The sequence below is a fragment of the Lynx rufus genome, unplaced genomic scaffold (assembly GCF_022079265.1).
Source record: "Lynx rufus isolate CCGP_SWC_20201006 ecotype Redwood Valley unplaced genomic scaffold, mLynRuf1.p SCAF_3, whole genome shotgun sequence".
NCBI lineage: Eukaryota > Metazoa > Chordata > Mammalia > Carnivora > Felidae > Lynx > Lynx rufus.
The window spans coordinates 100,619,398-100,691,486 of NW_025814845.1; the positions used below are offsets into that span (position 1 = coordinate 100,619,398).

Below are 72,089 nucleotides of genomic sequence, written 5' to 3' on the forward strand. Positions count from 1 at the left end.
ACACCCACAATGGGTTTATCACTCAGATATTACAGCCATTAGCTTTCAATGTCCCCACCTGTTTTCATGATTGTTCATTGTTTGGTACCAGCAGTGAAACTAATGCAAAGTCCAAAGTTTTGTTTTGTTTTTTTTTTCCTGTAAACAGTAAAGGCACTGTTGAGGCCAATCCTTGTCCACAGGGGCCTTCTCAGCATAACCAGAGATAAAACGAAAAGTTTCTTTGAAACCATCCACACATTGGTACCCCAGGGACACCCCCAAGCACCCCGGCTCTAACACAGTGCTTCATGAAAATGGTAGCGCCAGGTGTGTGGAGGGCATTGGGTACGACAGTAGAAAGGCCTGGCTGCGCAGCTTTACCTGACTTCCGTGGCAGTGAGGGCCCCTTAGGGGGGTCTGGGTACCCACGCTCAGAGAGAACAAAGTCGGCATCACAGGACGTCGAACGTGTGACGCCCTACGTCTCTCCGTTTGTTGACGCAGGCCGCACAGCCCAGAGGGCACTGCCATGGCGCTGGCGCTGGCGCAGGCGCGAGCGCGGGGGCGGGAGCACAGCCCCGCAGACGGTTGGTGATTGGATGAAGAGGGTTGTGGGGTGTTAGTCCACGTACTGCTGGGACGCCACCAGGCAGCTTTTGAAAGATGCAATTCTGGCCTCGTGAGCCTTGAAGCCCGAGGTCAAACCGGGAGGAGGAAGCAACGGCGGTGGCAGCTGCGGCTGGCGAGCCCCCGGCCTGTCGCTAAGTCTCCGACCTGCAGGGCAGGAAGGACAATTTTGGTGGGTGTGAGTTGGGCTGGAATCGGCCTTTGAGAGTCTTATGTTTTTCTGTTTTCTTTTCTGTTTTTCTCTGACCCCTGGGTAGATGTAAGGGCTTTTCTGGCCAACTGTTTTGACTCTTCGTTACCCTTTTGTAGCAGCACTTAGGGAAGGGCTGTAGGGGGGACGAATCCCGTGCCTGTTAAAACTCTAGTTACAAAGCAGTCATGACATAAGTTAACGAGATTTAGTTCTATGTCGTGTGTGTTCAAAACATTTATGGGAATATAATTTTTAATTTCAGATTATTTTTATCTAGTACTTTTTTTGTTTTCTGCCAATTTTCGTATGATTTATAGGCGAGAAAATGTCTGGCAACAATGCCTGGTTTCAGAGTTCCAGGGTCCCTAGCTTTGCTCAGATGCTGAAAAAGAACTTGCCAGTTCAGCCATCAGCCCAGACGGTAGCTACACCCACAGGATATTCTTCAGAAAGTTACAGCCTGTCGAATATGGCATCCAAGGTTACGCAAGTGACGGGTATGACTTCTTTTTCATTTGCAATAATGTCTGAGTTAAGAATCTGGGATGGCCAGTAAGTATTGTTGAGCCTGCAGTTTAAATGTTCCCTGACTGTGCTCGCTTCGGCAGCACATATACTAAATGTTCCCTGACTATATATCCATTTACCAGCGGCTGTGTCCCATCTGGAACTCAGATTTGACTCTGAACACTGAAGGAGGCCTGTAGAAATCTTTCCCCTTGCTATGCAATTAATTATTTTACTATTTAACCACTTAAAGGGTGTCTTGCTTTTTTGAGGTGCAGTTGTGTTAGCCCCCTCAGGGAAGAGACTGAACTTACACTGGTTTCTATTCCATATATCACTGAGATTAAGTATAAAGCAGGGACAAACACCTAAAGTCAATTGAATTCGAAGTGAAAAGTAATATAAAACAGTGAATGGGAAACAAACTTGTCTTAGTCCCAGGACTATGTCCTCAGTCTAGGTCTTAGTGACATCATGTGTAAAAAAATGACTTTTGAGAGCCTCTGAAAACCTTGACCTCACTTAATGTTATGATAATGATAGTACTTCTTTGCGAATAGTTTGAGTACTCCAAAAGGTATTTGCTTCAACAGGTTGCACTTGTCATGTGTGCCAAAATTTTTTAGTAGAAACTTACCTGTAATGAAAAACAATTAGATATATCAGGGACAATCTTCCATTTTAGGGGAGGATTTAGTGCTTTTACTTTTTTTATTATTTTACAGAACTGACCACTGTAAACATTTATTTTTAGGTAATTTTCCAGAACCATTGCTTTCCAAAGGTCTTTCATCTACTTCAAATCCTGTCCTTCCTCCAAAAAAAATACCCAAGGAATTTATAATGAAATACAAACGTGGAGAGATAAATCCTGTGTCAGCTTTGCACCAATTTGCACAAATGCAACGAGTTCACCTTGACCTTAAGGAAACAGTAACAACAGGCAAGTGGAAAGTTGTATCTGGTTATTGCAGTACTGGAAAATACTTTCCTATGAAAAGCATAGCAAATGGGTGCCTAGATGGCTCAGTGGATTAAGTGTCCAACTTCAGCTCAGGTCATGATCTCATAGTTCATGGGTTTGAGCCCCATGTTGGGCTCTGTGCTGACAGCTCAGAGCCTAGAGCCTGCTTCAGATTCTATATCTCCCTCTTTCTCCACACCTCCCCTGTTCGTGCTCTGTCTCTCAAAAATGTTGTTAAAACATTTTTTTTTAAAGCAGAGAGTACAAGTGGTACTAAATTTGGTTATTTTCTATATTCATGTAATGTTGGGGTTAGGTAACTAGTATGTTTTGACAGATATACTTCAGAAATTTTTATATTCATACTTTTCTGCAAATAACATACATGTACAAAATTTTTCTAATCACTGAATTTTAATTTTTTGTGTGTGGCTAGTTGAACTGAAATCCCGTTAGTGAAATTCAAGTGAAATGAACTGAAATTCAAATGAAATTCTGAATTTCACTTCTAAAAGTGAAACTAGGACTTGGATAGTATATCAAAAATAGTATATGATGGATACCCTTTCTGCAGATGTGTGTGACTATTTTCTCCGTTCTCGCTTAAACCACCTCCCAACCAGAAGGGTCTTTTACCACATTGTGCCTGTGGAAGGCTGCAGGAGTAAAGATCAAATAAAATGCAAACAGCAGCCTCTGATCTCTTTACCTTATGACCAATGATTAGATAGAACTTTCGGAAAGCAGAGGGATAAGAAAATAAATGCTCTTGGGGTGCCTGGGTGGCTCAGTTGGTTGAGTGTCTGACTTCGGCTCAGGTCATGGTCTCGCAGTTCATGAGTTCAAGCCCCATGTCCGGCTCTGTGCTGGCAGGTCAGAGCCTGGAGCCTGCTTCAGATTCTGTGTCTCCCTCTCTCTCTGCCCCTTCCCCACTCATGCTCTGTCTCTCTCTGTCTCTCAAAAATGAATAAATGTAAAAAAAATTTTTTTAAGAAAATAAATGCTCTTAACAGGTATTGACAGGCTAAAAGTATGAGTCAAAGAAACACAATCCTTAAAAATATATATATATGTGTACACATATGTGTGGGTATTTGTATATAAAAACACATTATTAAGTAGCTTTGTTTTTAAATTTTCTCTTACTGATACTAACTTTTGCCAACATGGGTCTCAAGGTATCTTTGCAAAAGGATTTAAAGTTTTTGAGATTTTAGCAAAGATTGTCATAGTGAAGTCAAGTTTCCAGTCTGTTGTTTTGAATGAAATAACTGGTAAACATGTGACAAAAATAGAGTCTTAATATCGTGGGTGGGAGTTTTCCAAGGTCTAGTCACTGTAGGTGGGATTACTTCATGATTGGTACTGTGGACTTTATTTTTGTGTCACTAGTTGTATTTCCCTCCATTCTTCTCAGAATGCTCTTGGTAAATGTAAGCTGTTGGTCATAGTAAGAAAAAAAAATGTGAGGGCAAATCTTCATTGAACTTAGTAAAAGCTGCTCACAACTACAACCCATTGATAAGTAATGATATTTACTTTATGTGTATACTACTAGTTGAATAATCTGAATGAGTAGGTTTAGTAATGACACCAGAGTATATTTTAACAACTCTACAGGTGATTTAGATACATACTAAAGTTTGAGAACCTGAAGCATGATGGGATGAAGCTTAAAGGCTCAGTACTCTGACACAGAGGTCTTATTCACAAATTTGATGGGTCATATCTCACACATAATAATCTTACCCTTGTTAAATAAATATACAAAATATTACAAGGTTTAGTAAGTTGGGACGGGAACCTAGGTGATCATAATGAAGGAATTTGGGAAACTGAAGTCATAGATGGTGGGAGGAAAGCAATTTACTCAAATGTAGTCAGGAGTTACTTGTAAAACTTTGATATATATGGAAACCCAGAAGTTAGTGTAATATGTAAGGAAGTAATAATAACAGCGATGATGAGGCTTATGTGGAGTGACGCTGTACCTAGCCATCCATAACGAGTAGAGACTTGCATTAACTAGAGAACTTCTAAAGTCTGAATACCAACAAGTAAAACTTGAACTGGAAAAATCTTTGGCCTATAAATTTAGATGATTCCACTTCAGTTTTCATTAGGCAAATATGAAAACTAGGTAAAAGTAATTGTGTAAAACTAATCCTTCTAGGAATTTTGGATGACTGGACATTCAGTATAAAACTGTTGTTTGTTTTGGTTTTCCTCGTGAATTCTCTCCCCTCCACTTGCCTTTAAAGTTATGGTGGTTTGAATTGCTTACCATGACACCCTGATTGGTTCACAGGATTTCTTCAAAGGGATATTTTTGTTCTGGGGCTTACAAGAGTATCAGAGTACTCAGAAGGTGGGAGAAGAGAGATGTTGCCAGAGGCTCCACATTTTACCTCTTGTTGGTCATTCAGTAGATATTTGGGTGCTTGCTATTGCCAGGTATTTCTTTATACAAGACCCTGTCCCTCCATGTATGATCTATACTCTAAAGCTGGCCCTACTGTTCATGCTGAATTTGGAGCTAACCTGGCTGCCTGATGAATTCCTCAGAACTGGTTCAGGGGTTCATCCAGCTTTGCTTTTAACCTGCATTGGCTGTGGGGCACCTGGGCATCTCAGTCGGTTAAGCGTCCGACTTCAGCTCGGGCCACAATCTCACTGTCCATGGGTTTGAGCCCCACATCAGGCTCTGTGCTGACAGCTCAGAGCCTGGAGCCTGCTTCGGATTCTGTGTCTCCCTCTCTCTCTGCCTGTCCCTCTGCTTTGCATGCTCTCTTCTTTGCACTCTCTCTCTCTCTATCTCTCAAAAATAAAGAACATAAAAAAAATATTTAACCTGCATTGGCTGTAATAAATAAAATAAAATAAAACACAAAACTAATAGGCCAAGATAGTTTTCCACAGTGTTCGTACTAGGATATTTTTCTTTATAAAATGTCATTTGCAAGAACATATTATGAATTGTTGCAGCATTCATTCTGACTTCTTTTTCAAGGTAACATTATGGGACCATATTTTGCTTTTTGTGCTGTGGTGGATGGTATTCAATATAAGACTGGACTGGGACAAAATAAAAAGGAGGCTAGATCCAATGCAGCAAAATTAGCTCTTGATGAGCTTCTACAATTGGATGAACCTGAGCCAAGAATTTTAGAAACATCAGGTAAATACTCTTGATTATAAATGTTTGTAAAATTAATCTTTTTCCAGAAGGAATCACCGAAGGATTTGTTAATGAAGAATTATTTGGCAACTACAGGAGAGAAATGGCAGAATTTATTTTCTTCCATTGCTGATTGCTGACATATTTAATATTAGTTAAAATGCTCCTGTATAGGGGATTGAGTACACCCACTGTGATGAGTACTGCGTAACAAACGTATAGAATTGTTGAATCACTATATCATACACCTGAAATTAATGTAATGCTGTATATTAATTATACTTGAATGAAAAACAAAATAAAAATAATAGCAAAGGAAAGAATACAAAGATTTTATATAAAAGAAAAAAATACTCTTGTATATTTCAGCACCAAATTATATGAACATGTTGGCTGAATTATCTGATAATTTGTCAGATTCTCAAGAGCTTCATATCCAGAAACTTGATTTTCTCTGTAGTTCATTGGATTCTTATTATGCGCTTATTATGCTTTTTAAATGCAATTTTTGTGAAGTTGGCTTATATTAAATTCAGTGATGGTAGAGTTATTGGAGAAAATAATGGCCTAAAGTAACACAGCAAATAGGTTAAGTGTAAATTCCAGAATTAATTGCTGAAGTTGGAATATTGACTCTGAACAGACAAGTTATTTGCCCTCTAAATGCTAGCTTCATCATTTAAAAAGGGAGGACATTAAAAAAATAAATAAATAAAAAATTAAAAAAACATAAAAAGTGGGGACACCAATAGTAACTACCTCCTATGCTGTTATTAGAATTAACTAAGTAATGTATGCAAAGCCCCTACCTAGTGTTTAGTGAATAATTTGTAATAAAATGATGGTAGCTTTTATTACTAATAATCAATTTGAGGAATATGTTACCATGTTATATATGCTAGCATAGTAAGCAAATTTTGTCATAGTGAGCAATTTTTGCTCATTTAACGGTAGATTACATTTTGGTTCATCTGTAAATGATAACTTTAAAAAAAGAAAAATCTGATTTAAACAGTGATCATAAACTCATTCTTTTTAAATACAAATCATCACTTTATTTTACTACTGGGCTTTTTTTTTGGTTTGTTTTTAGTCTATTCATTTTGTCTTTCTTAATACTTAAACTTTTTGTTCTATGTTCAACTCTTCTTTCATGTATCTTTATTTTTGTTGTTTAAAACTAATAATTAAAAATGATTTATTTTGCCACATCTTGTGAGTTTTGATGTGTGGTTTTTTCATTGTTTTCAAATAGTTTGTAATACTTTGGATTTATTAAGTACTTAAGAATGTACTTTGTTAATTTTCACATTATTTTCTCTTCACTATTTTTCAGGTTTATTAATTAAAGGGCTAGTTATGATGATTCTGGTATATGTCTTATACATGCTGGCACTATAAATGTCATTATCCTGATTTTATTGAAATGCTTTCATTTTTACATGTTATTTGACCTATAGAGCAGTGATGCAGTGATTTCATGTTGTTACAGTGTATATTTTTTTAATTCAATATAAAATAACTTTTTTATCTTGTATATTTTATGTTATATATGTTTGGTCTTGAATTTTTTGAAATTCTCAGATTGATACTTTGTTAAATTTTGTATTGGTCCAGTGTCTTTATCCTGTTGTTTTGTTTTTAATGATTTTCTTTTGTGCATAAAATTAGATTTTTTGACCTAGTCAATAAATATTTCAATAAAAAGCTTTAACATTTGCACTTATTATGAATGTCTGATGCCATGTTATGCATTTTTTTTCCTTTTGTCCTGTGGATAATGTTTTGACTTTTTTTCTTTTAAATATTTAGAAGGTACTGATTTTAACCTAGAAATTCCTTCCTAATATGAAATCACTTTTGATAATTTTGGGTTCTGATTTTATCATTTGATAATTTTGTCATCTTTACTAGTATTCGTTTTTGTCCATCATTCATTTATCCATTCTCACACTGCTTTATGCCCTGAGTGAACAAATTTTACTCACCTAGAGCTTAGTGTGACAAGTGATTTATTTAGATTTATTTTTTTATAGATATGCCTTTGCCTTTCCAGAGTCTTTAACAAATTAATGTAAAATGTAGAACCTGTGACAAATAATATTCTTAAGACATTCTTTCAGTTTATTTATTGAAATCCTTTATATGTGATTATTTTATCAGCTATCAGCCCATCTAGGTACGTCCCCAGCAATATTTTCCCAGTTTCCTTCCAATAGGAGCATGCAGCAGAATGAATAAATCAATAAATGTTTTCAGGATGTACTATGTTCCAGGGCCTGTGGTAGGTGCTGAGGATCTAGAATTACATAAGACCTGTCCTCTACTCTCAGGGAGCTAAGATGTAAAATGCTTTGTTGAAATTAAGTTAAAATCTATCTACACAATTTCCCAAGCGTCTAACTTAATCATCAGAAAATGTTTATGGTTGGCTTCTAATGATAAATACTTCAAAATGCTTATTTAGGGCTAGCAAATGTTTTGCCTGGTGGGATATGATTTTTAGTTTTTAAATATCTTTTCCCTTTTTTGTGAAAATTAAAACATTTTCCCATCTCCACTGGTACCACTTTTATTTTCAATACCATTGTTTTCTCAAGAAGTGCCAATAGTGCCTTAATTATGACTAAAAGTTTTTAATAATGTATTTTCTGTGGTCACAGAGCCTGGTAAAAATTTAATTAAGTCACCTTTTTCTTTACAATGAGTTACATTTTCTTTAAAATGTCCTAAACACTTAAAAACCATATTTTTAATTTTTTCAAAATTCTGAGCTCAAAAAAATTATTTTCCACATATTACTTCTTTCATATTTTGTACATGGTGTTTTTTAAGTATAATCATAATTGTTAATTAACTGTATAATGTTGCTCTAAGTTTTTTCAAGGACAGTGTTATTAATAATACTCTGTTAGGTTTTGAAAATCTTAATACTTTTTATACAATGATTTAAGAATGTGGTTCTAAGTTTAGCTTATTTCAATACTGCTTTTTTAAATTTTTTTTTTTCAACACTTTTTATTTATTTTTGGGACAGAGAGAGACAGAGCATGAACGGGGGAGGGGCAGAGAGAGAGGGAGACACAGAATCGGAAACAGGCTCCAGGCTCTGAGCCATCAGCCCAGAGCCTGACGCGGGGCTCGAACTCACGGACCGCGAGATCGTGACCTGGCTGAAGTCGGACGCTTAACCGACTGCGCCACCCAGGCGCCCCTCAATACTGCTTTTTTAAAAAATTGAGGTTTTTAGTGTGGTAAAATAAAATTTTGTACTGCATATATATAAAATATAAATTTTAGTATTGTAATTGTTTTAAGTGTACACTTTTGTGTTAAATATATTCACTTTGTTGTGTATTCAATATCCAGAGCTCTTTTCATCTTGAAAAACTGAAATTCTATACCCATTAAAAAATTACTCATTCCTTCCCCACCCCCACTCCACACCAAGCTCATGGCAATTACCATTCTATTTTCTATGTGAATTTTTCTGGGTACCTCAAATGGAATCATACAGTATTTGTCTTTCATTGCTGGCTTCTTTCACTTATCATTATGTCCTCAAAGTTTTTATTGTAGCATGTATCAAAATTTCCTTCCTTTTTAAGGCTGAATAATATTCTCTTGTATGTATATACCACATTTTGTTTATCCATTCATCAGTTGATACATACTTGGGTTGCCTCAAATTTGGCTATTGTGACTAATGCTGCTATGAACATAGGTGTACGAATATCTCTTTGACATTCTGGTTCCAATTCTTTGGGATTTATACCCAGAAGTGGAACTGCTAGGTCATATGATAATTTTATATTTAAATTTTTAGGAGCTGCTGTACTGTTCTTTATAATGGCTGCACTATTTGACATTCCTGCCTACAGTGTGGAAAGGTTCCAGTTTTTCCACATCCTCACCAATGCTTGTTATGTTCTGGGTTTTTTAAATAGTAGCCATCCTTTTGGGTGTGATGTGGCATCTCATTGTGACTTTGATTTGCATTTTCTTACTGACTAGTGATGGTGAGCATTTTTCATGTGCCACTTGTACATCTTCTTCAGAGATATGTCATACTCCATTCTTTTGCCCATTTTTGAATTGGGTCATTGGTCTTTTTGTTGAGTTTTAGGAGTCCTCTATCCAGTAGTTCCCTTCTTATTCACAGTTTCACTTTCTGTGGCTTCACTTACCTGTGGTCAACTGTGGTCTGGAAGCAGATGATTCTTCTTCTGACATGTTATCAGAAGGTCAATAGTAGCCTAACACTACATCACAATGCCTGTGTCATTCACTTTACTTCATCTCATCACATTTTATCATCTCCCATTGCAAGAAAGGTGAGTACAGTACAATAAGATATTTTGAGAGAGAGGACTATATTCACATAATTCTTATTACAGTATGTATATTCTATTAATTTCTTACTATTATTTTTTCTAGTTTATAAATTAAACTTTATCACAAGGATGTGCGTATTACATACATATTAAAAACATAGTGTGTGTGTGTGTGTGTATATATATATATAGGGTTCAGTATTATTTGCAGTGGAACTAATCACCTCAGATAAGGGGAGGACTGCTGTATATTCTGGATGTCAATGCCTTATCAGATATGTGAGGTACCTATGTTTTCTCCCTTTTTGTGATTTACATTTTACTCTGTTATTAGTGGTTTTTGATTCACAAAAGTATTTAATTTTGATAAAATCCCAGGTTTTTATTGCCTGTACTTTTAGGGTCATATTCAGGGAATTATTGCCAAATCCAGTGTCATCATCAAGCTTTTCTCTTTGTTTTCTTCTAAGAGCTTCATGGCTTTTGCCCTTATGTTTGGGTCTTTGATCCATACTGACTTAATTTCTGTATGTAGTGTTAGGTAGGTATCCATCTTTAATCTTTTGCATGTGAATATCCAGTTTTTCTAGCATCATTGAAAAGATTGCCTTTTCTGTTTTTGAATGATACTGGCACCCTTGTCAAGAATCATTTGACAAAATAAGTGAGAATTTATTTCTGCATTCCCTGTTCCTTTGGTCTGTATGTCTTTATACCATTACCATACTGCTTTTATTTACTGTCACTTTGTATTAAGTTTTGATATAGGGAAGTGTGAGTCTTCCACCTTTGTTCTTTTTCAAGACTATTTTGCTTATTTATACAGTGCCTCTTAAGATCCAGTGCAACTGGTACAGTCACATTTTCTTTATTGAAATTATTTGTGCTTGATAAATAGGATTTAATATCTGTGTTTTTCACTCCACTTGTGCCTAGTGCACTAATGAATGGAAAAAATCATCTTTCTTTGAGTTTTTAAGGTTCTGCTTTTCTAAAGTCCAGAGTATATATACCTATAGTTAGCCTTTGCTTAACTAACAAGATGACATTGCCAATCTTTCCTTGCTAACTTGTATGTATTTGGCCAGTATTTCATCTTAGTCAAAATTAAGTCCAGAGGAGCAGCTTTTTTGCTTCCTTTGTCTTTATGAATGATTCTTGAGAGATCTAATATCTTGAACCTTTGCTCCTGGAGCCTCTTCATTTAAACTTCTATGATCTTTTTTTGTTTCTTTGGTTTAGTGTTCTTTTTTGCTTTGTTTTTCCTAGATTCCCTAACTTGGGAAACAAATTGGAAAGCCGTTGCAAAGAATGAGACTAACAGCTTTGAAAACTTTGAATGAAGTATCCCCCTAGGAAAAATGATAATTCTCACATATTAAATTTTTGATAGGATAATAATTTTAAGTATTTTGCATAGTATTACTGTAAATAGAGAATTGTTAATGGGCATCTAAAACAAGGTTTAATTTTAAATGTTTTTCAGAACGTTGCATCTATTACAACACCAACTATATAGTAGCAATTATGCTTGTGCTGATAAATTAGGAAATCCAGAAATGTGTTTGTATAATTTCAGTAAGGCAGGACATTTACTAAGGCTGAGCTAATAGAGATTTGATGGCCTAGAGTTGGCAGAACTATACAGAAAAAATAATCATTTTTAGATAATAATCTAATATGTGTGTTACATAATAGTAAGGTACCTGCTTTTTGGAACATGGAAGCTTCACGTTTCTTTACATTTTTATTTTATTTACAGGTCCTCCTCCTATCCCTGCAGAACCTGTTGTTTCACCTGAACCAGTCTATGTCTCAAAAATACATTATGGTAAGAAAGTCCTTCATAATGATAATTTTTTAGAAGGGAGCCCAATAAAAAGTTATAACAACATATAATTAAAATATGCTCAGGTGGGGTGCCTGGGTGGCTCAGTCAGTTAAGTGTCTGACTCTTGATTTCAGCTCAGGTCATGATCTGACGGTTCATGAGTTCAAGCCTGACATTGGGCTCCACGCTGACAGCACGTAACCTGCTTGGGATTCTCTCTCCCTTCTCTCTCTGCCTCTCCCACACATGAGCTCTATCTCAAAATAAACTTTAAGATAGTTTAGGTATGAAAATACATTAGTATTTTATCATTCAAACCTATCAGACTTCTACAAGGAGAAGAATTTCCTTCTATATTGTGCTAAAAATGAGAAATGAGGAATGGAGAGGAAAAATTGAAGAAATGGCTTTTTTCATATGAGGAGATGGTTCATCAATTTCATATATCTTCTCTTTTGAGAATGCTTTTCTTTTGTAGGCTTGTCATTAATGAAAACCAACAGCTTTCTGGTAGTGCTTTATGGTTGGGCATTCATTTTAAATAATCAGTTTCTTAATCGCAGTTATTTGTCACACAAGCTCAGGAAAACTATGACTGCAATTGCAGTTACTAATTACATGACCAAAGATCAACTACTTCTCCATGCACCTTAATTTTTCCATTTGTAAAATGTCCATAATAATAATTACCTTATAGGGTAATTGCGAGGATTCCGTGTAATCATATATGTAAAATACTTAAAGCAGTGCCAGTAGATGCTTCCTAAATAGTAACGTTTTATTATAATACTTTGTCATATTCAATACTGTATGGTAGTTATTGTATACTTTTCCCATTCATTGGTTTATGAATCCTCTGAAAGTCAGGAAATTACTCTTTACTTCTTCATTGCCTACATAGTGGTAACATTTCAGACTTCAAAGTTTAGAGTATTTATAGAATTAAAATGAGAAAGAGCCTACGTTTCTCTTTTCTATGTCTGCAGATTAGGATTTGAAAAATGGGTTTTATGCTTAGTCAAACTTGTTTTCTGTTGTCTTTTTTTTTCTCATTGTTATTGTTATATCTCTTTCTCTAAAACAGAGAAAGACCCTGCACATTTATGAGTTTGTTTGCAGTAAAAGGACCAGACCAGAGAAAGTAGGCACATTCAAATGGCAAAGTCTACCAACAGCTTAATATAGTCACTTGATCTAACAGTCATAAGAATTGATGAAGAGAAGGGAAGTGAGGGATCAATCCAAAATAGTCATCTCTTAATATGGGAAAGGGCTCTGGTCTGTCTTTTCAGCCTCTGTGGGCAATTTTAATGAATAGTGGGGTAGAATCTCCGGTCAATGATTGACAAATAACACAGATTATGATTACCCTGAGAAAACAGATCAGTCTGTGGGGAAGAAAGAACATATGTTAACAGTATGTTTAAAGAAATACAAGATTAGGGTCAGCTTTGGTAAGCTCAGACAGGAGTCAAGTGTCAGAAAAAAGGAGAGCAAACATCATCCTTCAAACACAGGAGTTGGATGTTATTGCCTTTGAAGAAAAAAGATTTGAGACTCACAATAATTTCCGAAACAGATTCTGCTATGCCAGTTATAGAAGATACCACTATTTCACAGCCTGTTTGCTCTGCCATATCTCTGACTGGACCATATCTTCATTAAAAACAGTGATATTTTGGGAGACACCTGGGTGGCTCAGTCTGTTGAGCATCCGACTTCAGCTTAGGTCATGATCTCACGGTTTGTGAGTTCAAGCCCTACATCAAACTCTGCTGACAGCTCAGAGCCTGGAGCCTGCTTCAGATTTTGTGTCTCCCTCCCTCTCTGCTCCTCCCCTGCTCACTCTCTGTCTCTGTCTCTCAAAAATGAACAAATGTTGAAAAAATGATATTTTGGCTTTGAAGATAAGTTCAGGTTACACATGATACTAAAAACACATGACACTTGAAATTGGCAACTTGAAATCAAAGAAATGGTGTTACTTGGCATTATGTGTGTCATGTTCTTATCTCATTCTTCATTTGCAGTAATTTGTGAAATCATTTTATTTCCTCAATAGCTGGAACACATGTATAAGGAAAATGATACTACTTATTTTTTTACATGCATGGTACTAAGAGATACAATTTAGTACCTAAGATTTGATTATATTCACAATATTATTTCCTTCAACACTGAATTAAGATCAAGAGGATTACTGATACATTGTTAAGACTCAAGTGTTCTTTATGATATTTAGGTGCAATCTTTTAATGGGTAGCAAAACATTCTCTTGCCCCATACACGATTCTTACTCTAGCAGTACTAATTGCAGTGTGGTTTTCTACTCCATATGGTAATACAAAATAATTGCTAACTACATGTGGTATAATTAAACAAATTATAGTACATTTATTCTATAGATCCATTAGGAAGGATGTGGTAGTTACTATGTCTATCCTTGAGTGATGGCCAAGACCAAGTAAATGCAAAGGGTGCATTTCAGCATATCCCAGTTTTTATATTTTGAAGTGATATATGTTTATAGATTCTAAAAATGTCTGTTAAGAACTAAAATAGTGCCCACATTTGGTGAGGGAACCTCTGAATGTATATCTTTATATTGCTGTTTCAGTTAAAAAAAAAAGTAAAATTTTAAAATATCCTTAAATGAATACTGCTTCTGTATGATGAGTTTTTGGTGATAAGCAGAGCCAAGATGCTGAGAATTTCTCATTTATATTTTTACTGCATAAAGACCAAAAACTAATTTACACACCACACATTGATGGTTTTGACCAATTTTAGGTAAATGTATGCTAGCATGCAATTATAATAATTTTTATCTCCACATTGTATGCTTTGCGATGAGATAAAAGAATATAGCCATTACTTTATTCTTTTTTCTCTCAGAGCTTCATTTTGTGATTAATTTTATGATTGTTCTCATTCTTCTTGATAATGTGAATTTGGAGTTTATTTTGGCCAATAAAATAGCATTAACAGTATTAACAGAAAAATTAAATATTAACAAATATAAACAAAAGCATGCAAATGACCTAACTACAATGTGTTGTATCCAGTTAGCAGAATGTTAGCTGAGACCAACATCAAATTTTTATTACTTGTGTGCTTTTAATGTAATTTATTATTGAGCAGGTCAAAAGAATTTCTATGAAAATTATAATCAATTATTCATTTCATATATACATAATGCATGATAGAAAAGTTCTTTCATTGCTTTTTTTCCTCTGAAAATATGAAATGGGCTACAGACTACTTGGTAGACTGCTTAGCAGCCATCATGAAACATGAGGAACTGTCAGTGTCTTACAACTAAACTTTGAGAAACACTGTATGGTATCAGGTGATTCTGCAACCTCTCATTCTCTAAAACAAGGGTCCTTCAGTAGGGATACACAAAGCAACAAATGGCCAGGGCCCTACCCCAGAATCTTACATTCTGTCATGTTTTTAAAAATTTTTTTAAATATTTTTATTTGAGAGAGAGAGAGCAGGGGAGAGGCAGAGAGAGAATATGAAGTGGTCTCCACACTAAGAGTAGAGAACCATATTGTGGGGCTCGAGCTTATGAACCATGAGATCATGGCCTGAACTAAAGTTGGACGCTTAAGCAGTTGAGCCACCCAGGTATCCCTCTGTCATGTTTAAAAAAAAAATCCATGGGTAACTTCTGATGTATATTCTTGATGATAAACTGTTCTGTGGTAATCCTGGTTACTTAACACTGTCTTTATCCCCTTTCAAAGTTTAGGACTTTTTAGTAGGAACATGGAACTATATCAAGGGTCTAAGTCCTCCGTGTTTTTCAGTGGTTCTCAGTGGGGCAAATACTAAGGAATGTATTTCAATTATCACGATGATGAGGGAAGACTACTGGCTTTCAGTGAGATGTTGGTTGTCTGGCAATGTAGAATAATCCTATACAACAAAGAAGTGTGTCTTATAGGACTTTTGAATATTTCAACAAATATAGATCAGTAACTCTCTAGTGTGTAATATGAAGACATTAAGAGAAATTTTCTATAAAGCTCAATAACGTGTTTTATTTGGAATGGAATGCTTTAAAATATCAGTCATGATGTAAGTTATAATTTGCTTACACGTCTATAAGTTACAAACTCAATTGTTAAGGTTGTAATTGGAATAATAGAGGCCTCTGCAAGAAAGCATGGTGTTCTTCAAATTCATACTCCATTTGATTTTTTTTTTCCAGAAGAGAGACATATTCAGCGTGGAAAGATATCACAAATTGTTAAAGAAACATTTAATCAACTAATATCTAATCATTCAGAATATCTGAAATGTAGCAATTCATTGGCTGCTTTTATAATTGAAAGAGGTAAGTCCAAATACATGGGATGTGTTGGTTTCTAGAAAAGCTATTAAATATCCTAATTTTAAGATGTATATAGTAGTATTTTAATTAAATAACTTTGACCCTTTTTACAGTGGTATTGCATTGATTTGAAGTGGCCTTTTCTAGTGGGTGTGTATCATTTTTTTAAATATAATTTATTCCCAAATTGGCTAACATATAGGGTGTAAAGTGTGCTCTTGAGTTTTGGGGTAGCTTCCCATGGTTCATCGCTTACATACATAGTGGGTGTATATCATTAAACACAAAGGCTCTCAAAGTTAGAATATACTGACCAGAAACTAATAGAGAACTGCAGAATGGTAAACTGCCTAACATTTTAAACAATAACTCTATTAGAACCACTACCAGACTGAATTCTAATTTCCATTATGACAAAGAGAAAGACTCTATATAATAAATGACCAAATTTTCATTTTAAAGTAAGAAAAGATTACTATGGAAAATCATGAACTTCTGGTTTTTCTTGTGGATATTATGATGATTCCAACTACATTTTATCTTTTATTTACCCTTTAATGTTCTATGTTGATCATTAAAAGTATTTAAATTCTATATTTATTTCAGTTAAGAGATTATAGATGATATAAAACAAATTTGAGGTTTGGTTCCTGGTCTTAAGGAGTTTTTATAATTTAAATGGGGAGAGAAGATATATATACTGTTGTGAAAGTCTAAGATGATAAAAGTTAATTATTTTCTATGATCAAAAGATGTATGAAAAATTCATAGACAATAGAAACCTGATAGAGTTAAAATCTTTGGGAACAAGTGGGACTTAAGCTGAAACTTTAAGGATTAATAAGGCTTATTTAAATAGAGGAAAAGAAGACACTTTTGGAGAAAGATATGAGGGAAGAAAGCAGCAGTGAGAAAACTTTTTATGGAACAATGAAAGAAATTTATTACTAGTGTGGAAGAGATATACATATATACATATACATAACGTATATGCACACATGTGCATGCGCGCACACACACAGGAGTAATACAAAATGTTGTTAGGTTGATAAGATGTTACCAGATTATGGAGTCATTTATTTATTTATTTAAAAAAATTTTTTTGATATTTATTTTGAAGGAGAAAGAGAGACAGAGTATGAGTGGGGAAGGGGCAGAGAGAGAGGGAGACAGAATCTGAAGCAGGCTCCAGGCTTCAAGCTGTCAGCACAGAGCCCCATGTGGGGCTCGAACCCATGAACTGTGAGATCATGACCTGAGCCAAACTTAGACACTTAACCGACTGAGCCACACAGGTGCCTCTGGAGTCATTTAAAATCCAATCAGGAAACAAACGAAAATGAAAATACAACAATCCAAACGCTTTGGGATGCAGCGAAGGCAGTCCTGAGAGGAAAATACATCGCAATCCAGGCCTATCTCAAGAAACAAGAAAAAGCCCAAATACAAAACCTAACAGCACACCTAAAGGAAATAGAAGCAGAACAGCAAAGACAGCCTAAACCCAGCAGAAGAAGAGAAATAATAAAGATCAGAGCAGAAATAAACAATATAGAATCTAAAAAAACTGTAGAGCAGATCAACGAAACCAAGAGTTGTTTTTTTGAAAAAATAAACAAAATTGACAAACCTCTAGCCAGGCTTCTCAAAAAGAAAAGGGAGATGACCCAAATAGATAAAATCATGAATGAAAATGGAATTATGACAACCAATCCCTCAGAGATACAAACAAATATCAGGGAATACTATGAAAAATTATATGCCAACAAATTGGACAACCTGGAAGAAATGGACAAATTCCTAAACACCCACACGCTTCCAAAACTCAATCAGGAGGAAATAGAAAGCTTGAACAGACCCATAACCAGCAAAGAAATTGAATCGGTTATCAAAAATCTCCCAACAAATAAGAGTCCAGGACCAGATGGCTTCCCAGGGGAGTTCTACCAGACGTTTAAAGCAGAAATAATACCTATCCTTCTCAAGCTATTCCAAGAAATAGAAAGGGAAGGAAAACTTCCAGACTCATTCTATGAAGCCAGTATTACTTTGATTCCTAAACCAGACAGAGACGCAGTAAAAAAAGAGAACTACAGGCCAATATCCCTGATGAATATGGATGTAAAAATTCTCAATAAGATACTAGCAAATCGAATTCAACAACATATAAAAAGAATTACCATGATCAAGTGGGATTCATTCCTGGGATGCAGGGCTGGTTCAACATTCGCAAATCAATCAATGTGATACATCACATTAATAAAAGAAAAGATAAGAACCATATGATCCTGTCAATCGATGCAGAAAAGGCCTTTGACAAAATTCAGCACCCTTTCTTTATAAAAACCCTTGAGAAAGTCGGGATAGAAGGAACATACTTAAATATCATAAAAGCCATTTATGAAAAGCCCACAGCTAACATCATCCTCAATGGGGAAAAACTGAGAGCTTTTTCCCTGAGATCAGGAACACGACAAGGATGCCCACTCTCACCGCTGTTGTTTAACATAGTGTTGGAAGTTCTAGCATCAGCAATCCGACAACAAAAGGAAATCAAAGGCATCCAAATTGGCAAAGATGAAGTCAAGCTTTCGCTTTTTGCAGATGACATGATATTATACATGGAAAATCCGATAGACTCCACCAAAAGTCTGCTAGAACTGATACATGAATTCAGCAAAGTTGCAGGATACAAAATCAATGTACAGAAATCAGTTGCATTCTTATACACTAACAATGAAGCAACAGAAAGACAAATAAAGAAACTGATCCCATTCACAATTGCACCAAGAAGCATAAAATACCTAGGAATAAATCTAACCAAAGATGTAAAGGATCTGTATGCTGAAAACTATAGAAAGCTTATGAAGGTAATTGAAGAAGATATAAAGAAATGGAAAGACATTCCCTGCTCATGGATTGGAAGAATAAATATTGTCAAAATGTCAATACTACCCAAGCTATCTACATATTCAATGCAATCCCAATCAAAATTGCACCAGCATTCTTCTCAAAACTAGAACAAGCAATCCTAAAATTCATATGGAACCACAAAAGGCCCCGAATAGCCAACGTAATTTTGAAAAAGAAGACCAAAGCAGGAGGCATCACAATCCCAGACTTTAGCCTCTACTCCAAAGCTGTAATCATCAAGACAACATGGTATTGGCACAAAAACAGACACATAGACCAATGGAATAGAATAGAAACCCCAGAACTAGACCCACAAACGTATGGCCAACTCATCTTTGACAAAGCAGGAAAGAACATCCAATGGAAAAAAGACATCTCTTTAACAAATGGTGCTGGGAGAACTGGACAGCAACATGCAGAAGGTTGAAACTAGATCACTTTCTCACACCATTCACAAAAATAAACTCAAAATGGATAAAGGACCTGAATGTGAGACAGGAAACCATCAAAACCCTAGAGGAGAAAGCAGGAAAAGACCTCTCTGGCCTCAGCCGTAGCAATCTCTTACTCGACACATCCCCAAAGGCAAGGGAATTAAAAGCAAAAATGAATTACTGGGACCTTATGAAGATAAAAAGCTTCTGCATGGCAAAGGAAACAACCAACAAAACTAAAAGGCAACCAACGGAATGGGAAAAGATATTTGCAAATGACATATCAGACAAAGGGCTAGTATGCAAAATCTATAAAGAGCTCACCAAACTCCACACTCGAAAAACCAATAACCCAGTGAAGAAATGGGCAGAAAACATGAATAGACACTTCTCTAAAGAAGACATCCGGATGGCCAACAGGCACATGAAAAGATGCTCAACGTCGCTCCTCATCAGGGAAATACAAATCAAAACCACACTCAGGTATCACCTCATGCCAGTCAGAGTGGCCAAAATGAACAAATCAGGAGACTATAGATGCTGGCGAGGATTTGGAGAAACGGGAACCCTCTTGCACTGTTGGTGGGAATGCAAATTGGTGCAGCCACTCTGGAAAGCAGTGTGGAGGTTCCTCAGAAAATTAAAAATAGACCTACCCTATGACCCAGCAATAGCGCTGCTAGGAATTTACCCAAGGGATACTGGAGTACTGATGCATAGGGGCACTTGTACCCCAAGTTTATAGCAGCACTCTCAACAGTAGCCAAATTATGGAAAGAGCTTAAATGTCCATCAACTGATGAATGGGTAAAGAAATTGTGGTTTATATACACAATGGAGTACTACAGGGCAATGAGAAAGAATGAAATATGGCCCTTTGTAGCAACGTGGATGGAACTGGAGAGTGTGATGCTAAGTGAAATAAGCCATACAGAGAAAGACAGACACCATATGTTTTCACTCTTATGTGGATCCTGAGAAACTTAACAGAAACCCATGGGGGAGGGGAAGGAAAAAAAACAAGAGGTTAGAGTGGGAGATAGTCAAAGCATAAGAGACTCTTAAAAACAGAACAAACTGAGGGTTGATGGGTGGTGGGAGCGAGGGGAGGGTGGGTGGTGGGTATTGAGGAGGCATCTTTTGGGATGAGCACTGGGTGTTGTATGGAAACCAATTGGACAATAAATTTCATATATTGAAAAAAAATCCAATCAGAAGTTGGATTTAATGAGATATGGATAGTAAGTGGTGAAAGATTTTTGGTCAGGGATTGATACTGTACTATAATTGTTGGAAACAGCATCAGACTTAGCTCTGAGACTTAAATGACTTTGGGCACATTTTGTACTTAACATCTCTCTGCTTCAGTTTTCTTTTAATTAAAAGTAGAAGTTATAACAATCTCTACTTCATAGAGTTATTAGGATTAGGTATAATACTGTAAGTAAACTATTTGGCAAAGTACTTGGTATTTAAGAAAACATTGATTTATATTTGTGATAATTAAAATAAGTTGATGTCTAAGCAATAATTGCCAACAACTTTTTAAAAATACTACACAGGTTGTACCTGAATTAGGGAATCATAAATTAGATGGTTATGATGGAGGTGCTTAGAATTGAGATAAGTATGAACAGGGAGAGAAAATAATATTTTTTTAGAAATTGATGCGATAAGATGGAGTGACAAATGATAAATGAAGTGAGATGAGTAAAATAACATTTCAAGTTTACATAGGGGAATGGTGTTTCCACATACACGGGAATCTGGAAGCTGATGTGAAGTTGAGTGAATAGCATGAATGAGAATAATAAGTCTGGTTTTAGAAATATGATTGCAAATATGGGGTGGGGAAAGCCTAAGTAAAATTAAGTACCTGTTGCTGGAGTAACTCGTACAGTCAATACCTACTTAAAATGTATTAGAAAATCAAATTGGTGTTCCTCACTGCCCAGCCAGCCTGTGTCTCCAGTAGGGTGTGTCACACACTCCCTGGAATGGCTGTTTCATACTTTTCTTTGTCCTCAAGTCCCCTACATCCTCTTTTCCATCCTTGCTTTCAGCTTTTGGCCTTGCCTCATAATTTTTAATTTTGTTTGTAAGAAGCTTTCAAATCCAAACTTCCTTCCATCCTCTTCCACCAACTCTGTGTACTTCCTTGCAATTGTGCTCATATTCTCTACTGTGAGAGTGGAGGCAGGCTCTCTCATAAAGCCAATTCCTTCACTTAAATTTTGGTTTCATTCCCTCGCACATTTTAGTGAATACCTTCTTTGGGTTATTCCCTTCTTTTTCCTGCATTATCAAACTAGCATCTCCCTGAAATATGGCAGGTCAAGTTAGAGTTGCAATAGAAACTGACTTCTTGGCTACCCTATTGCCCTTTATAACTCAAAACTTTACATCACCATCCCAGAACTTACACTGACTCTATATAATTCACTTTTCCCACCACCATCCACTCCTTCCTGGAGAAGCTACGTTTATGATAATGGAACTTTTTATTTTTCTTGTCTTATTTTTTTTTCCAATTTTCTCCATCTCAGTAAATGACATAAGACAGACTGAAAATCTAAGTGCTTTCCCTAAGACCCAAAATTTTTCTTTAAGTTCTATTGTATCCCCAAACTTTATCTCAGATCTGATTATTCTTTTTCCAACTACCCTTCATTATTTGAGTCTTAAGTCATGATCTCTAGTTTCTTGGACCCTACATACAGCATTTTCCACATAAAGGAGTGATCTTAAAATGTAACCCAATACGGTTTTCACTCCCTTACCTCAGTAGCTTCACCACAGCTCCTGAGTAAAATCCACAAATCCTTAGCATGTTTTATGATGCCTCTTTCTCTAACCTCATCTTATGCCATTCCCTTCACTCTTTACTGGAGCAGCTGTACTGGTCTGTCTTTTAACTCCAGTACCTTTTACCTCCTCATGTTGTTCACTCCTCATACTGAAACTTAAATTTCAGTTTCATAGGGAGGGATTCTGCAACTAGTTTGCATAGGGTAACCTCTCCCCCCTCCTCCCGAAACACACTTTTTCTTACAATAAGAATGTAATCATTCTTTACATTTGCCCCATATTTTTTCTCCTCAAAACACATATCACAGTTTGTGGTTGGTCTTTTTTCTGTCTCTCCTATTAGAAGCTTCATGAGGGCATATCTTGCTCAATATTTTATTCTTACCATCAACCTCAGCACCTGGAACTTGGTAGGATCTCAGCTGCTTTTGTTGAATTAATGAAAGTCCTTTAGGTATTTGCAAATATGAAATTGAACTTTGTCTGAAAGACTAAGAGTAGAGGTTTTTTGAAGTCATCAACAGAGGTAAAAGATTTAAAAAGCACAATGTTCAGAAGAGAGTATCGAGAGAAAAGAGAGCAGTGAGCTTTGTGACTAGGCTATAGAAAGGCCTCATAGGATGTGAAAGGAAAAAAGAATTGTGTAATTTAAGCATAGAGTTTCAAGGAAACCTCAAATGAGGTACAGCAAAAAGTAAATGGAGAAAAACTGTTAGAAAAAGCATAAGGTGCTTGTTTCTCTAAAAAAGCAGTTTTAGTAGAGAGTTTGAGTATATTTTTATTTTGTAGAGAGTTTGAGTATATTAAGAAAAAAGGAGCCACTATGTGTAGATAACTTGTTTAAGGCAGAAATAGAATGGCCAGTGAAATCTCTAGTAAGCCAAACAAATCTAGATGTAGAAGAAATAGATGGAAGTTTTCAAACTAAGGGTATCTAATGATTCTGTTGATTGTAGTAAAAGTTTAGATGAACTATCATAAAATATCTGAATTTTTAATTGAAATTATTGAACTATTAAAAAATTAGTTCTTAGAAGACTCTCAAACTCTTACTTGAAATTGAAATTGTGTAATTTTTACATCTCTTTGGTCAATATATTTTAGTAAGTTTAAAATGGTAAGGTAGGGGTTGAACATAGGTAAGATGGAGGTGAAAATAACCTACTATTCTTAACCTTTTCCTTTCAGCTGGACAGCATGAAGTTGTAGCTATAGGCACAGGTGAATACAATTATAGCCAGTGCATTAAGCCAAATGGAAGAGTGTTGCACGATACTCACGCTGTTGTTACAGCAAGAAGGTCTCTCCTTAGGTAAGGTGACAAATATATTTAATGCTATCAAACATTAATGCTTTCAGCCCAAAGTAACCACATATCAGTGTCTTTATTTACAAATCACTGAGCCATGGATATGACATTCTTTTCCTTATGCAGGTCATCTGATTATTTCCATGTCATTTTTGAAAACCTTACTGTAACTGCAGTGTCTATAATCTGTGGATTTTAGTGGCTTCTATTATCAAGACCTTATGAGTCCATTTTAAGAGTCCTGCAACTTTTTTAATATGACATGTTTATCACTGATCAAAGTAATTAAGAGTATATAGCTTTAGATCTGGACCAAGTTGGCTTGGTAATATTTCACCCCTAAATTAGCCATATTTACCCAAAGTATTGCCAGAAAACAATAAGTTTCCATTCATGAAGTCTATGCAAAGTTTACTATATAGCAGAATATAGATAAGGTATTCTTTTTTTAAGTTGTAATATAGTTGACATGTACAGTATTACACTATTTGCATGTTAGTTTGCAACACTCACTGCACCCACCACCACCATAGCAAATATGGTTACCATCTGTCACCATACAAAATTATTACAATATTATTGACTCTGTTCCCTATGCTATATTTTCATCCCCTGACCTATTTATTTTATAACTATAAGTTTGTATAGGCTGGCAGATCTTAAAGAGAAATAAGGGGAACTTGGATGGCTCAGTCAGTTTATCGTCCAACTCTTGATTTTGGCTCAGGTCATGATCTCAAGGTTCGTGAGATTGAACCCCACATCAAGCTTTGTGCTAACAGCACAGAGCCTGCTTGCGATTCTCTCTCCCTGCCCCTCCCCAACTCACGCTGTCTCTCTGTGTCTCAAAATAAATAAATAAACATTTTTTTAAAAGAGAGAAGGAAAAAGGGCTGAGGTGAGGAGGCCTACTTTCTTCTTCCAAACTCATCAGTCACTCTGCTCCTTGTGAAAGGAGTTAATAGCAGGTAGGAGGGAGAAGTCAGGAAAGTTACTCGTTGGAAGTCCCTTCATATGAAAACATGAAAAGTAAGAAATGTGTTACTTTCTCCAGTGTCTGCCAGATTTTGGTTCCATTAAGACATTAAGCTTACTTTTTATAAAACTTTTTTGTGGAAATATTCAAACACTAGGGAGAATAGGATAATGAGTTCCATCATTCAGTTATCAGCATTCTCATACCAATATCCAATGATCAGCATATCCAGTTATAAGCTTCCTTTTTGTTAATTAAAAAGAAAACTTTTTAAAATGTTTATTTATTTTTGGGAGAGAGAGAGAAACAGAACATGGGTGGGAGAAGGGCAGAGAGAGGGAGACACAGGATCTGAAGCGGGCTCCGGGCTCTGAGCTGTCAGCACAGAGCCCCACAGGGCTCAAACCCACAAGCCATGAGGTCGTGACCTAAGCTGAAGGACGCTTAACCAACTGAGCCACCCAGGGGCCCCCAGTTATCACCATTCTGCATTTAATCTCTGCATCCTCATTTTTTGTTGGTGGTATTTTCTCTGCTAGAGTATTTGAAAACATATTTAGACATTAGTTTGTCTAAAAACTTAAGCACGTATCTCTGATTATAAGGAAAGAATCCTATAATCTTAAAAGATAAGTTTTAGGGAAGTCCGTGAAGGTAATGTAACTCATTGTTCTCTAATCCCCATTGGTGCTTATTGAATTATTTGACCTCTTTAAAATTATCTGATATGTGTATTTCTTCCCATGCTTGGCCTTGTTATATACTGGTGCTTAATTTTTCATGATTTCTGAAGAAAGTACTAAAATCATGTTTTTTATTTAATAAGCAAAATAATATTTGTCTCCTGATTTGATTAGTATTAGTTTTTCAGGAGATCGTTTCACTTCTATAACTTACGGTTTTCATTGTACTGTTCTGTACTCTTGTGTTTTTGTCTTCACAACTGCTAAGAAACAGGAACCACAGTTGTTTGTCTGTTTTGGCAGGAAGAGGAAATAGAAATAAGACAGAATATTGACACCTCATGCAGGAGGCTGAGAACAGAACTTGTGAGAAAAGGAGGAATCAGTGGAGAAATGTGTATTTTGCAGGATATGACAGTTGCAGACTCAAATGTGAAATGAGTGGAGTGGTAGTCAAGGAATGGTGCTTTAAGGCAAATCACATGGCAGACTGGGCTCCAGCTGAGGAGTTCTCATACAGTTTAACTCTTCATTAAATAAGACTAAAGTTATTTTAGGAGCTCTTATCAGGTATCAAAACTTTCAACACATAGGGAGAGACATTGCTCACAACACATATGTAGATATGATACTTAAGATGTATAATTTAAAAATTCTATTACTTGATAAAGTTATAACCCCTTTATTTTAGGTACTTTTATAGACAACTTCTGCTCTTCTACAGCAAAAATCCTGCTATGATGGAAAAATCAGTATTTTGTACAGAGGCAGCTTCTAATCTGCTCACTCTCAAACAGAATGTCAACATTTATCTCTATATGAACCAGTTGCCTAAAGGGTCAGCCCAGATTAAGTCACAATTGTAAGTATTATGGAAGTTATTTTTCAAAGCAGTGAGGATGTCTATGTCATATATTCTGAATACATAACAGCAATAGAACAAGTAACTTCATATCTATCCTTGTTCTCCCTCTGCCTTGAGGTGTTATTTGTGGCTAGCTAGAGGCCACAGATTCTTTCTCCCTCCCCTCCACTTAATCTCCTCTACCTTACCACTTTCTTTCTATGCTGTTGAAAATTTCCTTTCAAGTTTGAAGACTTCATAAACGGTAGGGAAGCATGGATTTATGCACTCTTCACATGCTATTACAGAATCAAGAAATGCAGTTTGTTTTTCTGGTCGATATGTGGCCAAAACTTCATTATCTTGATGAATGGGTAGCATCAGAAATTTAAACAGTACAGACATGCACAAAGGAGAAAGCAAAATTCACTTCAAGTCTCACCATATAGAGATAATAATGGTTAATATTTTGTTAAAAATTCTTACAGTTATACCTTTGAAAACAAGGGCAAGGAGTATTCCTGGAGGGAAAATTCAAGAAAAACTATTTTACATTTTTTAACACATTTTATTGGAAAAGATCTTGAACACAAATTGTCAGGATTTTTTTTTTCATTCTCTTTGTAGTTTAAAAAAATATTCATACAGAGAAAGAAAATAACTTAGGAACTGTGGTAGGAACAAAAATTAGGTATTCATTTGATTTTAAGGGACACAAAGATAGTAAAAAGAATTTATCTTTGCCAGAAGCTCTAAATATGGTTAATTTATGTTTGGTATTAATCTTGTCGTACTATGTTACTCCATTCCTACCTTGCTTTGGTTTTGCATCTATTTCTGTTCATGAAATTAAATGAACCCTGGCAAGTTAAACATGTCTGAAAAAAATTCTATTATTTTAAATAATAAAATTTATTATTTTGAGAGAGAGCATGCATGTGCGAGCAGGGGAGGGACAGAGAGAGACAGACAGAATCCCAAGTAGGCTCCACGATGTCAGCACAGAGCCCGATGTGGGCTTGAACTCACAAACAGTGAGATCATGACCTGAGCCAAAATCAAGAGTCAGATGCTTAACTGACTGAGCCACCCAAATGCCCCCGTTCTTTTTTTATTTTTTTATTTTTTTAATGTTTATTTTTGAGAGAGAGAGAGAGAGAGAGAGACACATAGAGCACTAGTGGGGGAGGGGCAGAGAGAGGGAGACACAGAATCCGAAGCAGGCTCCAGGCTCTGAACTGTCAGCACAGAGCCCTATGTGGGGTTTGAACTCATGGACTACAAGATTATGACCCAAGCCAAAGTCAGATGCTCAACCAACTGAGCCACCCAGGCACCCCACCCCCAGTTCTTAAGTACATAAAGATTTTTACTTTGTCAACTTTTTAAAAACATTTTTTAAAGTTTTAATTTAAATTCCAGTGTAATATTAGTTTCTGGGGTGCAGTGTAGTGATTCACAATTTCCATTCAGCATGCAGTGTTCATCACAAGTGCACTTCTTAATTCCTATCACCTATTTATTCCATCCCCCCATCCACCTACACTCTGGTAACCATCATTCTCTACAGTTAACATTCTGTTTCTTTGTTTGCCCCCCCACCTTTTCTAGCCTTTGCTCATTTGTTTTGTTAAAACACTAATTGAGCTTAAATTCCACGTCTGAGTGAGATCACCTGGTATTTTTCTTTTTCTGACTGACTTTCACTTAGCATAATACTCTCTAGCTCCATCTGTGTTGCTGCAAATGGCAAGATTTTGTTCTTCTTTATGGCTGAGTAATATTCCACTGTTTTTTTTAAAGGGATAAAACTTTTCTTTTTCCAGGCGTCTTAATCCACATTCTATATCTGCATTTGAAGCCAATGAAGAGCTGAGTCTCCATGTGGCTGTTGAAGGAAAAATTTATCTGACTATCTACTGTCCTGCAGATGTTGTTAATAGAGTAAGCAGTATGTCTTCAAGTGACAAATTGACAAGATGGGAAGTGCTTGGTGTACAGGGAGCATTGCTGAGTCACTTTATACAGCCAGTTTATATCAGCAGTATACTTGTTGGTGAGTGGGATTTCATTACCTCCTGACCTCTTTTACTAAGTAAATATATTAATCAGTGTAAAACCAGATTTTTGCACTCTTGAGCCTTTATTTATTTATTTATTTTTTTTTTTAGTTTTTTTTTTATATATATATGAAATTTGTTGACAAATTGGTTTCCATACAACACCCAGTGCTCATCCCAAAAGGTGCCCTCCTCAATACCCATCACCCACCCTCCCCTCGCTCCCACCCCCCATCAACCCTCAGTTTGCTCTCAGTTTTTAACAGTCTCTTATGCTTTGGCTCTCTCCCACTCTAACCTCTTTTTTTTTTTTTTTCCTTCCCCTCCCCCATGGGTTCCTGTTAAGTTTCTCAGGATCCACATAAGAGTGAAACCATATGGTATCTGTCTTTCTCTGTATGGCTTATTTCACTTAGCATTACACTCTCCAGTTCCATCGACGTTGCTACAAAAGGCCATATTTCATTTTTTCTCATTGCCACGTAGTATTCCATTGTGTATATAAACCACAATTTCTTTATCCATTCATCAGTTGATGGACATTTAGGCTCTTTCCATAATTTGGCTATTGTTGAGAGTGCTGCTATAAACATTGGGGTACAAGTGCCCCTATTCATCAGTACTCCTGTATCCCTTGGATAAATTCCTAGCAGTGCTATTGCTGGGTCATAGGGTAGGTCTATTTTTAATTTTCTGAGGAACCTCCACACTGCTTTCCAGAGTGGCTGCACCAATTTGCATTCCCACCAACAGTGCAAGAGGGTTCCTGTTTCTCCACATCCTCTCCAGCATCTATAGTCTCCTGATTTGTTCATTTTGGCCACTCTGACTGGCGTGAGGTGATACCTGAGTGTGGTTTTGATTTGTATTTCCCTGATAAGGAGCGACGCTGAACATCTTTTCATGTGCCTGTTGGCCATCTGGATGTCTTCTTTAGAGAAGTGTCTATTCATGTTGTCTGCCCATTTCTTCACTGGGTTATTTGTTTTTCAGGTGTGGAGTTTGGTGAGCTCTTTATAGATTTTAGATACTAGCCCTTTGTCCGATATGTCATTTGCAAATATCTTTTCCCATTCCGTTGGTTGCCTTTTAGTTTTGTTGGTTGTTTCCTTTGCTGTGCAGAAGCTTTTTATCTTCATAAGGTCCCAGTAATTCACTTTTGCTTTTAATTCCCTTGCCTTTGGGGATGTGTCGAGTAAGAGATTGCTACAGCTGAGGTCAGAGAGGTCTTTTCCTGCTTTCTCCTCTAAGGTTTTGATGGTTTCCTGTCTCACATTCAGGTCCTTTATCCATTTTGAGTTTATTTTTGTGAATGGTGTGAGAAAGTGGTCTAGTTTCAACCTTCTGCATGTTGCTATCCAGTTCTCCCAGCACCATTTGTTAAAGAGGCTGTCTTTTTTCCATTGGATGTTCTTTCCTGCTTTGTCAAAGATGAGTTGGCCATACGTTTGTGGGTCTAGTTCTGGGGTTTCTATTCTATTCCATTGGTCTATGTGTCTGTTTTTGTGCCAATACCATGCTGTCTTGATGATGACAGCTTTGTAGTAGAGGCTAAAGTCTGGGATTGTGATGCCTCCTGCTTTGGTCTTCTTCTTCAAAATTCCTTTGGCTATTCGGGGCCTTTTGTGGTTCCATATGAATTTTAGGATTGCTTGTTCTAGTTTTGAGAAGAATGCTGGTGCAATTTTGATTGGGATTGCATTGAATGTGTAGATAGCTTTGGGTAGTATTGACATTTTGACAATATTTATTCTTCCAATCCATGAGCAGGGAATGTCTTTCCATTTCTTTAAATCTTCTTCAATTACCTTCATAAGCTTTCTATAGTTTTCAGCATACAGATCCTTTACATCTTTGGTTAGATTTATTCCTAGGTATTTTATGCTTCTTGGTGCAATTGTGAATGGGATCAGTTTCTTTATTTGTCTTTCTGTTGCTTCGTTGTTAGTGTATAAGAATGCAACTGATTTCTGTACATTGATTTTGTATCCTGCAACTTTGCTGAATTCATGTATCTGTTCTAGCAGACTTTTGGTGGAGTCTATCGGATTTTCCATGTATAATATCATGTCATCTGCAAAAAGCGAAAGCTTGACTTCATCTTTGCCAATTTTGATGCCTTTGATTTCCTTTTGTTGTCGGATTGCTGATGCTAGAACTTCCAACACTATGTTAAACAACAGCGGTGAGAGTGGGCATCCCTGTCGTGTTCCTGATCTCAGGGAAAAAGCTCTCAGTTTTTCCCCGTTGAGGATGATGTTAGCTGTGGGCTTTTCATAAATGGCTTTTATGATCTTTAAGTATGTTCCTTCTATCCCGACTTTCTCCAGGGTTTTTATAAAGAAAGGGTGCTGGATTTTGTCAAAGGCCTTTTCTGCATCGATTGACAGGATCATATGGTTCTTCTCTTTTTTTTTGTTAATGTGATGTATCACATTGATTGATTTGCGAATGTTGAACCAGCCCTGCATCCCAGGAATGAATCCCACTTGATCATGGTGAATAATTCTTTTTATATGCTGTTGAATTCGATTTGCTAATATCTTATTGAGAATTTTTGCATCCATATTCATCAGGGATATTGGCCTGTAGTTCTCTTTTTTTACTGCGTCTCTGTCTGGTTTAGGAATCAAAGTAATACTGGCTTCATAGAATGAGTCTGGAAGTTTTCCTTCCCTTTCTATTTCTTGGAATAGCTTGAGAAGGATAGGTATTATCTCTGCTTTAAATGTCTGGTAGAACTCCCCTGGGAAGCCATCTGGTCCTGGATTCTTATTTGTTGGGAGATTTTTGATAACCGATTCAATTTCTTCGCTGGTTATAGGTCTGTTCAAGCTTTCTATTTCCTCCTGATTGAGTTTTGGAAGCGTGTGGGTGTTCAAGAATTTGTCCATTTCTTCCAGGTTGTCCAATTTGTTGGCATATAATTTTTCATAGTATTCCCTGATAATTGTTTGTATCTCTGAGGGATTGGTTGTCATAATTCCATTTTCATTCATGATTTTATCTATTTGGGTCATCTCCCTTTTCTTTTTGAGAAGCCTGGCTAGAGGTTTGTCAATTTTGTTTATTTTTTCAAAAAAACAACTCTTGGTTTCGTTGATCTGCTCTACAGTTTTTTTAGATTCTATATTGTTTATTTCTGCTCTGATCTTTATTATTTCTCTTCTTCTGCTGGGTTTGGGGTGTCTTTGCTGTTCTGCTTCTAGTTCCTTTAGGTGTGCTGTTAGATTTTGTATTTGGGATTTTTCTTGTTTCTTGAGATAGGCCTGGATTGCAATGTATTTTCCTTCTTGAGCCTTTATTTAAGGTAAAAAACACATTCACTGTTTTGTTGAGATTTTCATTTCATGGTAGCTTATAATCATACTTAGTATAATATGACTTCTGCTTTCTTATCAGGAGGAGAAAAATTAATATTTTAAATTAGCCACTTAGATATATTATACCTTAGATACATTATACCTTGAACTTATACTTTTGTTTGCACAATATTTAATTATTTTTCCTTTTCTTTTAGAAAAAGGTGTTTCCTTGAACTTCTCAAATCTAAAAGTTTGTCTTTAGTTATCCTTGAAATAAGAAAAAATATTAAGTGCCCATTTTGGTTTTTTTCCTACCTTTTTCATACATTTGGTTATGATCTGGATCCTTGAAATTGGTCAAATGAGTAGGAAGTAGCTAGAGCACAAGATAAATAACATGAATTAGCAATTTACTTCTTTCTGTGGTGGGAGGTATTACAGAATGCTGTATTTATATTTGAATGGTTATTTCAGGCATTATTTCAATAAACAGTTTTGGGGCTCAGTTTTATAGTTTTCATAAAGCCCTAGGTATTGGAAAACTTTAATTCCCTTGTGAAACACTTTAAATTATACTGTTACTTGGTTCTTCTTTGCTTACCATTTTTAATAACAGTTGCATGTACAAGCTTTAGATCCTCACATGGGTAAAATTTTTGTTTTTAGTGGTACTATTTCTTATATTTTTTCTTGTTTTTTTTTTTTTGTTTGTTTGTTTAGATATACCATTTCTTAGAAATTTCCCTTACAGGTAAAACTTTTTCAGTTCCATGTGTATATAAGATTCTGTATTTTCTTCCTATTTTTGTTTGGCTTTAATAAATTGTAAAAAGGAAAATGGTTATTTATTTTCTTTTTTTTAATTTTCTAATATTAACCTTATTTTCTTTGTGTAGGAAATACATTATTTGATTCACAATTCAAAAGATTCAGGAGGGTTTTCAGTAAAGCTTCCCTCCCATCCTAGTGCCCCAGGCACCCAATTTACTTCTGTGGCATTCATTGTTACTAGTTTTTTGTTTTTTTTTCCAAAGATAGTTTATGCTTATAGAAATAAATGAATACATTCTTTCCCTTTTCTTCTCTTTTCTTTTCTTTTCTATTCTGTATTTTATGTGAATAGATGATAACAGCTCATATTGTTTGCATCTTTTTTCATTTAATAATGTATCTTGGAAGTTTTTCCATGTTAAGTATGTAAAGAATTTCCTCATTATTCATGGCTCACTGTGTAATATTTCCTTGTATAAATGTATCATAATTTATTTAACCATTTTTAGGTTGTGGTAATTTTAGGTTGTTTGTAGGGTGTTTTTTTGGGTTTTTTTTTTTTTTTTTGCCACTGCCAAAATGCTACAGTGAATGACCTTTTTATATTTATTATTTATGCATGTAAAAGTATATTACTAAGATGAATTCCTGGAAGTAGAATTGTAGGCAAAGAAGTATGCGTTAGCAGTTTTGACAAATATTACTAAGTTACCCTCCAAATCATATTGCCCCTGGTAAATATGGCAGTGCCTGCTATTCTTACCCTCAAAAGTGCTTACTTCTAAATCTACTTTTTCCAAATACATATTCATATAGATGATACATTTCTTAGATTTAATTTAGTTACCAAGGTTCTTTGCTATATTTTCTTTTAGTCAGGTCAGATACTCTCTCAGACACTTAAACTTTCCTTAATCTCCTTTAAGAAAGGCTCTTTTTCTTTTTGAATGTCTATTAAGTATCTAAGAATTATCTATGCTTTCTCTAGAATCACAGCTTTCTTTGACTCTGATGAAGAAGGTATTTTAAAATATGTCATTTATATGACATAACTCCATACTATATTTAGTTTCTCAAAAGGATGGATATAGGTTCTTGTAAAATTACTTGGAATTTAGCTAGTGGTTGGGGCGCCTGGGTGGCTCAGTCTGTTGGGCGTCTGACTTTGGCTCAGGTCATGATCTCACAGCTTGTGAGTTTGAGCCCCACGTTGGGCTCTGTGCTGACAGCTCAGAGCCTGGAGCCTGCTTTGGATTCTGTGTTTCCCTCTCTCTGTCTACCCCTCCTCCGCTCATGCTCTCTCTCTGTCTCAAAAATAAATAAACAATAAAAAACATTTTTTTAATTAAAAAAAAAAAGAATTTAGCTAGTGGTTTAGGATAGGAACTTAAAAATTAAATCTTGTCATTTTGAGTTCATCTTGCACCTAGCAATGGGGAACACCAGGTAACGATAAAACACTATATAAGACTTTGTAAAATTGTTTCTGCTCTCTTTTCTTGGCATCTTTGTGGGACACATCTAAAGCTAACTGATGTTCTGTCTGGTATAGTCTAAATGATTTTAATTTGTATAAGTTTGTAACAAAGGCACATTTTTGGACTTCTTATGATCTCTATTTTGTGTCTGGTGGAGGAGGTAGGAAGTTTTGAGGCAGAGGAATATACATTTTAAAAGAGCACCATTGGGTGATTCTTATACAGATGATGTGAATGGCTCTTTGAGAAATACTCATTTAAAGTGTCTGTACACTAAAAGAATGTGATTTGGAGAGCTAAAAGAATCCTGAGTTCACTGAACTGTATTAGTAGTCTAGTATAGCTGCTCACTTAATAATAAACTCTTTTTATGTCATTCCTGATAAAGGATCATCTGACCTTAGTTTAAAAGCATCTAGTAATGTGGAGCATAGGATTTAAAGCCAATCTCTTCTATTAATTGAATAGCTCCAATTGTTTTAAAAACGAATTTCTCCGTATTTAGAATTGAAATTTACTGCCCTTTAATTAAATCTAGTTCTTTGAGAATAGTGACCTCATCCCATTCTCTTTTAATAAGTCTCATGAAAGTTTTTACAGTTCTTTATTTTGATTCTTAAAAACCTAATTTACTAGATCAGTTACCAATGGAGAGTATTATATTTTAAGACTTATTTAACATTTTAAAAAGTTTACAGAAACAAATTTTATGTTCAGATATTTATCATTTTATGGTAGTATTCTTTTTCTTTTTTAGGAAAAAATCTTAGACTTGCATTTAAAAAGACATTTACTATTATTTGAATAGAAAGCAATCCAGACTAATATGGAAGAAATTTCACTTTGCTTAGGTACTTAAAAACAGCTGGATTTATATTTTCAAGGTTTTTAAGATATATTTTGCAAATTTGGTATTCTGTTAAGGTAAGGTCATCTGTCTAAACATTTCAAGAGTGTTTGTCCAGAGGTATTCCCATCCAGGAGTGCTTTTCATATGCTGATTTGAATTGTACATTTGGATTATAAAGAATACTAATTGCTGATTCCCTCCTAGTGAAACTGTTTTAAACATAGATTTAAACATTTCATAACCTTAGAGATTATGTTACTCCTTTTTTTTTTTTTTTAAAGATCAGTGATTGGAGGTTCACAATGTTAATAAAAGACTTGCCCAAAATCATTCAGTTTGCCTATTGGCAGAGCCAAGACTCAAACCTAGTCTTATAACTTCTCATGCTGGTGCTTTTTTTTATTTATTTATTTATTTATTTTTTTTTTTTTAAGTATATAGTTTTTTTTTTAAGTTTATTTATTTATTTTTATTTATTTATTTATTTATTTTCTATTATTTTATTTTATTTATTTTTTTTATATGAAGTTTATTGACAAATTGGTTTCCATACAACACCCAGTGCTCATCCCAAAAGGTGCCCTCCTCAATACCCATCACCCACCCGCCCCTCCGTCCCACCCCCCATCAACCCTCAGTTTGTTCTCAGTTTTTAACAGTCTCTTATGCTTTGGCTCTCTCCCACTCTAACGTCCTTTTTTTTTTTTTTTTTTTTCCTTCCCCTCCCCCATGGGTTCCTGTTAAGTTTCTCAGGATCCACATAAGAGTGAAACCATATGGTATCTGTCTTTCTCTGTATGGCTTATTTCACTTAGCATCACACTCTCCAGTTCCATCCACGTTGCTACAAAGGGCCATATTTCATTTTTTCTCATTGCCACGTAGTATTCCATTGTGTATATAAACCACAATTTCTTTATCCATTCATCAGTTGATGGACATTTAGGCTCTTTCCATAATTTGGCTATTGTTGAGAGTGCTGCTATACAGCTTTGTCTGAGCATAGCCAGTGACTAGAATTTCACTGCTATGTCTCTTAAACTTGATGGTCTTGAAGGCAGATGCTATGCCACACTCATCTTGGTCTGGATTATGTTCCCTAGCACAAATGTAAATGTTTCATGAATAAATGGTTTGAGTCAGCATGTTTTATTGTTGAAAGTGCTTTTATTTTTCTACTTAAAACGTATTCTGCCTGGAACAGTTAAAAAATATTTTTTTTTTAAATTCTTTGCTCTTGTTACATTTGATGATCATCTGGGAAGCTTTTAAAATAATATGGGAATTAAGCATTGGTATTAATATTCCAATCCCTAGTGATTCTAATGTGCATCCAGAATTGATAATTATTGCTTTCTGGTAATCTAATCTTTTATATTCCTTTTTCATCAGGTATTTATTGAGCCACCTACTAAATGCTAGGTGCTGTGTACTGTTGTGTTACCCTCAGGGGTGCCCTTTGTGTAAAATACAGAGTGAGTGTTATGAATACACACACAGGATGCTTCTTGCCTTATGTCTTCTTCTAGCCACACATTTGTGTTTCACAGGAACGTGATTTGTTTTCTCCAGATGTTCTGTGGTATATGGGTGGTGGTGGTAACAATGTAATGCTTCAGACTAATTACAATGTTCCAGATGTGGTAGGACCAGTGCACAGTTCTCTAATGTTTGATTTAGATACTTCATTCTTATTCATGCCGCTTCAGTTTTTATTAGCTACTTCAGGAACCATTTCTTTTTTTTTTTTAATATATGTAATTTATTGTCAAATTAGTTTCCATACAACACCCAGTGCTCATCCCAAAAGATGCCCTCTTCAATACCCATCACCTACCCTTCCCTCTCTCCCACCCCCCCATCAACCCTCAGTTTGTTCTCAGTTTTTAAGAGTCTCTTATGCTTTGGCTCTCTCCCACTCTAACCTCTTTTTTTATTTTCCTCCCCCTCCCCCATGGGTTTCTATTAAGTTTCTCAGGATCCACATAAGAGTGGACACATATGGTATCTGTCTTTCTCTGTATGGCTTATTTCACTTAGCATCACACTCTCCAGTTCCATCCACATTGCTACAAAGGGCCATATTTCATTCTTTCTCATTGTCACGTAGTACTCCATTGTGTATATAAACCACAATTTCTTTATCCATTCATCAGTTGATGGACATTTAGGCTTTTTCCACAATTTGGCTATTGTTGAGAGTGCTGCTATAAACTTGGGGTACAAGTGCCCCCATGCATCAGTACTCCAGTATCCCTTGGGTAAATTCCTAGCAGTGCTACTGCTGGGTCATAGGGTAGGTCTATTTTTAATTTTCTGAGGAACCTCCACACTGTTTTCAGGAACCATTTCTATTGATTTACATTACACTTATGGTAGATTATGATCCTCAGAATCTTTTCTGTATAAAAAGCTGTCAAGTTGGGGCTCCTGAGTGGCTCAGTCGGTTGAGTATCTGACTTTGGCTCAGGTCATGATCTCACGGTCTGTGGGTTCAAGCCCCATGTCAGGCTCTGTGCTGACAGCTCTGAGCCTAGAGCCTGCTTCAGATTCTGTGTCTCCTTCTCTCTGCCCCTCCCCTACTCATGCTCTGTCTCTCTCTCTCTGTCAAAAATAAATGAAAATTAAAAAAAAAAAGCTGTCAATTCAGGTCTGCTTCAGTCTTTGATTAGATTTATTTTTTGACTTACCTTTCGAGTTTTTTGTTGTTATTTTAGATGATTTTAAATAAATCAAACTTTTCCTATTATATGACATAATTTTAGAGCCATATTTTTCCAGGAACAAGATTTAGTTTCAAGATAGAACCAAAACCACACCTCAGATTTAGTTAATAGTTAAAGCATACATATATAAGGGGGAAAAGTAAAATTTCTAGTATCAATATCCTTGATTTTTTCTATTAAATTATTGCTTTTATACCACCCTATTAAAACATCTAGTTGAAACAATTTGGCATTTAAGGAATCTTACATGGAATTTGACTTGCAGTGTTGTTGGGTTCTTTTTTTTTTTTTTTTTTTTTTTTTTTCCTAAATATGTCTTGGTACCTTGGGCACAAATAGTATCCTTATCTTAATACAGTATGTCTTATTCTGTTTGGGCTACTACTCTGTTTGTGGCTACCCACCACAGATTGGGTGTCTTAAGCACCTAAACATATATTTCTCACACTTCTGGAGGCTAGAAATTCTAGGATCATGGTGCTGACAGATTCACTGTCTGGTGAGGGCCTGTCTCCTGATTCATGGTTGACTGTTTTCTTACTGTGTCCTAATACTGTAGCAGGGGTGAAAGCCTCTTTTATGAGGGCACCTCACAAAGGCCCACCTCCAACTACCATCACATTGGGAATTAGGTTTCAACATATTAATTTTGTGGGAATACATTTAGTTTGTAGCACAGTATGTAATATATAACATTTTCTTTTGAATCCATGTTTTCTGTCCATTATAGATACAGTGACTATTCCACAGACCACAGACCTTCCTTCTTACCAGTATTTTATGCCCAAGCATCTTTTTTTTGTGTGCCCAGCATATCTTTATCCTAGACTTCATTTGTCAGTATTTCTTAATTTGGAATATTCAAAGGAGTGCTCAGTGTCTATCAGTAGATGAATAAAGAAGATGTGGTGTATACATACATTGGAATATTATTCAGTCATTAAAAAGAATGAAATCTTGCCATTTGCAGCAACATGGGTTAGATCTAGAGGGTATAGGCTAAGCAAAATAAGTCCTAGAAAGACAAATATCATGAGTTTACTCCTGTGGAATTTAAGAAACAAAGAAGCAGGAAAAAAAAAAAAAAGACAAACCAGAAAACAGACTCCTAACTATAGAGAAGGTACATTGGAGGGAGTGTGAGTGAAATAGGTGATGGGGATTTTAAGAGTACACATCTTGGGGCGCCTGGGTGGCTCAGTCGGTTAAGCGTCCGACTTCAGCTCAGGTCATGATCTCACGGTCTGTGAGTTCGAGCCCCGCGTCGGGCTCTGGGCTGATGGCTCAGAGCCTGGAGCCTGCTTCCGATTCTGTGTCTCCCTCTCTCTCTGCCCCTCCCTCATTCATGCTCTGTCTCTCTCTGTCCCCAAAATAAATAAACATTAAAAAAAACTTAAGGGGCGCCTGGGTGGCGCAGTCGGTTAAGCGTCCGACTTCAGCCAGGTCACGATCTCGCGGTCCGTGAGTTCGAGCCCCGCATCAGGCTCTGGGCTGATGGCTCAGAGCCTGGAGCCTGTTTCCGATTCTGTGTCTCCCTCTCTCTCTGCCCCTCCCCCGTTCGTGCTCTGTCTCTCTCTGTCCCAAAAATAAAAATAAACGTTGAAAAAAAAAAAAATTTTAAAATAAAAAAAAAAAATAAAAAATAAAAAAAACTTAAAAAAAAAAAGAGTACACATCTTGATGAGTGCCAAGTAATACACAGAATTGTTGAATCACTATGTTAAATACCTGTAACTAATTTAACACTGTATGTTAACTATACCAGAATTAAAATGAAACACACACACACACACACACACACACACACACAGGAATGCTTAGAAAAAGGGTAACAAAAGCAACTCATGCTCTCTTTACATCATTTTCTAGTTTCCAAGTAGTCATAATGAGTGTAAGACCAGTAGCCATCCATCTCAACAATTTCAGTGATACGGAAACAACTTTTTTCTGAAGTATTATCTAGTAGTTTATAAAATTTCTTTTGTGAGAACCTCCGACCCTCTAAGGAGAAAAGAGATCTACTTTAGAATTCTTAATTTTTAAATAGGAATGACTTGTTTAACTTCTGTTTTAAGTTTTCAGCCCATTATTTTATACCTTACTAATGACATTGCATCTCTTTGAGCTCTCTTTCAACAGTTATTTTAACCAAGAACTCCAGAGTTTTGATATTGGTCAAAATTTTAACCAGAAATGGCCACTCCTTAAATTACTTTGTGTTGTAATACTGGACTATTACAGTACTAGAATAATTGTAATTTGTGGTCCTTAGATATAGAAAAGTAACTTACTCTCACCAACTATTTCTCAGCCACATTTATCTCATGTATTAGGTGTTGGTTTCATGCTGTCATCTGAGAAATCAAGACGAGTCAATTGTCTTTGGCAGAAACCTGTATAAAGTACTGGGATTTTTTTCTTTGCTTGCTTGCTTGTTTTTTGTTTTCTTTTTTTTCTGGGTCAGTTCTGGCTCTTCACTGGAATTTCAGTTTTTTTTACTTTCTGTATTTTCTGTAGATTCTTTTTTGAGTAGAAATCATGACCTTGATACCTTGTCCTAATTCTGGTAAAGAATATGGAAACAGGTGCTAAGAGAGAAGTAGGAAAGGAAAAGTAGCAAGATAAAAGATAGACTTTAGACTCTTTCCATTTTTTTTTTTTTGGTGTATAGTCTTTTAATATTGAACTTCTTCTGAGTGTTTTGTTTTTACTTTTTAGGTAATGGGAATTGCAGCGATACTAGAGGTTTAGAAATTGCTATAAAGCAACGTGTTGATGATGCACTGACTTCAAAACTTCCAATGTTTTACTTGGTCAACAGACCTCATGTTAGTTTAGTACCTTCTGCATATCCACTTCAAACCAACTTGGAATATAAATCCCTGAGTCTGAATTGGGCACAGGGGGACATTTCTTTGGAGATTGTGGATGGCCTAAGTGGAAAGATCACTGAAAGGTTAGCATTTCTAATTTCTTTTAAAACCGCATATTAAGCAGGGCACTTGTGATGAGTACCGGGTATTATATGTAAGTGATGAATCACTAAATTGTATACCTAAAACTAATATTACACTGTGTCAACTAACTGGAATTTAAATAAAAATGAAAAAAAAAGAAAAAAGTAAATTGTAAGAGAAAATACTGTATTTATTAGAAAAGAACATCTGTACATAAAAAGAAAAACTGTACATACAGTTTAAACCTGTGTTGTTCAAGGATCAGCTGTATTTAGAAGTGCAAGTGTAAGGGGCCCAGAAGTTAAGCTTCACAGTAAATCTCCCTCTGTCTATGCTATAATAAAAACAAAGTCCCTCCCAAAAGCACATATAAGCAAAATAATACATTTTAATACAGTTTTTAAAATTATTGTAACTTTTTTAGGTAAAAAATTTTAAATTATGAACAATAATGAGTGTGTTATCATTGAGTGTGACTATACTAATTTAAGGAGAAAAAAAAAACATTTTTTTTTTCTGATGAGAAAACAGACCTGGAGAAGTTCTATAACTTACTGAAGTTACATAGTAAGTTGAATGGAGCCAGCATTCAAAATCAGTCTCCAGAACCTATATTTTTCTAAGTATCATTTCATGATTTTAAATACTTAAATTTTTTTTAAACATTTATTCATTTTTGAGAGACAGCATGAGCGGGAGAGCGGCAGAGAGAGAGGGAGACACAGAATCCGAAGCAGGCTCCAGGCTCTGAGCTGTTAGCATAGAGCCCAACCCAAGGCTCAAACTCATGAATTGTGAGATCATTATCTAAGCTGAAGTCAGATGCTTAACCAACTGAGCCACCCAGGCACACCTCATTTCATGATTTTAATTAGCACTGGAATCATATAATGTGTTTGTATTAAAAATTCATTTTCTCTTACTGAAGCTGAATTTCTGGATCTAAGGCTCAAGAATCTGTATATTTGATATGTGTTTTCAAGTATTACCTACTTACACTTAATTTTTTATTTTTTTACTTTTTATTTTTGAGAGCGAGAGAGACAGAGCATGAGCCAGGGAGAGCAGAGAGAGAGAGGGAGACACAGAATCCAAACTAGGCTCCAGGCTCTGAGCTTGTCCACATAGAGCCCTACACGGGGCTTGAATTCACGAACCACAAGATCATGACCTGAACTGAAGTCGGATGCTGAACCGACTGAGCCACTCAGGCGCCCCTGTTACTTACTTACACTTAAATGTGAGAACTAACGTACTATGTTATACTACCTTCTTGTAATAACCCTGTAGATTAGGTTGTATTGTTGCTCTTTTACAGGTAAACTGTCAAGTAGGTTAAATATCTTGTTTAAAGTCATCCAAATAGTAAGTGACACAGCTGGGATTCTGATCTGGACATTGTATTTCCAAAGCCCTTGTCTTTAGACACTATGCCTTTAGACATTTCTTTGTAACATCCCTGCCACTGATTGTCAAGCAAAGCTAAAACCCTTCTTTTCGTGTGACCATAGGTTTATACTGAAGTAATGAATAATGTTAAAAGTTTAAATGCTTAATCTTGCTTTCTTTGTGAAAGATGGATTTAAATCAAGACCACATACAAATATTTCTTGGTATGAACTCAGTCAAGCATTCTGTTGATTACTTCAACTAATGTGAATTAAACTATTGCTTTGCATCATCAAAAAGTAATATCACTGTTAATTATGAACAAACTATACACATAAAAACAAAACAAATCTTCGATAAAAGACATTTAAAAATCTTTTACTGAAAACAGAAAATAATGCAACAAGACTAAAATCAATAAATATAAAATGAGCCTAATTCTTTTATTGTAGCTAAATCCTTGCCAGGTGATTACAAATGGAGAGAGCAGATGTGATCTAAATATTAGACAAAGTATAGTTCAACCTCAAAGCATTACGTAAGGCAAAGGATACTTTATCACTGAAAGGTATAATTTACAAGGAAGACAAAAACAGTTAATGGATATCTATGCAACAAATAACATAGTATCAAGGTTCATATAGCAGAAGTTACAGAAAAGGAGGAAAAATTAAGATCCACCACTAGTTGAGACCATAATTGACCTCTTTCATTAGCAGATAGACAATAAGCAAGGATATAGTGGTTTTTAATAACAAAAAGATAGATTTGCTTAACTTATGAAACTTTGCACCATAAAAATGTAAAATATACCTACTTTTCAAGAACCTGTAGAATACTGAAAAAAATTCATCCTATGTTAGGCCACAAAGAAAATTTCAAATTCTAAAAGAAGCAATGTGTAGATAGTATTTGTAATATAGTAAATCTATAAATACTAAAATCAGGATACTAGAAATTTATTGGGAAAAATACTCTTAACTTTTGGCTCAAAGAGGAAATGTAAAATGAAACTTCATAATATTTAGAATACAAGGATATTGAAAGCATTTCATGTAAGAACTTGTAGGATATAGCTAAAGCAAAGCTGAATAGAAAATCAGTACTTTAAATGCTTATATCAACAAATAATGGAAATCAAGCAGAATGAAAAAAATCAATAAAAGGAATGTAAATTAAAGAGCTAGAGCACAAACAAGTTGTAAGTAATCATAAAAAGCTGATTCTGGCAAATGTCATTTATTAATCTCATTTAACAAAAAGGGAGTAATTTACAAAAATAGAAGATTGAAAGAATCCTAAAAAACTTCTTTGGTCAACCATGTAAATATATTTGAAAATCTTGTGAAATGCATACATTTCTAGGAAAAAATTATTTCTATAACTGGTACAGAAGAGGGAAAAATCTAAACACTGTTTTCATAATAAAAGTTATCAAGAAGATGCCCTAACTGTTCTCAAAGAAGGCACCATTCTCCGGTGGTTCAGAGGAATTTTTTAAATCTTAAATACTAGACATTTCCAATGCTATCTAAAGATAGAAAACTTCAAAATCCTTTTATGAAGCAGGTATACCACTGTACTTAAATAGGATAGAAGATTGATGCCCTCCCCTCACAAAAGTTACAGGCTAAACTTTCTTTTATATCTGAGCGAAATTTATGTATAAAATATTAGGAAGCAGAATGTAGTAGTATATTAAAAATATATATATATTTTATACAGCAATACCAATTGGTATTTTTTCTAGGAATTTGAGGATAGTACTAACATAATAGAAATAATACCACATTAGAAATTCTTATTAAAATAATTTGTCATAATAATTGTTCTAGGGAAATACCCCAAATATTCCTCTCTATAAATTCTAAGAAGGCACATAATACAGATATTCAACTATCTAGATAAAGATAATAAAAAAGGAATATTTTGATACTTTTGTTAAAGATAAAATGTGTCTTTATTAGAAGTATCATCATGATTGATGAGGAAATCTCAGAAGCATTTCCTCTAACATCCAGAACAGACATTATTGTTTACTGTTACTGCTATTTAATCTTTTACTGAAAGCATTTGGACAAGAGAAAGAAGTGAGAGGCTATAAAATATTGAAAAGAAGGAGGTAAAATTACCTTTATTTGCATATAGTATCATTTATACCTGAAAAGCTGAAGAATCATTGGAAAAACTACAACAAAAGGTTATCTTGGTGAAAATATTAATAAAGATATCACACAACAGATTTCATACACCAGAGGGTACGTTAACTACTGCTGTATATAAACTACCTCAAAACGTGGTTAAAACTACCTCAAAACTTAAAATAACCAGTTATTACTGCTCACAAGTTTTTAGGTCACCTGAGCTGGATTTGGTTAGACTCCCTCATTCGTCTGGAGTTAGCTCTAGGTCAATTGAAAGTCAATTTGGCTGATCTTAGAGGGATGACGGGACTCTGGTCCATATGTTATCTCAACCTCTTGTAGATTAGTCCTAGCTGGCTCATTTGGCAGAGGATTCCCTAGAGAATGAGAACACAAACCTATGAGGCCCAGGCTCAGAACTGACACATCATCTATTCTGTTCAAAATAAGTCACAAAGCTAGACCAAATTCAAGGGGAGGAGAAATTAACCACAGTTATTGAGAGGAGAATTTGAAAAGTCACATTATAAAGAGCATGAACACAGGGAGGAAGAAAGGATTTGGGCAATTTTTGTAATCACAAGAACAGCTAATGCAAGAAGATACAACGAAGAGAGAGTTACAATAGCAAAAACTTTCATAGTCTGTGGACCCGCTTTTATTAGAAACAAAAAATATATCTACATGCACGTATGCAAATATGGGAGGTCATGAGAAGGGGTGTAGATATTTTACTTTTTAGTGAGTTAAATTTACATACAGTGAAATGCACTGCACAGTTTCATGATTTTTGATATATGTATATACCTGTGTAACCATCACTCCAAAGTGCAGGACATTTTCATCAGTTCCAGAAAATATTTCTCTGCTTTTTTCCAGTCAATTCTGGTAAAACCGTTGTTTTAATTTGGATCAAAATAGATTAATTTTGCTTCAAACAATAAAATGCTCCAATGTCCATCTTCTTTAATTTTTAATGCAACACTATAGTAACTAAAACTGCAATTTAATAAAAGAAATAAGCTTCAGAAAATAATTAAATATTCAGAACAATTTTCATGTAAATTGCATTGTACATAACTGAGAAAAATATTTGTAGATTCTGTGTTGATTTTACTCTCTACAGTGTCAACATATATCCTTGAATAATGATGAATGTTTCATTCCTTCCTACTTTAGTTCCCCATTTAAAAGTGGTGTGTCAATGGCAAGTCGGCTTTGTAAGGCTGCAATGTTAAGTCGATTTAACCTGCTTGCCAAAGAAGCTAAAAAAGAAGATTTACTTGAAGCTAGTACATACCATGCAGCAAAGGTAAGTCCTTCAAGGAATGAAAATGATTATAGAAATCAAATTTAAGACAACAAAAATGTAATTTGATGATGATACACAGCAGAAGTTGGTTGAATAGTACCTGACTCTAAGGTATTGCCATGTACTGGTAAAATTCATTTTTAAATGACTATGCCAGAAATTGGATGTGTAAATGAGTGTTGCCACTTAAAGTAGTGACCTTAGTTGGTAGGTACATACTTTGATGATATCAGTCAAAACCTGCTTTCATATCCAGAGAAACAAAATGGTAATGAATTTTTTTTCTGTAGGTGTTAACTGTGTTAACTTTAGAGGTTACGTATTTTAAAATAATACATTAAAATACCCATATAAATTAATTTTCCTATTTCAAAGTTGTGAAATAGCTTTAATTTCAGCATGTGACTTGGACCTGATTAGGTTGGTGATTCACAGAGCCTTTTTCTCTCTTTAAAAATATTCTGTTTTTAGTATTACAAATGTAACGTATAGAGAATTTGCCAATTTTTTTAAATACAAAGGAAAAATACTACTTGTAATCATTCCTACTATTCAAATTATAATGTTCTTAATCTTTTATAAGATTAAGAGCTATTGCATGTTATAAGCACATTATTTCAGTTTTTGTCACCTGTGTCATGCATATATATATGTGTGTGTGTGTATGTGTGTGTGTGTGTGTGTGTGTGTATATTTACATAAATTTTAAAATATTAAGTTCATACTGGATGTTTTTGAATCTGCTTTTTTCATTCGGAATAGTCTGACATGAACCATGTTATCATAATATGACATACCCATCACATTAAGTTTAATAACATCAAGTTACTAAATACAGATTGTTTCTGATGGCCTAATTCAGTAAATAATCTAGTATTGTATGAAAGTCCCTTAATTTCACCAATATCTTAATGCTCACACTATAAATCCCCACCTGTGAAACAAATTATAATAACTACAGATTTGTGGGTATGTATACACATTTTTAAGTATAAAGGCTTATCTACACAATTTTTGGGTTTGGTGGCAAGAAGAAATTGCAGATCATTTTTATAAAAGAAAGTATGAAACTGGACAAAATTCTCAAAAAACCACCTTTCACAACTCTGGGAATTGAAGACAGAGAAACAGCAGAAAGTGTATATTCTTGAAAAACTGCTAGAACTTTGGATAAGAATAACAGGAGTTTGTGGTGCCTTCACCCAGAGCTGTTCCTCTTCTTTCTCCCTCCCCTCTGCTAGTTTGAATGGCAAAAACCGTAGTTTTTACTAGAGGGAGGATGCCACTGGAAGTAGTAGATTTGCTACTTAAGAGTGGACTTGATTTGGTGCAGGGGGTGAAAATTTGAGGCTTTTTCAGCTAAAAGTTACAAACCTAGTAACAAACAGATGAGGAAAATCAACAATTTTTCTGGCCCAAGATTGCAGTCCTGGTTGGGGCAAGTGATGTACCAACTAGTAACTTAATAGGTAGGCTTTGGAAATGAAAGAGTCATAGAAGAGCTGAGATAAATTCTCCATATATCCTTGGCTGAATGAGAAACTACACTTGTGCAGGGAAGATCCCAGAGAACCCAGTAAAGAGTGAAAGTGTAAAAGAGAACTGGCTATGGCATTAAATTCAGTAGTCCCTCCTTATGCATGGGGGATACTTCCAGTAACCCCAGTGGATGCCTAAAACGGCAGATAGTACTGAACCCTATATATACTGTTGTTTTCTTATACATACATACCTGTGATAAAGTGTTTTATAAATTAGGCACAATAAGAGATTAACAACAATAATATTAAATAGAACAATTATAATATACTGTAATAAAAGTTGTGTGGTCTCTTTCTCAAAATATTTTATTGTGCTGTACTCACCTTTCTTTTTCTTGTGAAATGATAAAATGCTTATGTGATGAAATGAAGTAAGGTGAATGATGTAGGCATTGTGACATAGCATGAAGGCTACTACTGACCTCCTGATACCTCAGAAGGAGGATCATCTGCTTCCGGAACGCGGTTAACTACGGGTAACTGAAACCAGGGAAAGCAAAACCATGGATAAGGTGGGGGGAACTGTGGACATAATCTCTCTCTCTCTCACACACACACACACACACACACACACACACACACAAATTGATCAGAAGAATGTAGATGCCTTGTAGGTTTAAGGTGTTTGAGCAGTATCAACTGAAATCATTTGTTTATCATTAAGTTATGTAGATAGAGGGTAAGCATTCAGAAGCCAGGCTAAAACACAAATATAAGAATAAAAAAACTTGGGAGAGATAGCAGCAGTTGCACACCATGGAGCAAACAGATGTCACAATTTAAGCAAGGTAAATTAAAAAAAAAACTTTAGAAAAACTAAAACTATATCCAGATTTGCTACAATATATTATTTAAAAAGTTTAAGTTTAAGCCAAAAGTTCTGGGATATGTTAAAAAAAACACAAAAGTGAAACCTATACTCAGGAAAAAATAACAGTCCATAGAAACTGATTTTGTTGAGTTTAGCAAATGTTGAGTATAGCAAACTTCAAAGTAGCTATTATAAATATGTTTGGAGAAGTAATGGAAAATATAAGTGTATTAATAAATAGGCAATCTCAGTGGAGAAATAGAAATGATAAAACAACAAATAAAAATTCCAGAATTGAAATAATATGTAATAAATGAAAAATTATTTAGATGGGCTCAACAGTACATTTGAGATGACAGATAAAAATCAATAAACTTTGAAGATAATAGAAAGTTTTTTTGAAAGAATGAAAACAAATGGAAGAATGAAAAACAGCATCAGAGATCTGTGGAAAAATATTAAGCTCACCAACACATGTGTATTAGGAATCTCAGAGGGAAAGAAATAAAAAGGGCTGGGAAAAATATTTGAAGAAATAATTACTGAAAAAATCCCCAAACTGGATGAAAAACATTAACAGATCCAGGAAACTCAGCAGACTCCCAAGAAAGGAAAAACTATTTTAAAAGATCCATGCCCTCTAAATCCAACCATAAGTCAGAGAAAGACAAATATCATATGATTTCACTCACATGTGGAATTTATGAAGCAAGACAAATGAACAAAATAAAAAGACAGACTCTTTAGAACAAACCAATGGTTGCCAGAGAAAAGGTGGGTGGGGATGGGTCGAAAAAGTAAGGGGATTAAGATTTATCTAATGATGAACACTGAGTAATGTATAGAATTGTTGAATCACTATATTGCACACCTGAAACTAATATAACACTGTAATTGGAATTTTAAAAATAAAATTTTAAAAAAGATTCATATCTAGATATGTCATATTCAGACTGCTTAAGACGAAGACAAAGAAAATCTTGAAAACCGCAAAAGAAAAAAGTTGCCAACCAAAGAGCAGTACATCTAAAGGCTGATTCCTCATTAGCAACAATGGAGGCCAACCTAAAATAACCAGAACAGTCTTGAATAAGAATAGAGTTTGACAGTTCACACTTCCTGATTTCAAAGCTTACCAGAAAGTCACAGTAATCAAGACACTGTAATACTGGCATAAGGATAAACATATAGATCAATAGGATATAATTGATAGTTGAGAAATAAATCCTGGCATTTATGGTCAGTTGATTTTTAACAAGAGCACCAAGATAATTCAGTGGGAAAAAAAAATCGTCTTTTTGGCAAATAGTCTTGGGACAACTTGAAATCTACATGGAAAAGAATGAACTTGGACCTCTACCTCACACTATATACAAAAATTAACTCAAAATGGATGATCTATGTAAGAGTTAAAACTACAAAACTCTTATGAGAAAACATAGAAGAAAATATGTGTATTCTTAAGTTAGAGAAAGGTTTCTTAGATCTACCAAAAATATCCATAAGAGAAAAAATTTGTATTTTAGACTTTATTATAATAACAACTTTTGCATTTCAAGAATTATTAAGAAAATGAAAGGGCAAGCTACATACTAGCAGAAAATATTTGTGAATTATATACCTGATAAGGGACTTGTGTCTACAATATACAAAGAAGCCTTGCAACTCAATAATAGATGACTCCTCTATAAAATGACCAAAGTTTAAATAGACATTTCTATAGGGGCGCCTGGGTGGTGCAGTCGGTAAAGCGTCCGACTTCAGCCAGGTCACGATCTCGCGGTCCGTGAGTTCGAGCCCCGCGTCAGGCTCTGGGCTGATGGCTCGGAGCCTGGAGCCTGTTTCCAATTCTGTGTCTCCCTCTCTCTCTGCCCCTCCCCCGTTCATGCTCTGTCTCTCTCTGTCCCAAAAATAAATAAAAAACGTTGAAAAAAAAATTTTAAATAGACATTTCTATAAAGAAGATAAATGAATGGCCAATAAGAATATGAAAAGATGTTCAGCATCATTAATCATTAGGGAAATGTAAATGAAAACCACGGTGGTTTGCTGCTTTACATATACTAGGATATATCTATAGTAAAAAAGACACTAATTAGCAAGTGTTGGCAAGGATGTGAAGAAATTGGAATCGTCACACATTGCTGGTAGGAATGTAAAATGCAGTTCCTTTGGGAAATAATTTAACAGTTCCTCAAAAAGTTAAATACAGAGTTAGCATGTAGCCCAGGAATTCCCCACCTAGATATATGCATAAGAGAATTGAAAACATATATTCACAGAAAAACGTGTATATGAATGTTCATAGCAGCAGTGTTCATAATGTACAAAAGGTGGAAACAACCCAAATGTTCATCAGCTGATGAATGGATAAACAAAATGTGGCATATCTCTTTAATCATCCATAAGCAACATGGATCAATCTTGAAAACATGATATTAAATGAAAGAAGCCAGACACAAAGGCCACAGATAATATGATTCCATTTATATGAAAATAGTCAAATTCATAGAGACAGTGGATTAGTGGTTTCCAGGGGCTGGTGGGGAGGAGAGAATAAGGATTGACTACTAATGGGTATAGGATTCCTTTTTAGAGTGATGAAAAATTTCTGGAATCTGTGGTAATGGTTGTACAACTTCGTGAATGTACTGAAAGTCATTGAAACATACACTTTAAAAGAGTGAGTTTTATGATACATGAATTACATCTTAAAGCTGTTAGAAAAGAAATAATGGAGACCAGAATGCAGTGAAATGCAGTGAAAAGTGCTGAAAGAAAAACCTAGCAACCAAGAATTCTATAGAATTACAGCAAAATAATTCTTCAAAAATAAAAGCTATGGCATTTATAATTATATAACAATTGTATGTGTTAGTAACAACAGAACTCCAAAATATATAAGCAAAAACTGACAGTATTGAAAGGTGAAATAGATAATTCTACAATTATAGTAGGAGATTTTCATATTACTGCTTTAGCAGTTGATAGAACAACTAGACAAAAATAAGACTATGTAGAAGGCTTAAATAAGAGTGCCAACCAAACTGGCCTATACAAAACACTCTACACAATGGTAGAATATATGTTCTTTTTAAGTACACATGGGACATTATCTAGTATAGGCAACAAAGCAAGTCTCAATAAGTTTAAAAGGATTAAAATCATGCAAAGTATGTTCTTACCACTTTGGAATTAAATTAGAGATCAACAATGGAATGAAATCTTAGAAGTTATACATTTGAGAATTATAACAACTTCTGAATAATCCAGGAGTCAAAGAAATTATAAGGCAAGTTAAATATCTTGAACTGGATGAAAATACAACATAATAAAATGTATGGAATATAAATCAAAGAAGTGGTTAGAAATTTATAGTTTAAATCCTTACATTAGAAAGGAAGAGAATTGTAAAAAAAAAAATGTTATTTGAGCTTCCACCTTGAGAAATTAGAAGAAGAGCAAATTAAAAGTAGGAGGGAGGAAATAATATAGTATGGAAATCAGAGAAATAGAAAACAAAAAAACAGAAAAACTCTGAAATCAAATGTTGGTACATTGAAAAAAATTGACATTGAGAATCCTTTACAGTAACCAATAAGAGAGAACACAAGTGATCAAAATTTGTAATGAAAGAAAGGTCATCACTATAGACCACAAAGAGCTAAAATAATTGTAAGGGAATATCATGAACAAACTTTTGTCAAAAAATTAGACAAATTAGATGAACACATTCCTAGAAAGACAAAAACTATAAAACTTGACTAAAGAGAATATCCAAATTGAACTAAAGAAGTTGAGTTATTAAAATTGTTTTCCTAAGAAGAGAGACAAACCAAGAAATAGACTCTTATAGAGAACAAACTGATTGTCACCAAAGGGGTTGGAGTGAGGGATGGGTTAAATAGGTGGTGGGGATTAGGGAGTGCACCTGTCTCCATGAGCACTTGGCGATGTATGGAATTGTTGAATTGCTATATCATACACCTGAAACTAATATAACACTGTATATTAATTGGAATTAAGATAAAAACTAAAAAAAAAAAATCTTTCCCTAAAGAATAGCAGAGTGAATTCTATCAAACATATATGCAAAAAAAAGAAAAAAGAAAGAAAAATACAAATCCTACAAAAACTCTTTCATGAAATGGAGGAGAGAACACTCGCCAACTCCTTTTATGAGGTCACTATAACCCTGATACTGAAACTGGATAAAAACATCACAAAAAATGAAGACTACAAACCAGTATCTCTTAGGAACATAAATGCAGAATTAAGATATTGGCAGACTAAATCCAGCAACCCATAAAAAGGATTATACACCATCACAAAGGAGGTTTATTCCAGGAATGCAAGGTTGATTTAGTATCAGAAAATTATTTGATGTAATAGATTCATGTTTAAAACCCACATAATTACCTCAAAAGATGTACAATATGTATTTGACAAAATGAACAGCTGATGTTCATTATAGAAACACTAAGAAATAGAAGTAAACTTCCTCAAATTAAAAACCTACCATTGACATCATGCTTAGTGGTGAAAGAATACTTTTCTCCCTACCTTCCCAAGATTATGGAAGAAAACAAGAATGTCTGCTGTCATCATTTCTGTTCCACATTATTCTGTAGGTCCTAGCAAGTGCAGCAAGTCAAGAAAAAGAAAACCCATCGAGACTGGAAGGGAGAAGAAAAACTGTTCTTATTTGTAAATGATATAATCTTGTATGTAAAATATCCTGTGGAATCTACCAAAACAAACAATTATATGATGTGTAAATTTAGTACACAGTATAAGGACAGTGTAGAAAAATAAGCTGTGTATTTTTGTACTAGGAATGAACACTCTAAAATTAAAATTGGGAGAACTGTTGGGGCGCCTGCGTGGTTAAGCGTCCGTCCAACTTTGGCTCAGGTCATGATCTCACGGTTCATGAGTTGGAGCCCCACATTGGGCTCTGTGCTGACAGCTCAGCATCTAACGCCTGCTTTGGATTCTGTGTCTCCCTCCCCTGCTCACACTCTGTCTCTCTTGGTCTCTCAAAAATAAATAAATGTTAAAAAAAATTAGAAAAAAATAAGGAAAACTGTTTCATCTAAAATAATACAAAATATACTTAGCAGTGAATTTAACAAAGTAAGTGCAAGATCTGTACACTGAGAATGATGATGTTGCTGAGAGTAATTAAAGAAGACATAATTCTGGGGCTCCAGAATTAAAAACTTGCTTTTCAAAAGTCATCATTAAGAAAATGAAAATACAAGCCATACAGTGAAAGAAAATACTGGCAAATCATACATCTGATGAAAGGTCTTGGATCTGTGATACACAATGAACTCTTTACAACTTAGTATTAACAGGGCAAACAACCCAGTTGTTTTTTTTTTTTTTTTAATTTTGGGGGGTATTTTTTAGAGACCAAGCAGAGGAGAGTGGCAGAACGGTGGAGAGAAAGGGAGATCCTTTTTTTTTTTTTTTAATGTTTATTATTGAAAGAGACTGCATGCAAGCAGGGGAGGGGCAGAAAGAAAGGGGTACAGAGGATCTGAAGGGGGCTTCATGCTGACAGCAGCATAATGCTGGGCTCAAGCTCACAAACCTAAACTGTGAGATGGCGACCTGAGCCAAAAGTGGATGCTCAACCACCTGAGCCACCCAAGCGCCCCAGGAGGGAGACTCTTATGCAGGCTCCATGCCCAGTGCAGAGCCCAACATGGGGCTTGATCCCACGACCCTGGGATCATGACCTAGCTGAAATCAAGAATCAGATGCCCAACTGACTGAGCCACCCTGGCATTCCAACCCAGTGCATATATAGCAAAGAATATAGCCTAGTACACAGATAAAAGATGCTCAGCTTCACTGGTCATTAGGGAGATGCAAAATCAGACCACAGTTTGATACTGTAGCACATCCACTAAAATACAAAATAAATACTAGGTATTGTTGCAGAGAAACTGGAGACCTCTTACACTGCGAATGAGAATGTAAAATAGTACAGTCACACTGGAAAACATTTTGACTGTTTCTTGCAAAGGGAAACTTATAGTTAACCATGTGATCCAGCACTTCCACTAGTATCTGTCCAGGAGAAACAAAAACTTACACCCACATAAGACTTGTACATAAATGTTTACAGCAGCATTATTCATGATAGGCAAAAACTGGAAACATTCAAATGTTTATCAGCTTGTGAATGCATATACAATATGATAAACCCATATTATGGAATCCTAATCAGCAATAAAACAGAACCAACTGTAAATACATGAAACAACATGAATTAATCTGAAAACATGGTAACTGAAAGAAGCATGACACAAAAGAGTTCATATTGTGTTAATTACGTTTTATGAAATTTCTAGAAAAACCCAAACTTTAAATACAAACTAGATAGATTCATGGTTGGCTGGCGCTGGGAATACAGATTGACTGCAAATGAGCACAGTGGAACTTTTCGCAGATGATGGGATTGTTTTACCACTGGACTATAAGGTGGTTGCATGCCTGTATAAATTTACAAAAAAATCATCATAACTGTATACTTGCAGTGACTCCATTTATGGTATGTAAATTATACTTCAGTAAAGCTTTTTTAAAAGTTCATCAATATGTTCATTTATAAAAAATTAAAGGAAATAAACCAAAATAATAATGGTGGTTATCTGTAGTTTGGGGAATACAGGTGGTTTTTATTTTCTTTTTAATATTTTCTCTACTTTTCAAGTTTTCTGTAATGAGTATGATTATTTTAATAAAAAATGTTTAAAAGATGTCTTTAAGGAGTGTTGGAAAGGAAAATGTTTAGTTTCAAAAATAACGAGAAAAATAGGAATGCAAAAACATTTTCAGTAGTTTTTAAAATGTCAAAGAAACAAGATTAGGGCTACTTACTTTTCATAAGCCAAATTCTGCCTATATCCTATAATTCAATTTTTTTTCTTTCTATAGTGTATGTCTGGATCCTATCAAGAAGCTAAAACTCTGTTGAAATCCTACTTGCAGCAACATGGCTATGGCTCCTGGATTGTGAAATCTCCCTGTATAGAGCAATTTAGTATGTGATTTAGGCAATCCATTGTCATATTAAAAATCTTTTATTTTTTGGTGTCTTTGACTAGTAAAAATATTTAAAAATTTTTGGTGGATTTCAGCTTTCAAAACCAGAGTCTATGCAAAAGCAATGTCCAGAGATTGCTTGAAAATAATAATTTACATGAAAGCATTGGGGTTCTTAACTTTTTTTTTAATTTTGGAAAAATTACTACCTGATTAATTATGCAGCCATTTTGTATTTATTTTCACAGGCATTATAAGGCCATTACCCTTTTCATAGTTTAAAAGAAAATTCTATTTCTTTTAAGTTTTTGTTTTAAAGTTATCCATGTAGCAAATATATTCAACATTGTGACCTGGTATTTCACTCCTGTTGTTTCTTTTTCAATTAAAAATTAGAATACAGGAATACAAATAATAGTCCTTGCTCATTTGTTGATTAATTCAACAAACATTTGAGTGCCTAATATTTGCTAATCACCATGCTTGTGTAATAGTAAAAATCAGTAACTATCATTCCTCACATCAAAGAAGTTTATGAATGTAAACTGCACATATACATGCAGAAAAATGTTAAGCATGTTAGAGAATAGTTTCATAAGTTAGTTATTCTGATTAATAGTATCATCATAAATACTTTAAATAAAGAGTGCCCATTTTCCAGCGTTCTGTAATTCCATCCAAATGTGATTTAATACTTTGTAATTTAGATAAGTAGGGATTTCTGATAATCAACCAAAGATTATTTAGCTTTACATTTATATTTGTTTATAATATGATTGGATCAAAAGGAAAAGTTTAGTTACCACCTGAGTTAGGATATCTGTCGTTAGTGAAATTGTGAGTTTGTTCTATAGTTCAACCTATTTCTTAGTTTCAGTCACAGGTGAATTAAACATTATTGGTTCTCACACTCTGTTCCTCCTAGCTTGGATCTTTATAATCTCTGATGAGGTTGATAATGGTTTTTTTTAATTTGTTTTATCTATTCTAAAAATATCTTTTCAAGATTGCAGTTGATACCAGTAATTGTCATTCTTTGTTCAGAGATAGAAGCTTGATCGAAAAGACTCTAAACTGCCCTACATCAAAAGCAGCAATGCTTATTGCCTCTTTTATGTACTCTGTGTTATGATTATATAAGATACTTTGCTTGAAGAAAATCAGACTTCTAAATCCAAACTTATAAACTTCAATTTTAAAAATTCTTCAAAAACTACTAAACTAGTTGCATCTAAGTCCTCTTATAGCTCTAAGGTTCTGTTATCTGAGGTAAACATTAAAGGATAGATAAAAGTGAGAAGTCTGAAATGGAAGAGAGAATATATTCCAGTTGGAAATAATAAAACAAAGATTAGATGGGAAATGTTACAGTGTTTGCACCTAGAGAATAGAACACTGGATGGAAAGTTGAGGGCTGAGTCTAGCAGATGTTCTGATTTGGGTAGACAGAAGGGAACCCTTGAAGGGTTTTGTGTAGGGAAGTGACATACATTAAGACACCATCCACAACATTTTTATGTTCACTTACTATGGAAATTTCTAAACATACGAAAATAGAATAGTAAGTGACTCCCATGTACCCATCACCCAGCTTCAATAATTATTAAAACATAGCAATCTTCTTTCATATATACTTCCCTAAGCTGGATTATGTTAGAACAAATACCAGACATATTATTTCTTTTTTTTTAAGTTTTAAATTACAGTTAACATACAGTGTAATATAGTTTCAGGTGTACAACATAGTGAATTCATCACTTCCATATATCACCTGGCGCTCATCACAGCAAGTGCATTCCTTAATCCTTATCATCTATTTAACCACTCCCTTCTCCCCCACCCATAACCATCAGTTTGTTCTCTAGTAAGAGGCTGTTTCTTGGTTTCTCTCTCTCATCTGAAAATACTTTCATGCACATCTGTGAAATATGAGAACTCTTTAATACACACATATGTGTATAACCACAATCCATTTAGCAACACCTTAAAAATTACTAGTAGTTCTCTAAATATCTCATAAGTGTTATATAGATTGTTGGAATCAAGATCAAAATTACATTATATTGGAATTTGTGTGTTAAATATCAATCTATAGATTTTCTCTCACTTTTTTTTCTTTTAATTTAGTCCTTGAAGAAACTGTTTTTAGTGGAGTTTGCCATAATCTCATTTTTGCTACTTACATCTCCATGATGTTATTTAATGTGTTCCTCTGTCTTATTTATTTCCTGAAATCAATGGTTAAATCTAGAGGCTTTCAAATAGAGGTTCGTTTTTTTTGTTTTGTTTTGTTTTGTTTTTTTGTTTTAGCAACAATACTTCATAAGTAGTACTTACGAAGTAGTACATATGAAGTAGTACTTCACAAGACACAATGTCTGGGTTCTTTTATTTTTGTGATATTAGCGGTCAGTGATCATTGCCTTATTTTGTTAGGGGTTGCAGAGTTTGATAATCACATTCTCTCATTAGCTGGAATGTTATTAAATGTTTGCTTATAAATGGTCTGATTACCTGTGGTGTGCTTGATAAAAAAGCCTGGATTATTTCTCTGTCTTTATGTTTTTCAAATAGCAGGTTCCCTGTCATTTTTTAAAGTTCACCAATGAGAATTTTTTTCATTGTCATTATGAATTTACATATTTGGGTTTCAGTCCTTAAAATTCATATTGATATTATTCTCTTGTGTTAGTAGAAGCCTATTCTAGGGGTGCCTGGGAGGCTCAGTCAGTTGAGCGTCCGACTTCAGCTCAGGTCATGATCTCACGGTTTATGGGTTTGAGCCCCGCGTTGGGCTCTGTACTGACTGCTCAGAGCCTGGAGCCTGCTTTGGATGCTGTGCCTCCCTCTCTCTCTGCCCCTCCCCTGTTCACGCTTTGCGTCTCTCTCTCTCTCTCTCTCTCTCAAAAATAAATAAAAGTGTTTAAAAAATTTTCTTAAAAAGAAGCCTATTCTAAACCTCTCAGTGGTTTTCTTCTAATTGATATTTCTAATGCTCTTTTAAGTAATATCATTTTGTATATTTTATTTTCTATTTGTTGCTGATATATAGACATAAAACTAGTTTTTGTTTTTTTTTTTATGTTGGCCTTCTATCCAGTACCCTTGCTAAATTAATTCTAATTGTTTAGAGCTTTTGGATTTTCTTCATACACAGTTGTGTCATATGTGAATAATGACAGATGTATTTCTTCTGTCCCAGTCTTTAACTTCAAATGTCTTTTTCTTGCTTTTTTGTACTGGCTGTAATTTCCTAGTACAATGTGAACAGAAGTAATGAGCAGTGTCCTTGTCTCATGTGAGAACCTTGTCATGTTTGTGCCTTTGTCTTCTTATCATGATCCCAATAGTCTTTGTGAGCTTCTCTTAGAACAGAATGTTCTTGCCTCATCTTGTGCATTTGTTGCCCCATACTTGGAAATAGCCATTTCTCTCTTAAAGAGCTCTATTTCCTTTTTGTAGAAAGTGGTTAGAAATTATAATCTGGATGCTAAGGGTACCTATTAATACTGAGGGTTTTTTTCCCCTCAAGGTCTTTTCAGAGAAAAATACCTTAGAAATATGTACATTAATTTAAGGCAAAATAATATGTTTATTTGTTCCTATTGATTATTTTAGTTCAAATTCAGGTCCACAGAGTTTTTTTAATCAACCTCTTAAATCTTACATTTGTATCTCCTTCCTCTCACACCAAAATCCTGATTCCTACTGATAGCAATATAACTTCTTACTCACTTTTTTCTACAACTCATACATAGTAGTCTCAGAATAACAATACCATCACTACCATGAATAGAATGATTGCTGAAAACAAATTTTTTTGATGTTATTTATTTTTGAGAGAGCACAAGCAGGGGAGGGTCGGAGAAAGAGGGAGACACAGAATATGAAGCAGGCTCCAGGCTCTGAGCTGTCAGCACAGAGCTCCATGCAGGGCTTGAACCCACGAACTGCAAGATCATGACCTGAGCCAAAGCTGGACGCTTAACCAACTGAGCCACCCAGGTGTCCCTGGTTGCTGAAAACAATTTAAAATTGTTTTTGTCCTCCGGACGTATTCTACCAGATATGTACAACCAGTTTGAACTTCTTTATGTGAGTTGTGCCTCCAGCCTATGACACACTTCAAATTATTCATTTAATTTAGCTCTTGATATTTAAAATTGAGATTTAAAAAATTATTATATAAAAATATAACAAATCTATAATACATGGTATATGCAGAAACGTCTAGCATTTATCCCTGTTCCTTCCTGAGAGTGTGTGTGCATGTGTATGCCCTCTGTCTTTATATAAATACACATAAGTATAATAGATGTGTACACATATATACATGTACATATATATATATATATATACACATATATATATAATTATTAGGTTTTTCATTTATCCTTTATTTTCAATGCAATCACATACCTGCATAAACATATGGATAGACATTTGGGTTGTTTTCTATTATTTTGCTATTATAACGTGTATTGTAGTGGCAGGTTTTTTTAGGTTGTTCAGAATAGAAGAGCCTAAAAGGTCAGGAGGCCATGACAGTAGCCTAATAAGTAATAATGATTCTAGTCAGGGTTGTGACTGGTTATTAAGGGGAAGACAAATTCAAGCAATGGTGGGGAAATAGGACCAAAAAATAGAATATATATGACAAAGGAGATAGACAAGTTGAAAATGATACCATGGGTTTGAGCTAGAAACTGGAAGTACTATAAATGTAAGTAGAGTCAAGAATGGAATCTGATTTGGCTGAAAATATTTGAAGCTTTGACATATTTTTAAGGTGGTAATAAGATTATAAAGTGGAGATACTCAACAATTAGAAATACAGTAAGAGACTTGGAGAAAGTTTTGGAGTAAAGGTAAAAAACTAGGAATCACTTTCAAAGAGGCAGTTTTCACATTGTGAGAAAAGGTGTTTGCCTCTTTTTGAGGAGTATAAAAAATATATTAGGACTAGATCCCCAAGGAACACTTATATTTTGCATTAGGAAAAATAAGAGGAAGCAATATTTGGAGTTGTTTGACAGGTGGGTGAAGAGTAAGGTTGACAGAAAGAGGAATTTCAAAGAATAGAATAAGCATTCTCAAGTGTTCTACAGGTCAAGGAGAATAAGAACTACAAAAATACTGCTGAATTGGCAACCAGGAGTCTACAGATGACTAAAATAGCATTTCCCCAAACTGATTGCTCAGAAGGGGCATCACTGAAGGGTACTCTGATTGAGCAGATCTGGGAAAAGCCCCCAAATCTGTATTTTAACAAGTTATTGCAGATGATTTGATGTGGGTAGTACTTTGACCACACAAAACACCACCCTGTAAAGTAATAAAAATTTGCTGGTAGCGGAAGGATTGACCACAATTAAGTAAATGAGAGATGTGGATTTGGAGTCAGTGACTGAATTCCATTCTTTCTAGAAGCTTAATGGAGGGCCTAATATAGCTGTGGTTGGTTTTTTGTTTGTTTGTTTGTTTGCTTATAAGATGAGGGAGACTTCATCAATGTGCATGAATTTTTAGTGGAGCCAGCTAATGTGATGTTTATGACTTGTTTTAGGGAATAGTTGGCAGTCAGGTCAGATAATTGGCCTAGTTGGAGTCAGATCAACTCTCCCTAGGGAATTTTGGGTGCTATGAATGAAATGGCTCAAGCCAAAATGGGGAAAATAAACTGTGAGTAAATAGGATTAAGTGGAAGTGAAGCAGTTTCACTGAGAGGGAAAATATGAGATGACAGGGGATTGTGTTCAGGGTATTTTCAAAGTTGAAATTCTTAGATATTTAACTCTGGCCCGTATTTTGTCAGGTTCCCTTCACCTTCAGTCTAACCCAGTTATTAGGAGAAATAATACAATAGTTGAAATCTAGTTGAAAAGATGTCTTATGAATGGAAATTTAGTGTTCATTATATTCAGTCTTTGAGGGATCTATCTGCATGGTGCCAGGGACAGCTGGAGCCCAGGACAGTCAATTCTGACCTTTGGCAGCCTATTATTTACCCGCATGTTCAGGAATGCTGTTTTCTTATCTGTGCCACGATGTGACAAAGGTTAGAAAACAATATTCCAAACTTTTTAATAAAAAAAAAAATGTAGTGGTGATGATCATATATTCAGGCAGTACCTATAGAGTTGGAAAGGACATTTAATTATATCTGTGTTAGAGTTTCTTGGTTGGTTGGTACTTTTAGATAAATATATTTCATTTTGCACATAAGGTGAAGTAAGATGACTGAGCACTATTTTAAGGAAGCCTTAGATGAAACTTGTGAAAAATAATTTGAGTACAATATGTATATTAAATATGTACAAATACTTTGAAAATATTGATGGGGACTGGATATGAATGTTGTCAAGCTTCAGTAACAACAGTTAATGAAGAATCACTGTTACTTTGAAATGCAAGTTTTTATTTTTTTGAAAATGAGCTCTAATTGATGGTTCCTAGATAAAGAGAATTGTTCTTTGATGTGAGAAGGGAAAAAGAATATTGTTAAGTAAACAGGAAGCATGAGAATTTCCTCTTTAGAAATCTTTTGATCCTGACACCATCCTATAAATTGACTTGAAATACAACTTATTCTGTCACTTCTTGTGTTACAATAAATGTCAAAAATATCTGATTTTCTTTAGTTTAATAGTTTTAGTACTACTAAAGGAACATCATTACTACCAAAACAGGATTTGTTTTTGGAAATAACATGTTTCTCTTTAAAATTCTGCTGAGCCTGAATTGCCTTTCTTTATCGGTATTTTAAGTATGGATTGTTTTCTGTTTTCATAGAAGCTATAATTTTTATTTGTTACATGATCGTAGAGGTAAAAAGGTATGCTAATCCTAGTAGGCTGGTGTTATCATTTAAAAGTTTAAAATGAAGTATTTCCTGGGAATTATAGTTTTATCTACATATATTGTATTTGTCAAAGTTTTGCTTTGAACTTTGACTATAATATAGAGGAAATTCACTATTGTAGAAGCTTTCTAAAATGTTACTTGTTTGGATAGATGACGTGGTAAGATAATTAAGCTACATCTGTGGGTGCTTTTCCAAAATTTTAGTGATTTTAAAGTTTTTTCTATCCACTCTTTTTGAGTTGTTCCATTGATAGAAAAATATTTACAGTACAGTTTTATATCATTTTCAAATTAAATTTTGAATATCTAAGCTCTGAGACTGTCAAACTTTACTATATTTGAGAATTGACAAATATGATGGTGACATTGTCTGCAGAGTTCATAGGAAAATCCATGATTTTGCTTTTTGGAGTCCACCGTAATCATTCTTTCAGTTTATTCACTGCTCCCTACTTCTTTAATAATATCCTGGTTTTTAGCCAATTAGAATAATTCTGTGTGTGTTTTTTTTTAAGTATAATCTGTCTTTCCTGCTGTATTGTCATACTCTCTTCTCGCAACTCTATGAGACCAATATTTCCAGTTCATCTTACATGTAACAACTTTATATAGCAGTCTCTTTTAAATTGATAACAATATAAGTTTGAATGCATTCTGAGGCTCTACATTTTTACTCCCCACCCCATATTTTATGTCTTTGATGTCACAACTTACATCTTTTCTTCTTGTTTAGCCCTTAATTATTGGAGTTAGCAGTTATTTTTACTACTTTTGTCTTCATATTATCTTTAAAACTGATCCACTACCTTTATTATACATTTACCTTTACCAGTGAGATTTATACTTTCATATTCTGTTACTAATTAGTGTCCTTTCATTTCAGCTTTAACAAATCCCTTTAACCTTTCTTATAAGGTGTTTAGTGGTGATGAATTCCTTTAGCTTTTGCTTATCTGGAAAACTCTTGATCTCTCCTTCAATTCTGAAGAACAATTTGCCAGGCAGGGTATTTTTAAATTTTTTTTTTTTCAACGTTTATTTATTTTTGGGACAGAGAGAGGCAGAGCATGAACGGGGGAGGGACAGAGAGAGAGGGAGACACAGAATCGGAAACAGGCTCCAGGCTCTGAGCCATCAGCCCAGAGCCCGACGCGGGGCTCGAACTCACGGACCGCGAGATCGTGACCTGGCTGAAGTCAGACGCTTAACCGACTGCGCCACCCAGGCGCCCCCAGGCAGGGTATTTTTGGTAGACAGGTTGGGTTTTTTTGTTTTTTGGTTTTTTTTCTTTGAGCACCTGGACTGTATCATGCTACTCTCTTCTGGCCTCTAGAATTTCTGCTGAAAAATCTGCTGATAATCTTATGGGTGTTTCCTTGTACATAACAAGTTGTTTTTCTCCTGCTGCTTTTAAGATTCCCCCACTGCCTTTAAGTTTGACATTTTAATTATAACATGTCTTCATGTGGGTCTCTTTTGGTTCATCTTAGCTGGAACTCCTTGGGCTTCTTGGATCTGGATGTCTGTTTCTTTCCCCAGGTTAGGGAAGTTTGCAACCATTATTCTTCAAATAAGTTTTCTTCTCCTTCTGGAGCTCCTTCAATACAAATATTGGTCTGCTTAATACTGTTCCATAAGTCTCAAGCTGTCTTCATCTTTTTCACTTTTTTCTTTTTCTTGCTCTCATTGGGTGAGTTCCACTGCCCTGTGTTCAAGTTCACTGATGGTTTCTTCTGCTTCATCTAGTCTGTATTGAGCCCCTCTGTTGTAATTTTTAATTCACTTATTGTAGTCTTCAGTTCTCTGACTTCTTTTTGGTATTTTCTTACATTTTTCTGCCTCTTTCTTAAAACTCCCACTTTGTTTATGCATTCTTCTCCTGAGATCAGTAAGCTTCTTCATGCCCATTGCTTTGTACTTTATCAGGTAAATAACTTATCCCCATTTCATTAAGGACTTTTTGGGTTTTATTTTGTGCTTTCATTTAAAACATATTCCTTTGTTTCTTCATTTTCCTTGACTCTGTGGTTGATTTCTATGTGTTAGTTTTAAAACAGCTACCAGTGTGGTAGGAATGGCCTCAAGTGGAAGATGAACCTTACTGTTTAGCCTTGCCTTAGTTCTTGTTATCTCTTAAGTTTTGGTTATTGTTCAAGCAGTCTATTTGATTTTTTTTTAAGTTTTTATTTAGAACCCAGTTATTATATACACACACACACACACACACACACACACACACACACAGTATACTGTATTATAGTATAGTACTGAAAGTCTATTTTATTTTTATTAGCTCCCAGTAACTGAGGGTGTGCTAAGACCTCTCAGTGTCCCAGAGGGGAGGATGTCAGTCAGGTCTGACTGGAAGCCAGTCCCTCAGGCAGCAGCTTTAAAGTTTGCATGCTTGGGGCACCTGGGTGGCTCAGTCGGTAAAGCGTCCGACTTCAGCTCAGGTCATGATCTCGTGGTTCGTGGGTTCAAGCTCCCTTTGGGCTCTGTCTGACAGCTCAGAGCCTGGAGCCTGCTTTTGATTCTGTGTCTCCCTGTCTCTCTACCCCTTCCCCGTTCGTGCTCTGTGTGTCTCTCTCAAAAACAAACAAACATTAAAAACAAATTAAAGTATGCATGCTTATGAGCAGCCATCATAAAAATTGGGGCTCCAGACAAGTGTATAAGCTCCTTTCAGGGAGATACTCGTGACCTGAAGTAAAGGAATGGGAGACTGCAAAGATGGTGTCCCCCAACCTGTGCTCCCTGAGTGACCTCTGTAGTTTCTAGATATATACCAAACCTGAAGCTGCTACTAAGGCTGAAACTCCAAGACTAGCAAGTAGGCCTCTTTCACAGAAAGCTTGGAGGTAGAATTTAGTCTACTATCTGTGTAGTGCCCTGGGAGTGGTAGCCTCCCAAGAACTCTTTCCCTGATTGTTACAGTCCCAGAGGACCCAAGAATGCAAATTCTCCCTAACCCCCACTGGCCACCAGAGTCAGGTGAGCAAGGAGCGGCATCTCCTGGGTAGAAGCCACAAAAACTGCTACCAGATATAAATATCAGGATACCAGATGTATAGAAGCTCCCCTCCAGCAGACCCTGGCAACCTGGAGTGTCGTAGAGGGAGAACACAAAGATGGTACCCTCTGGCTGGAGTGAGGCAGAAAGGGAGTACAAAGATGATGGTCACTGCAGAGAAGACAAGAAAAAGAAGAAGAAGGAAAAAAGATGATACTCATTGCCTTTAGCAAGGCAGTGGGAGGGCAGGAAGATGACACCCACTAGCCTCTGTCTTTAAGAGTATTGCAGCAGGCCCCTGGCCCTCAGACCAATGCGTTAAAATTAAGAAATAAGTCTTCTTTCACATAAAGTCTGGGAACTTTTCAAAAGGTTGCTTCTGTGCTGGGCCTGGGAGCAGCTGAAGGTGTGCATGAGCCCTTTAAAACTGTTCCTCATTTGGCCACTGGCCCCACAGGTCTCACGGGCAAGAGTCCTATTGGTCTTTAAAGCCAGACATTTTGGGGTCTTGTCTCTCAGATGCTGATCTTAAAAGTTGGGGTGCCTGATAATGGCGTATAGACTCTCTGCTCCTTGGGGAGAAGCTCTAGGTTTTGAGTTCCCTTCCAGTTGTGAGTCACTGTGCTGGGAATGGGGTAATGGTGAGATTGTGTCTCAGCTTTTCCCTACTTTGATATGGTTTCCCTCCCACTTACCCAATGTGAGGGAATTGACCTGCCAATCTTTAGTTTTTTTCCAGAGAAAATTATTCTATACATATATTTGTAGGTTCAGTGTATCTGTAGGAAGAAGTGAATTAAGGATCTGTGTTACCGTATTGAACTGGAAACTCTCCAATCTTTTTATCCAAATTCTTCCCATTTTAGCTACAGCTTATAACAGTTATATAAATATAACTGCCCATGAAATTTTTCTGAAACCTTTTAGTTTTAAATATCTCTGTCTCTAACTTTTATATATCCTATCCCTATCTTATTACATTTATTTATACATATTTACTGCTAAATAGTAAATATATTCAATTTTTACTCATTGCCTCCTGGACAATGACTTTTATGTAGTAATTTGTTTATAAATATTTATTTATTGAAAACTATAATCAATTTTTAAAAAATTTTTCCCAAGAATGAAAGGTATAGCTATCCTCATGTCTAGCAGCAACGAAATTTACTACTACAGAAATTTGGAGCATTTCTGGCCCCCTTATATATATATTCTTATAGATGAATTGTCTTGTTTGATCATTTACTGCTAGAATTTAATGACTGCACCTCCTGTATAACTGCATTTATCAACATAACTTTTATTTTTAAAAACCAAGAATTTTTTTAATTCGGGTATATAACACCAACTTTAATGTTTGTTTTTTTAGTTTTTTTAATATATATATATATATATATTTTTTTTTTTTTTTTTTTTTTTTTTTTTTTTTTTGAGAGAGAGAGCATGAGTGAGAGAGAGAGAGGTGGAGACACAGAATCCAAAGCAGGCTCCAGACTCCGAGCTATCAGCACAGAGCCCGGTGCGGGGCTCAAACTCAGGAGCAGTGAGATCATGACCTGATCTGAAGTCGGACGCTTAACCGACTGAGCCACCCAGGTGCCCCTAATGTATTTGTTTTTAAATAAAGGAATTATTTTTCCTCTCATAATTTTAAAACTTCTTTTTTGAAATAATTATAGGCTCCTCAGAAGTTAGTTGCAAAATTAATACAGAAGGATCTGTGTACCCATTACCCACTTTCCTTTAATGGTGCATTTAAATAATTATAGAGCATTATCAAAACCAGGAAATTGACATAGGCACAATACAATTAACTAGACCACAGAGTTTACTCAGATATCATCGGTTTTTATATATACTCCTTTTTCATGTGTATAGTTTTATGAAATATTTTCATATGTATATATGAATAAATATGACCACAAAAGACCAATTTTACATCCCACAAAAGAACTCCCTCAGACTTTATAGCAAGCCTTCTCCCCCAAACTCTGGCAACCTTTGTTTCTTCAATATATATATTTGTTTCTCTATATATATAATGTTTTCATTTTGAGAATATTATAAGAATGGAATCCTATAGTATAATGTTAGGAAATTGGCTTTTTTCACTCATGATGTTGACCTTGAGATCAATTTTACCGCTTTAATCTTTTTTAGGTGTACAATTTAATGGTACTAAGTACATTAACAGTGCTATGCAACCATCACCATTATTCATATCTGGAACTTTTTAAATCATCCCAAACAGAAGTTTTGTACCCATTAAACAATAACTCCCTACTCCCTCCTTCCCCCAACCCCCAGGTGAGCACTAATCTATTTTCTGTCTTCATGAGTTTGCCAGTTCTAGGTACCTCATATAAGTGGAATCATACAATATTTGTCCTTTTGTGTTTGGCTTATTTCACATAGTGTTTTCAGGGTTTGTTTATGCTGTTGCAAGTATCAGCATTTCCTGTTTCAGCCTGAATAATATTTCACTGGATATACTGCATTTTTTGTTTTTGTTTATCTGTCTGTGGCTTGCTTCCATATTTGGGCTATTGTAGATCATGCTGCTATAAACATTAGTGTGTAAGTGTGTTTGAGTCTCTGCCTTCAGTTCTTTTGTGCATATGCCTAAAAGTGGGCTTGCTTGATCAAATGGTAATTCTGTGTTTAACTTTTTAGGAACTACCACTGTTTTCCACAGTGGCTGCACCATTTTGCTTTCTCACAAGCAGTGAACTGGGGTGTCAATTTTTCCACATTCTTGTCAACACTTGCAATTTTTCTTTTTTTTTTCTTTTTGACATAGTGTTCAAAGACTTTCTTAAAAATTTGTCTATTCAGTTGACCTGGCAGTATTTATTGAAAAGACTATTCTTTCCTCACTGAATTATGGTTGCACATCTCATGTAATGTTATATATGTTGGTCTTTTTCTTCTCCACTGCTCTGTCCTTAAATCAGTGCTACACTCTCTTATTTACTAAGTAGCTTTTTAATGTTTTGATATTTGGTAATGTGAACCTTCCAGCTTTGTTTTTCTTCAATACTGTCTTGGTTATTTTATTTTTTATTGTGTATTTTTATAAATTTTAATTATAAAATCAGGGGATTATCTGTTTGATGCTGGCATATAAAAACATAATTAAATTTTTGCATGTTAACCTTATTATTAGTAATTTTACTACGTTCATCCATTAACTCTAATAATTTGTAGTTGCAGATTCTCTTGGATATTCTATTTATACAATCACATCTATGAAAAATGATAATTTTAGTTCTTCCTTTCTAATACTTCTTTTTCTTGTCTTATTAAATTTGTTAGAACCTCTACTACACTACTGAATAGAAATGGTGATACCCATCCTTGTCTTAGTCTCAAACTTAGAAGGAGAGTTTTCCATATTTCATCATTAACATATTAGCTATGGTTTTTGTGACAAAGATACTTAGATTAAGAAAATCCCCTTCTAGTCTTAGTTTTCTGACCACCGTTAATTTTTATTTCAGTTTTCTTAAATGATATTTATACATCAATTTAACTGATACATGTAGTCTATCTAAGTTTTATTTAAATTCCACTTAGTTAACATATAGTGTAATATTAGTTTCAGGAGTAGAACTTAGTGATTCATCACTTACATGTAACACCCATTGCTCATCACAACTAGTGCCCTCCTTAAATATCCATAACCCATTTAACCCATCCCCCTTCCCACCTCCTCTTCCCACCTCCCCTCCAGAAACCCTCAGTTTGTTCTCTATAAGTAAGAGAACTGTTTTATGGTTTTGCTTCTCTTTTTCCCCCCATGTTCATCTTTTTTTGTTTCTTAAATTCCATATATGAGTGCAATCATATGGTATTTGTCTTTCTCTGACTGACTTATTTTCCTTAGCGTAATACACTCTAGCTCCATCCATGTCATTCTCTTATTTCAGACAATGTTGAATTTGATTCTGGAATGGAAGTAACTTGTGGATTATTTGAGTCTTTCAAGACTTGCTTTTTTTAATTTTTTTTTAAATGTTTATTTATTTTTGAGAGAGACAGTGTGTGAGCAGGGGAGGGGCAGAAAGAGAGGGAATCTGAAGCAGGCTCCAGGCTCTGAGCTGTCAGCATAGAGCTGGATGTGGGGCTTGAACTCAACAAACCATAAGATCAAACCATGACCTCAGCTGAAGTCAGATGCTTAACCAACTGAGTCACCCAGGTGCCCCTTTCAAGACTTGCTTTTAAGCTTCGTTAGGGCATGTCTTGAGTGGTCTTTACAGTAAGCCTGAATTGGTCCAACCTCTAATGCAGTCTTTTTAGTGTTTCTATGAAATTTCCAGAGGATTCAGCTTCTTAGAATTTGAGCATCTTCTAATCTTATACAAACTTCAGTGGCTGTTTAGACTACAATTTTTAAGGATACATACTTTCCCTCTTAGTTGTTCTTTGTCCAGCCTCGCAGAATCGCACCCCTAAATAACCACAGCTTATTATTCAGTTTGCGAGTTGTAGCCCCTCATCGGGCTCTGTGCTGAGAGCTCAGAGCCTGGAGCCTCCTTAGGATTCTGTGTCTCCCTCTCCCTCTGCCCCTGCCCCGCTCATGCTCTGTCTCTTTCTCTCTCGAATATAAACATTAAAAAGTAATAAAGAATAAAAATGTTTATTTATTGTGGCGGGGGGGGGCGGGGCAGAGAGAGACAGAGTAGGCTCAATGCTGCCAGCACAAGATCCTGACACAGGGTTCTGTCTCCCAAATTGTGAGATCATGCTGAGCCAAAATCAACAGTCTGATGCTTAACCAACTGAGCCACCCAGGCACCCCTTCATTCTTTACTTTTAATCCTTCCTTGTCTATTTAAAGTATATTTTATGTAAACAATGTAATATTTATTTAAAAATATTTAATTTGAGTTTTTATTTTTATTTAATGAGATTATTGTGATGGCGTTTGGTTTAAGTCTCTCTTCTTGCTATTTATTTTGTCTCATTTGTTCTTTCTTCCTTTAGTTTCCCTTTGTCCTTCATTTCTTACCTTTTTTTTTAGGTTAAATGTTTCTAATATTTTGTTTCCTGTTATATTACTTTTTAGTTATACTGTTCTTTTAGAGGTTACTTATAATATGAAAATTTGACACATGTCAAAAGCTGAGAAATAACAGAAATAAAACTATAAATCACCAAAGTAGTAATAAATATATTTTGCACACATCAGAAAGACAGTTTGCAAACTGGAAACACTCAACCAAAACAAACCAAAACATGGAATGAGGCTTAGGGGTGTATTGTTATAAATCACTTTGGGTATTTTTTTATTGGCCTGTCTTTGGATCACTAATCCAGTCTTATGCTATGTCTAGTATGCTGATATACACATCTAGTAATTTCTTAACTTCAGATACTATATTTCTCAGTTGTAGAATGTTTCACTCGATTTTTTCAAACAGATTTCAGTTCTTTGCAGAAATCTATATTTTCATCTATATGTGCCAAATTCTTTTCTTAAACATATTAGTTACTTTAAATAACTTCTAACTCTCTGAATTCTGTGTTGGAGATTTTTTTTTTACTGGTTTTGCCTCTTAATTTTGAGTATGTGTGTGTGTTAGCAGGTATGCCTCATAACTTTTTAAGTAATGCCACATGTAAGTGAAATATTATAGAGAGTCTGGATGATAATATCTTTAAAATTTTCTTCAGGGAGGCAAGTAGGATCTGGCAGATGCTTTTGATCCTTTTGAAGTTTGGTTTTAGGCTTTATTAGAGCTGTTATATTTTAGATTCATCCTCATTTCAAGGCTTGTTTACTTAGAACATTGTACCTTCTTTTTTCTCATCTTAAATCCTTACTTACATGGGGTGCCTGGGTGGCGCAGTCGGTTAAGCGTCCGACTTCAGCCAGGTCACGATCTCGCGGTCCGTGAGTTTGAGCCCCGCCTCAGGCTCTGGGCTGATGGCTCAGAGCCTGGAGCCTGTTTCCGATTCTGTGTCTCCCTCTCTCTCTGCCCCTCCCCCGTTCATGCTCTGTCTCTCTCTGTCCCCAAAAAAAAATAAATAAACGTGAAAAAAAAAATTCTTACTTACATGCTTACTAGACCTTTTCCCCGTGGCAGAGCTTAAACTCCAACCTGTGTCTCCTCAGCACAACACAGCTCTCTACACAGCTCATTTGCCTCCTACATGTTCTTTTCTGCCATTTTTTGTGGTCAAGTTGTTGTTTGTGCATGTGCAGCTGATGGATCAGCCATTGGAAAGAATTTGTATTTGGATGTAGTGGCTCCTTATCCACAGTTGCCTTTACTCTCAAATCCCATCTACTTTGACAACCCTGAATTCCTACTTTTATTTCCTTGTGGAACTACCATTTGAATTCCATTTCTCTGTGCCATAATTTGAAACATACCCTCAGATAAAAATCCAGGATGTCTCCTGTGTACATTCTTTCTCTTAAGGAATGTAATCTGTAAGACCTGCCTGTGTTGGTTGCTGTCCTCACATAGAGAAACTGCTACCACGCTTAGGCCTGAGGGAGGAGGAGTGAATAGATTACTAAAACTTAAGGACAGGATCATAAAGGACCACTTTGAGAGGAGAATGACCTTTGGTCTAGTGATGTAGCCATCCTGAGGTGATCCTTCATCCAGCTCTTACCAGGGAATCCCCTTTGGCCAAACTCAACTAGAAACCATAAAGCAAGAAAATGTAGCCTACACAAGCCAGCTTAGGAGAGTGGGAAGAGATGTAGAGTTGTCAGGAGGAAAATGGAAGATATCTGGCACAGTTTACCTCTTTATTCTTCAACATGTACTCTCTTCATTTGGGAGAAAAGTGTCCCAAGCAAAGAGGACACATGAAGTTCTACCAATTCTGATATCATTGTGAATATCAATTCAGGAATACTTTTCCTGAAATTACAACGGTGGACACCACCAGTATTTTTCACATGAAGAAAGTGAGACTATGTGAAGTCTTATTTCACATGATGTGGGACAAGAAGAGAGAAAAACAGGTAAAATAAATGTACTTGAGTCTCTGCTCAATAGCTAGTCATGAGAGTTGATAATCATAGTTACCTTCTTCCAATATTCTTTGCATATTCTTCTTTACCCTCTGCCATTACTTTGGCTGAAATTCTTTACCTAGTGATGGACTATAAATCTCAATTCTGGGGAATCTGAGTCTTTGGTATTCTTGAATTTGGGGGATTGGTACAGTTTTCCATTGACCAGTACTATTGGAAAAAGAGTCCAAAAAAATGCCCTGCTGGATTTCCTGGGTTCCAAATATAGTGCTACTTATTGTGTAGCTGTTGCCTCTATTCTATAGCAGGAACTCAGTTTCCCCTTGTCATCAAAATCAGTCACTCTGGACAGTACAGTAGTCTGTCATGTACCTGTTAGTTCAGCTGCATGGAAAGTCCCCACATGGCCAAAGCATAGTCTTGGTTTCCATTTAATCAATTCTCTGGTAGTAGTCAAGATTCATGGTAGAAACATGCCTACTTGAGCACTAGGACCTTAAAAATAACAAAGCTAAGGTCTTGTTGACTGGAGGTAAAAATTTTCAAGTGGATCGTTAAGTGTAATAATGAGAGGGACTATGTTTACTTCTGCCTCTTGATTGCCAGACCTGTGCAATCTGTGGAGGGAGATTATCATATTTTGGCTGTGGTTTAACACAAATAGTACATCCTGTAGGACCACATGTCCTCTTCACAATATTATTTTCAAACAGATATGGTAGCTGAACCTTTATCAGGCCATTTCACTCTCTTTTCAAGCCCCTCCTGAATGATGGAGTATATAGTGAGGTCAGTGAAATCCATGAGCGTGTTGCCATTGCCACACGTCTTTTGTCATAACTATATTCTTTGTTTGGAGGCAGTGTTGTGATAGATAAGGCATT

The 72,089-nt window shown here is 35.3% G+C and overlaps 1 protein-coding gene across 2 annotated transcripts; it reads left to right on the top strand.

Moving 5' to 3' along the window:
- Positions 1-1,127: 1,127 nt before the first annotated feature.
- Positions 1,128-54,334, top strand: ADAD1 (adenosine deaminase domain containing 1). Of its 2 annotated transcripts, none has more exons than XM_047091703.1 (11): positions 1,128-1,299; positions 2,064-2,252; positions 5,284-5,451; positions 11,548-11,616; positions 15,836-15,961; positions 23,302-23,425; positions 25,773-25,943; positions 27,752-27,981; positions 39,834-40,071; positions 44,785-44,917; positions 54,221-54,334. In XM_047091703.1, the coding sequence occupies exons 1-11, from the start codon at positions 1,128-1,130 to the stop codon at positions 54,332-54,334; spliced, it is 1,734 nt and encodes a 577-aa protein (XP_046947659.1). The 2 variants fall into 2 exon arrangements, with proteins under 2 accessions (XP_046947659.1, XP_046947660.1); XM_047091704.1 differs by having other exon boundaries at positions 25,806-25,943.
- The last annotated feature ends 17,755 nt before the right edge of the window (positions 54,335-72,089 follow it).

Excerpts from the sequence above, each read along its gene's own strand:
- ADAD1 (XM_047091703.1), top strand. The coding sequence starts at position 1,128 with ATGTCTGGCAACAATGCCTGGTTTCAGAGTTCCAGGGTCCCTAGCTTT. Across the intron at positions 2,253-5,283 it reads TAAGGAAACAGTAACAACAG|GTAACATTATGGGACCATAT; the intron begins GCAAGTGGAAAG and ends TTCTTTTTCAAG. Across the intron at positions 27,982-39,833 it reads TATCAGCAGTATACTTGTTG|GTAATGGGAATTGCAGCGAT; the intron begins GTGAGTGGGATT and ends TTTACTTTTTAG.